Source organism: Nelumbo lutea, chromosome 5, assembly GCF_056320005.1.
Source record: "Nelumbo lutea isolate HS-2025 chromosome 5, American lotus-T2T, whole genome shotgun sequence".
Lineage (NCBI taxonomy): Eukaryota > Viridiplantae > Streptophyta > Magnoliopsida > Proteales > Nelumbonaceae > Nelumbo > Nelumbo lutea.
Window position 1 is genome coordinate 81474578 of NC_142688.1, and position 72089 is coordinate 81546666.

At 39.0% G+C, this 72089-nt stretch overlaps 1 protein-coding gene across 5 annotated transcripts; it reads left to right on the forward strand.

The window, feature by feature from the left end:
- The first annotated feature begins 2951 nt into the window (after positions 1-2951).
- LOC148853086 (ATPase, V0 complex, subunit E) lies at positions 2952-53438 on the forward strand. Of its 5 annotated transcripts, none has more exons than XM_088944899.1 (4): positions 2952-3091; positions 3346-3479; positions 24576-24623; positions 53073-53438. In XM_088944899.1, exons 2-4 carry the CDS (start codon positions 3382-3384, stop codon positions 53137-53139), a joined length of 213 nt encoding a protein of 70 aa, XP_088801025.1. In that variant the 5' UTR covers positions 2952-3091; positions 3346-3381; the 3' UTR covers positions 53140-53438. The 5 variants fall into 5 exon arrangements, with proteins under 5 accessions (XP_088801025.1, XP_088801028.1, XP_088801027.1 ...); XM_088944902.1 differs by having other exon boundaries at positions 3044-3181; XM_088944901.1 differs by having other exon boundaries at positions 3073-3202.
- Positions 53439-72089: the final 18651 nt, after the last annotated feature.

The window sequence follows — 72089 nt, forward strand, 5'->3', positions numbered from 1 at the left end:
GTGGTTCGGGTCTTCTACCAATCAAGTCATCAATTGTAAATTCAATTGTGCCATTGCTATTGTTACAATGGCATGATGAGCTCCTGAAGATGTCTACCAACACTCTTATTGATGTGGCTTGTACTATATCATCAATGCCATTCTTGTTCAAGAGCTACTACAACTCCCCACTCTATTAAAATCGCAAAGACAAGGTACCTAGTGAGGTTGAAATATAATTGACAAAACTTGCCACATTGATACTTCCTCCTTGTCGATGGTCGGGGAGAGGGTGTTCTCCACTCTTGCTGGTTGGTGGTGAAAGAACTTTTCCAATTTGGCATTCATTACAAAGATTCTTTTGATCTAAAGCATTCCATCATATTGTGTAGTAAACTAATGGAACTCACATCACCTTATCCCGTAGTGGTCCTTGTCCGAATTTATATGGCATGGGGGTGGGGGAAAGTCAATTGCTCTACCCTCTACAAGTGTATTCATTATTAAGATCACTTCACTCTTATTACAACCAATGGGAAGGGGAGGGAGAGGTTGTGGGTCATCATCTCTATGTCAAGTGTATGGTTCTCATGGGGTTTCAATGCTACTGTGCTGATGCTTGTCAACTACATAAATTTTTTAGTGTTGGGATGTCAACTACTATTGTTGTTGCTATTGCTAGGGAGGCCAATTCTAGCGTGGTCGTGGTCTCCTATATGTCATATTTATGCACTCAATGGCACTTCCATAGTTGTGATAAACTACGTGGCTCTAGATTTTTAAGGTGATGTGATACCAAGGTTGCATCCCTTGATGCATTGTTCAATTAGATCCTTCTTCATCACATGCTATCATGTTGGATGTACATGGCATTTCTAAATTGGAACAAATAATCAAGTAGTTATTCTTCAAACCTTTGCACCAAATTTCTAAGATTGGCCAGTCACAAGTCATTTCAAGGTAAACCACTTGGTAAGAAACTTCTCAACCAATTCCTCCTAAGTGTCAACGTTGCTTGTTGTGTGAGGTTGATAAACCAAGAGTGGGTTGGGGCTACTAAGTAATTTAGAGAACTCTCATACCTTGATGTCCCCATTTAATATGAAGAGGCCTGGGTAATCCTTGAACTTGCTAATGTGCTCATGATGACTACCATACTAGTCATTGTACAAGCACTACTACTAAGGTGGATGTTTCTTACCCACCTTGCGTTTACTATTCTAACCTCTTACACATTCATAGTAGTTTTGTACTTCATGCATTACAATACCCTTATGAGCAAGCTGAACCATGATTTAGACCTGTCATCAGATCCAATGTTGCTGCCCATAAGGGCCATAACATGAAATCATTTAATATCATAAATGGGCTCCTAAGATTACAACATTTGCTCGTCATCTCTATTGGATACACATTTTGATACAAACAAAATAGAGCCATGTTGATGTCTTTGTGTTATCTTGTTCGTTCCTACCTAAGCTCCTTGCCTAAGCGGATCAATCTCTATCTTGACCATGAAGAAACCTAAAAGAACAATCTTCACCATCTCCTTAATTGCTAATTGTCATACCTGAAGATATACTCTTATAAGTGCTTGACAACCAAGTTGTCTCATCGAAAACCATCGTGCTTGGTTTTCAAATACTTTCTCTAATTTGAATCTACATCACAAGGCCCTTCGATAACCAATCACCAAGATTCCATACATTGCCATTCCTTCGTGTGACCATCTTCTTTCCTATTGGCTGTTACCATCACATTGCATTTGATTTTTTTCTTTCTCTACAACTTTAAATGGATATTTTTTTTTTGCATTCACGCTGTATGCTTAGAGAGAGAGAGAGAGATGTACATGCTAAAAGCCTAAGACTGGTGGGCAACGAGAGGAGGAAGATGAAAGAAAAATGGGTCCCATGGGTTAATCTTTTATTTGGTGGCATTTTAGTCTAGAAAAAAACAAGCAAAACCTCTCCCACTCACTGTTTTGCTTTTTTTTTTTTTTTTGTGTTTCGAATTATCATTGAGCCGGATAGTCAAATCGTTCGGCCCGGGAACTGTCTAGGCAACTGGTTCCGTTTTGTCTTAAACCCGATCCCTGGCAAAAAATCGTTGAATTGGTCAGCAACCCACTATTGACCTATTCGACCAATCCAATTGTTTTGGTCATTTTTTATTTTAATTATTTTATTTTTTATGTTGGAATGAGCTATTCATTCGAATCGGATGTTGCACCATGGACCTGGAAAATGGTGGCTAGAACGGTTCTGGTTCTGGGTCAGTTTTTAAAACCTTGTTATTTTTTTTGAAAATGTATCTGATATTGTTGAAGAAAAAACCTATGATTTACAAAAATAAAAATGATTACAAAACATTTGAGAATATAATAATAAATAGAATCTATCAACTCTACTAATCAACATTTATACCAAAAATGGTTTTTAATTTTAGAAAAATCATGGAAACAAAATATTAATATTGCAATAATTATATTAGCAATTAAAAATTCGTATATATATGTATGCATATAAAAATAATTAAAATATAATTAATGTAAAAAATAGTAAAATAGAAAATAATTAATATAATAATTAAACTATAATATGTGCATATGCCATGTGTCTTGGACTCTTGATTGATGCATTATCAATAAAATTGTATGATATTTATGTATCTCTCTATATTAATTGTAATATATTTTTTCATTTATATCATTAAAATATATATTTTTATGTATTTATACATTATTTGTGGGTATTTAATATTAAATTTAACATTATTAATATATTTATAAAATTTATATGTGTTTTTTATTATAAACGTATTTTTCATATTTTTTGTCCATATTCATACATTTCGAAAATATGTTTATATCTGAATTATCTGATACGATACTCCATACGGATCATTAGAATCAATACCATCCCAGTTTTGGAATGTTGGTCTGATAATTGTAAAATCCGGTTGGCCCACGATTGAACTCGGCGTTTTAAGCAAACCGGGTGAGTTCTGTAACTGCACGATTGAACTGGAGAGAGAGAGAGAGAGAGAGAGAGAGAGAGAGAGAGAGACGAGTAGCTCGGAATTTCCAGAAAATCAGAGCAGATCACCTGAGGTTAATTCTCAATCTCTTATCCTCTCTTTATCAAGTCTCCTGTGTCTTTTCCAAGGCTAAGGTTTCTGTTCATTTCATTGGCCAATTAGGGTCTGCATTCGCCCCTAAATCGTAATGTAATCAAGTATTTGTTAAAACATTTATGTAATTCTTGCGTATGCAGATCAGGGATCTAGTTTTTGTTTTTCTTCCAATTCTCTTTCCGTTAATTCCCAGATTCATTGACAAGCTTCAAATTCGTATTTTCGTCTCAGAAAATTTCTGCTTGGTTGCGGTGAGATCGAATTGATATGGGCTTCTTGATAACTACCTTAATTTTCATTGTTGCCGGTGTGATTGCATCCCTCTTGGCCAGAATTTGTTGCAACAAAGGACCTTCTGCCAATCTGTACGTTACTATCTTTCGATTTATCGTTCTTAAATTCAGATTTGCTTTCTGTTTTTCTCTATCGTTGAAAATATCTTTGTAAATGGAGCTAGATTTGAAAGATCCTTGAATATGTAAATAGAAAGAACTTAGCTCTGCCAGCTCTGATAAATTTAATGATTGCCACTGAAAGTAGCTTTTGTATCCATTGGATTTTATCTAATAGTGATCGCTAGTAGGTATTGTTCGCTTGAAGTTTTCTGCAGAAACTGTTTGGTCTTATACGTGAAATTCTTCTTGTGAACAATATGCTAATTTGTTTTCCCACTTATAACTTTCTGAGTGGTTTTTATATTATTTAATTAAGTTCAAAAAATATTTTTATTTGTTTTCTTGTTTTTAGAAGATCATCTACAGCAGCTGTTAGAAAAATTGATGTGCTACAAGTTGAAAGGGCTAGAAGAGCTAGGGGCATATCTTAAAGGACTTGGGTGGAAGTAATAAGAAATAATTTAAGCGCCCATAGTTTAATGATGAATATGGCACTGAATAGAACTGAATGGCAAAACGGGAATTATGTAGCTAACTCCATATAGTTGGGACAAGGCTTAGGTGATGGTGATGATTGCATTTTTTATTTTCATAACAATAAACTGGTGATAGTGAATCAAAGACAAGGCTCAGTTGGACCTGGTTGTGAGAAATTTTTGGTAGTTGGATAATTCCATTTTGTTATATACAGACAGAGGTGGCAAATTGAAGGTTATGATCAGAATTGGGTGAGTGGAGAGGTGTGACAGCATTTGTAAGAGGATGTCACTTCTCTGAGTGGTGGCCTCAGAAGATGATAGGTCCTTGGATGAGGAGACAGTTTAGGACAAAGTAATCAAAATTGAAAACAACTCAGTTTTAGAGACATCTGAAACATCTGTAGAGTTAAGTTGGAAAACTGGGTGCCTTTTTTTCTTGGGGGCCATCAAGCTGTTAAGTATTTTCATTTATCAAAAAAAGAGCTGTTATGAATTTTTTCATGTTGGAAGAGAGGGATTCTTAGTCTGGCAATGGTTGTCATGGAGGAATGGACATTCCTGTTTGGATTAGGAAGGTTCCCCTTGTGTTTGCGAGGATAGAACATTTTTTTCACCAGTAATCAGTAATGTGAGATAGAACATTGTCACTACTTCAATCTGATATTGAAGTTGAGTCATGAAGGGGGGGGGGTATCTAACTGAGGTTGTTGCAGGGATAGACGTGGCAGATCTGTTAAAGAACTAATCCTGTCTACAATAGTCCTGGTCCTAGACTAGTTTTGCTACTCTTGGTGATCATGTTTTCTTGTGTTTTGTATTGTCTGTTTGGTTGATGTTTGTTTTGTGGTGTGCTATGTGGCTGGTACTATCTTGGTACCAATGGTGGCTGTATCAAGCACTTCTTTTTCAAAAAAAAAAAAAAAAAAAAAAAAAAACAAACAAACAAAACAAACAAAAACATGTTGCTCATGCCTCTTGGTGGTTGTGTAGCTCTATGGAGAAGCAGTTGTTGAGTCATTGCTTTGTGATTGGGGTTTTTACTTTTTATAACAGTGTAAAGGTCTTTTTATGAGGCACCTATCTAAGGGCATTTTTGTCTACTCTTATTTTATACTAATAGAGAGAACTGTAAATATCATGCATTAGTATAAATACCAATGAAAGGGCCATGCTCAATCATAGTTTTCAAGGCATCTAGGCGATTCTGGGTGACACTGGGGCACCTAGTCGCCTAGGCGATAAAAATTTTATAATATAAAAATCTGACTTTTGGCTAGTTTCCTAGTTTTATATACCATTCAGCATGTATGTTAATTGAAAAAATAGCAATTCTCTTTATTAAGAACATTAAATTTCCTCTAAAAATGTGACAAATCACCACATCTAAAAGATAAAAATCTTTTACATATATTAATTTCAAAAACAATACTACTATAACAAGTATTTAATAGAGAAATTCATATTAATTAGCAGCTAAAGATGGTATCAACTTTATATGATAAATATTCAAGATGGAAAGTAAAATAGAAAAAACAACAAGGATGGAGTTTCTGTTTTATTTAATTAGAGAGAGAGAGAGAATAGAAAAAATAACTTTATTATTCTATTATTTCTTTTCTTTCTTTTTCTCTTCTCAAAACCCTTTGATTTTTTAAATTTCAATAGTCAAACATTAAAACAAAGTATAATTGATATATATATAGCATATAATAAAATGTATTAACACATACAGTAATAAGATGCAACAATATAAATGATATTATAAAAGGCACCCGCCTTGTCATTTTTGTTGCCTAGGCGGGTGCCTAGTCGCCTAGAAGGGCTCCTAGTTGCTAAAAGTCAAGGCGTATGGGTGAGGCGCCCAGCCAATACTTTTTGCCTCTTTTTTCTTCTTTTTGTCATATCTCTTCTTCTTTTCTTCCTTTCTTCTTCTTTCTCTTCTCTTCTAAAGTTCTTTTATTGACAAGTTGGTATTAGAACACCATGTAGATAAGGGACAGATCACTATCTTCATGCTTGGATGCTGACATCATCACCACCAACTGTTGATGTCAGCAAACCATATGGTCAGCTCATTTTCTCCAATCCATGGAAACCCTAGAGTTTGATGAGGTATGGTTCTAGATGTATTTCGATAAGGGTTTTATACTTGTTAATGGAGGTTTAGATATTTTTTTGGATTTCCTTCTGAAAAAGTTTGAACAAAATGAGGTAGGTTCTGCTGCTTGTGAGAGTGCTTTGGGGTTGTGCCTTGTACTGTTGGAACTGTATGATATTTGCGGATGCCCCAGATTTGGTTTAATTTGCTTTGGACCTGATTTGAGATTGCAGTACTATTTTTCATATTCTATAATTTACCGTTCAGCACTGTTTATCCTTTTCTGCTGTTATATATTGGAAATCATATAGTATTTGAAAGGTTTTTTTCTGAGGTGTATTTGATCTGAGTAACATCTTATATGCTGTATTGGTGTGAAGTAGTTTCTTTTGTGCTTCTCCGTGTGTGCTAGGTGGATGGTAGTTGTTGTACTCATGACAAGTAAAGAGGGATCGAAGGGAACAACTGGATATTTTATGGGAACCAATAACAGCCAAATATCCAGATTATGACGGTGAAACTTGATGGTAGCAATTTCCTGGAATGCTTTCAATTTATGAAGATATGTATTGAAGGTTGTGGAAAGATGGGATACCTGAGTAACTAGGCTGAAAAAAAACCCTTAACTGATGGCTCTAATTATTCTCAATGGGAACAAGAAAACTTTATGGTCATGTTGTGGTTGGTTAGTTCTATGCAGCCACATATAGCAAGGAACTACATATTCTTTTGATGGATAAAGACATTTGGGATAGGGTTTTGGCTACATATTGCCAAGTTCAGAACACTGCTAGGGTCTACCAGTTGTGTAGAGAAGCTACTAATCTTAGACAGGGGGAGAAATCTGTTGCTTTGTAGTTTTCTTTTCTTCAGCCATTATGGGAAGCAATGGATCATTTGGAGGTAGGTTGTAATCAGATTGGATTCAGCAAATCTGACTCTGGTTCGATTATGGAAAGTTTGCATCTGAATCCGATCTGAAATCTGATTGGATTTAAAGACCTTGGATTCGAATTCGAATCCTAATGGACTTGGATCGGATTCGGATTTAATCCAATTCTGCTTTAATTTTTTTTGAAAATATAAAAAAGTAAAAAAACTACTTACTTTTCAACTTTTATATATAATAAATTAATGTAATATACATACTGAATTTATTATATTTATAGATTCATATATAATATTATAAAATATAAAAATATATATTTTTTATAATTCTAAATATAATTATATAAAATATATAAATTAAAATCAATAAATATTATAATATAATCGGATTCAGGTTTTAGTCAGATCAGATGGAATCAAATCCGAATCCGGTCCGATTATTAATCGGACGTAGATTGCAGAATCCGAATATGATCCTATTACATAAATACATCATCCGAATCTGAGATAATCAGATTGGATATAGGATCGGGCCTCGGATTTTCAGGTATCATTGACAGGCCTCTTTGGAGGCACTAGAGTGGTGGGACTCATTTGATGAAAAGTAGCATAGGAAGCATGTGGGGAATCTTAGAGTATTTGAGTTTTTGTCTGGGCTGAACTCTGATTGTGACTTCATACAATAGTACATCTTGAGTTATAATGTTATTACTCTGCTGCATATTCCTTGGTCCAAGGGGAAGAGAGCTGTAGAGAAGCTATGATTCATATACCTACAATTGAGCCCAAGGCTAAGGTTGTGCTGCTAAACCTAAAATAAGTGCCACTTCTAAAGGGGCTCAGGTGGCAGGGGGAGAAGATGTGTCCAACTACTGCAAGAAGCCAAAACACACAAGAGATGGGTTTGAAAGCTTCATCTTGACTTAATACCAGGTAAGTTCAAGGGGATGAAGAAAAATAGTGCCCATATTGCCACTAGGTTGTGTCTGCCTCCTGGCTTGGTTGGAAAGAAGCAATAGTGCTACTTTCTTTGAGCCTAGTGGTCCATTTATAGCCTTTGCTGAGTCGGGTAATTGTATTGTTTGTCATGTTTTTACACCCATGTCTTGGTTTATTGACTCGGTGCTTTTAATCACTTGATAGGTATGTCATGTACTTGTGTTGTTTCAGTTCCTATAATTTGTCTTTCGGTAGAGATGAAAGTTTCTCTAGATAAACAGTTTGTGGTAATGTAGTTTATGGAGGAGTAAAAAACAGTTTGTAGTGGCTTAATAAAGTAATTTAGTAGAATATAGGACAATGTCTCATTGTATTTGAGTTATTATGGCTAAAGAATCTCCTTACTGAAATGGTTATCTAGGTTAATAAACCTATGAACCTTCATTGCAATAATCAAGTTGCCATTAATATTGGAAAGAGGAAGGGAGTTACAATCAAGTTGGACTTGGAGAAAGGCTATGATCTAGTGGATTAGAATTTCTTAATTGATATCATGAGAAAGTGTAGCTTTGGGGACCTGTGGTGTAAATGGATTGGAGGTTGCTTACAATCAAGTCATTACTCAGTTATTGTTAATGAAATGGTGTTTGATAGCTGGAATCAATATGGAAGAAGATGACTTGAGGGCTATGTCAGATTCTTTAGGTTGTAAGAGGGGAGAGTGGCCTATGAGATACTTAGGGTTACCCTTAGGTGACAACCATATATCTACTAGAATCTACTAGCTTTTGGACCCTAGTGGTGGAGAGGATTGAGAAGCAGTTAGCTGGGTGGAAAAGAAACTATATTTTGTTGCTGGGGGAGGGGGGGGGGGAATTAACTCTTAGTCTCTTATTATGTCCACCCTTGCCAACCTTCTAGTGTACTACATTCAGTGTTTAGGATGTCCATAGAGGTAGTGAGGAAAATTGAAAACACCATGAGAGATTTTCTTTGGGAGCTGGGGGAAAGAAAGATCATATGGTAAGATGGGAGAAGGTGGTGAAATTAAAAGTAGAAGGGAGCTTGGGAATTGGTAATGTCAAGATGAAAAATTTGGCTTTGCTTAGTAAATGGCTTTGGAGTAGTTCCCCAAAGAGAATGAGAGGTTATGGCACAACGTTGTTGCAAGAACTCATGGCATGTCAAGCAATGGATGGGATGCTAGTTGTCTCTGTAGAGCTACTCTGGCTGCTCCTTGGAAGGCCATCCATGAGATTCTTCCTACTTTCCTCAATCATGTCAGGTATGACTTGTCTTCAGGTCAGAAAGATTTTGGGAGCATGTTTGGATTGGGGATATCCCTTTGGGTGAGAGCTTTCCTTCTCTTTTTTCTCTTTCCAATCTTAACGGTAGACCTGTATCTGATTTCTTTGGCCAACACCCTCATCCATCAAGGCTTACCTGGAACTTAGGTTTTAACAGGAACCTTAGGGAATCTGAAATTCCTAATGTGTCTGAGTTGTTAGGTTTGCTGAATTCAGTGGTCCTGGGAGGAGGTTGTTTGGATTTTGGAGTTTGGGGGCTCAATCCTGATTCTCATGTAAGTCTTTAATTCTCTGGTAGCCACCTCCTCATCTCCTTCTTTCCCAGTCAAGGAAGTTTGGTGCTCTCCCATCCCCTAAAAATCAATGCTTTCTATTGGGAAGTGTTTCATGGATGTATCAATACCTTTGATCTGCTTCAAAGAAAAAGGCCAAATTGGTATTTGTTCCCCAATTGGTGCTTCCTTTGTAAGTCAAGTGGTGAGACTGCCTTTCATTTCTTAATTTACTATCCTTTTGTTAGCTTTATTTGGAATTGGTTTTCTTCTCTCTTTGGATGCAGATGGTCTTCTCCTGAAAGTTTGGAAGGATTGTTTAGCCCTATTGTTTCTAGCTATACTAAAAGGAGGGGTAGGATTTTAGGGAGATGTACTAGAGCAGTAGCAATGCTTTGGATAGTTTGGGAGGAAAGGAAATCAAGAATCTTTGAAGATAAAGAGAAGGAAGTAAGGAAGCCTTGATAAAGTCATAACTCTAAGAGTGACAAACTAGGAAAAAAGTCTGGAATTTTTCTCAGATTTTAAGGTTGAGAATTTTTTCACGGCATGAGGTGTAATTGCTGCCTCATCATCGAGAAGATAGAAACCTGTTGATGAGTGGTCTCTTCCAACTTGTGGTTGGAAGAAGCTGAATTTTGATGGGAGTTGTGTGGGCAATCTGGCCCTGAGGGATGAAGAAGGAAATGCCATGACCTTGTTATACTCGGAACCTGCTGAACAAGGTGGTGTGGTTAGATTGAAGCTACTGGCTGCAGTATATGGGGTTGAGAAGGCTAAGGATTTGGGCATTTGATAGACTGATCATTGAGGGTGATTCGAGAACTGTTGTGGACTGGTTAACGAAGGGGGAGGGAGTGACATGGCAGCTAAGGAATGAATTCAGGCGATTCAAATGGCTATCAAAAGACATGACAATCCATGCTAAATGGGTTAGAAGAACTGTCAACAGTCTGGCAGATGGTTTAGCTAAGCAAGGGGTTCAAAGAACGTACGTGTATTGGGCTAATGGTAATTCTTGGGTTTGGTCAGCTGTTCTGAAGCTGTGTTTTTCTTTATTCCACAACCTCTTGTTGTAATTCTGCTTTCCATTATTAATGAAATCATTTCTATCTTGCTGATCCCAAAAAAACATACAACCCTATTCAGCAACTGCACTGGACATATTGCAATGGAGGGACATTTTATCAGAGAACAAATTGCAAATGGAGATGTTTATTTGCCTTCTGTGAGATCAGAAAATTAGTTAGCTGATTGTTTGACAAAGGATTTCCAAAACCCAAATTGAAAGACAATCTTAGCAAGCAGGGCATGTATGATATCTATGCTCAGCCTGAGGAGGAGTGTTAAAGAAGTGTAGTGACATATACGGGGGTACTTATGTCTTTGAAATTAATCTAATAATTGGGCAGCTAATTATGGGCATAATTGTATTTTTCCAGTTTCATAGAAATACTAATGATAAGGAGCGTGTGACCAATACAATTTTTTCTTCTTCTTCTTCTTCTCTATTTCATGTTGTTTTCTTCTATTTTGGAGTTCTAATATCTTAAATCTATTTTTTGATCAATAACTGCATAATTTTATTAATGATAAAGTAGAAAGGAGTATACATAGTATAGAGATACAAGAGTACAAAGTAAGTCAGTGAGAGATAAAACCTCTTATCTCTCCCCACAACAGGTCCCCTCACTTACAATTGTGCCAAGAATAAAGTCTCTCTCCCTACTCTTTGTTTGGCTAAAGCATGAGCTAAGGAATTAGCACATCGCTTAGTCCAATTGAAGGATACTTCCATGTCTCTTGTCAACCATCTGAGTTTCTTCTTTTCATTACTGTAATTCCATTGCTTCATTTCCTCACTTTGTATACATCTCACTACCAATTTCGAATAACCCTCAATAATCAGTTTCTAATGTTCAGTGCTTTCACCCTTTGTACACCTTCCATCAAAGCCAATACTTCTGCTCTAAGAGATTCTCCATCCTCAGCTGGTCCTGAGTATAGAGTGATTATCTTGCCCTCGTCATCTCTAAAGACACTGCCAATACCTGAGATTCCTGGGTTTCCCATGCTACTGCCATAAAAGTTAAGTTTGATGGACCGTCTTTCTGATGCAGACCATTGGTAATTGGGAACAATGTTACAAGATTCAATCACTTCCTTCCACTTTCTGAGTATATCATCTATTAACGCATTTGAAAAGGTTTCCAAGGATTTCAGTCAATGTGCCACTCTAATCATTATTGTTTCAATTATGTCTTCCTTGCTTCTCTCCTTCTCCAAAAATATTCTAGAGTTCCTTTCTTCGCAAATTGTCCAAATTGTTACTGCTCTTGTACATCTTGATGAGTCTTCTCCTTTTCTTTAGCCATACAAAGGTAGTTGGAGAAATAAGGCTTTAACATCTGTAGGACCCAAATAAGGAGAGATTTCCAAATAGAAGCAATGAAAGAGCAAGAGATTAGTAGGTGGTTGGAACCCTCATCATTAGCCTTACACAAAGTACACAAAGAGATAAGCACTACCTTGGTCAAAGAGAGTAGGATACAAATAGGCCCCCTGAGTAAGAAAGACAGGCCCGAAAATCAGGTAACTTTACAACTCAAGAAGACTTCTGGAGTTCAGCTGGGCTCCAATCTCCCTGGTTTGGAAACCTTTTACAGATGCAGTCCAAGAAACCACTTAAATGAGGTTGTCTACTCCTTTGGCTTTGTTATGGAACACTATTATTTCTCTCTGCCCAGATGGTGCTGATCACTGCTGCAGGAATTGATCTCCAAACACTTTTGGCCAACTTGGAAAGCCTTAAAACAGTCCGAGCACCATATCAGATCCAACAGACTTTGGCATGGCCCAGGGTACACCCACAGAGGAAAGATAGTGATTCCATAAAGACATCAAAACAGAACAGTGGAGGAACAAATGACTGTTGTCCTCTTCCTGCTGACCACATAACACACAACTCAAGTCTTGAATCTGCACTCCTCTCTTCAACAGGCTTTTCTTCGTGAGGCACCTATCCAGGGCAGCAGCCCAGCCCAGACAAGAGCATTTACTTTGGTAGGGGCTGTCACATTCCAAATAGTAGCAGCTGGAAAGTCAGGTCTTCACCTCCTTCCAAAAATCTGGCAAAGGATCTCACAGAAAATGATCCGTCTGCACTCCAGGTCCAGCTCCAGCTGTCTTCTTCCAACAGGTTTATGGTCTGATTGGGTATCAACTCAAACAACTCCCTCACTTGATTAATTTCCTAATTTTGGAAGTTTCTTCTAAATGAGGGGCTCTAAATGATAGAATTGTTTGAGACTTCATAGCACTCAGCCACTAGGGGTGCAAATGGATCAGATCATGACCCAATCCGATCCGAGATCCGATCCTATTTGGTTGAATTCGGATTACCCCTGTTCGGATCTTCGGATCGGATTGGATTGGATAATTTTTATCGGATCAGATTCTGATCACCCCTATCCGATCAAAGAAGATCCAATCCAATACGTATTACATATTTATAAATATATATATATATATATATATATATATATATATATATATAATACAAGTATATGTTATTTATTTATAATATATTTTTATAAATTTGTTATATTATTTATTTTTTATAAAAACATGTATATATATGATGAAAATAATTAAAAAATACTTGTATTTTTTGTTTTACTTTATTTAAAATAGTATATTTTAATTTTCTTTTAATAATTTATTATTTTTTAAAGAAAACAAGTCAAACTGGATCAGATCCAAAGATCCGTCTTACTGATAGGATTCGAATTCAAATCGACTCCTATCAGATCCAAACGGATTCGAATATACCCTGATTCGAATCCGATCCAATCCGTTTGCATCCCTATCAGCCACCAGAGCATCCTGATTATCAGCCAGGAGATACAACTGAGGAAACAACTGTGCCGAAGACCTTTCTGCACACCATTTGTTTTTCCAGAATTTTAAATACTGACCATTTCCCACCTTCTGAACTAGACCCCTATTCAGCAAGGGGTACAAATTCATGATCTTCTTCCAAAGGGAGCACCCTAGGGAATTAACACTAAATCTGGTTATCCAGTCACCTCTGTTTGTGCCATATTTAGCTGCTAGCAGTCTCCTCCACCAACTCTCCCTCTTTGTTCCAAACCTCCAGATCCATTTTCCAAGGAGGGCTTCATTAAATATCTTCAATTTTCTAATCCCCAGACCCCCTTTTCCTTTAGGACCCCTAACAGAATTTCAAGTTGATCTACTTCTGCAACAATGAAGCAAAAGGTGTCATCTGCAAACTGGAGCATCTGAACTTTCTCCCCCCTGGACATGCTTCAAAACCTTTCCACAAACCCAACTCACCTACTTTGTTCACAAAAGTAGTTAAAATCTCCATCACACAGATGAACGGAAGAAGGGGAAAGGGGATCCCCTTGTCTAAGGCCACTGGTACTTTTGAAGAATCCTGCTTGTTTGCTGAAATAGAGCTGTCGAATGAGAGAAGAAGAAGAAGAAGAAGATATGAGATGGGCGGCAGAATAGTCCTCACCCAGCCCTAATCTATTATATATAAGAACATTACATAATGTTACATAAATAGACAAGAATGCCCCTGATTAGTGATGGGACACCTAGTCAAAATAAACACTAAATAAGATTAGGCCAAGTAACTAAGGCCCAATAACTAACGACTTAAGACCCAACAAAGATAAACATACAAATTAAGACAGCCGAACCAACACTCCCCCTCAAGCTAAGCATGGATGTCAATCATGTTTAGCTTGCCAAGTAAGTCCACGAATTTCACTGTAGCTTGCCCTTTAGTCAGAACATCTGCAATCTGCATCTCGGAGGGAGTATAAGGAATGCAGAGTTCTCCTGAGACAATTCTTTCTCTAACAAAGTGACGGTCTATCTCAATATGTTTCGTTCTATCATGTTGCACTGGGTTATTTGCAATGTTGATGGCAGCCTTGTTGTCACAGTACAACCTGAGAGGACACTCAATCTTTATTCCAAGTTCACCAAGCAGGATCTTAAGCCATAAAAGTTCAGCAACACCATGAGCCATAGCTCGGTATTCGGTCTCTGCACTAGATCTAGCAACCACATTCTGTTTTTTACTCCTCCATGTAACTAAATTTCCTCCAACAAAGGTGCAGTACCCAGAAGTAGACTTCCTGTCCCCAACAGAGCCAACCCAATCTGCATCAGTATATCCTTCAACTTCAATTTTACTGTTTTTCCTGAACAGAATCCCTTTCCCTGGGCAAGACTTCAAATATCTGAGGATCCTTTCCACAACTTTCATGTGAGGGATTTTAGGAGTGTGCATGAACTGACTGACAACATGTACAGCATAAGCAATGTCAGGGCGAGTGAGGGACAGGTAAATCAACTTCCCCACCAGCTTCTAGTATCTTTCCTTATCAAGGTAGTCCTCTCCTACTGACTCCTGTAGACCATGATTCCGTTCTATTGGAGTATTTCCGCTGACATATATAGATGCCCTCATTGGACCTTGCAACTTCAATCCCAAGAAAGTATCTCAGTTGGCCCATGTCTTTGATCTCAAATTCAACAACCAAAACCTCCTTTAGTCTTTTAATCTCTTCCTGATCATCCCCTATAATTACCATATCATCCACATAGACAATAAGTGCCGTAAGTTTGCCATTTCTCTTCCTTATGAATAGGTATGATCTGCCCCACCTTGAGTGTAACCCCCTTTCTTCATGACCCCACATAGTTTCTCAAACCAAGCTCGAGGGGATTGCTTAAGGCCGTATAGGGCTTTTCTCAGTCTACATACCTTCTTGCCAAAACCATAACCTGGTGGAGGATCCATGAACACCTCTTCATGCAGGTCGCCATTCAAGAAAGCATTCTTCACGTCCAACTGATGTAGCTCCCATGAGAAATTTGCAGCTAATGATAATAGAACTCGGATTGTGTTGAGTTTTGCCACCGGAGCAAAGGTTTCTTTGTAGTCAATCCCTTCTTTTTGAGTAAACCCTTTTGCTACCAGTCTAGCCTTGTACCTCTCAGTGGACCCGTCCTCCATATGCTTCACAGTGAACACCCACTTGCATCCAACAATGCCTTTACCTTCTGGTAGATCCACTAATTCCCAAGTCCTTGCTTTCATTAAGGCCTTCATTTCTTCGTCCATAGCCTCTTTTCATTTTGGGTCAGATACTGCCTCAGAATACCTAGTAGGAACATGCACAGAAGAGAGAGCAGACACAAAAGAACAATAACGAGGAGACAAATGTGAGTAAGACACAAAATCAGCAATGGGGTGTCTGATAGTACAAGAACGAGTAGACTTACGAAGGGCAATAGGAAGATCCAAGTCAGAGGAACTGATAGGATTACCTTGAGTTTCTGAGGCAGGTTGATCCGAGTCCAATTGGTTGCTGTCATGAGTTAGAGGGCCCTTCTTCCTTCTGTTGTAGGTGATTTTGATATCTCTTTGCAGCCTGCTGGAGTCTTCAATAATATTTGCAACATCACTAGTAGTAGCTGGTACAATGGGAGCCTCACTAGATTCACCCGGGATACCACAACTAGGTGGATCAGGAGGAGAAGATGGAAGGCCTGAGGTAGAGAGAGGTACAAAGAATGGGGGAACAGAAGAATCCTCTTCCATCCCACTAGTCTCCTCCTGAAGAGGATTCTGGGAAGAATGAAAATAGGATTGAGACTCACAGAATACCACATCCTTTGTGACATTTTTTCTTGGTGACTGGATCATAACACTTGTATCCCTTCTGAGTAGGGAAGTACCCCAAAAAGATTCCCTTTGTAGCCCTAGGATCCAATTTGGTCTTCTTCGGATCCTTGACATGTATAAAACATACACAATCAAAGACTCTCGGTGGAAGAGAAAAGTCAGGAAGATGAGGGCAAAGAACAGAGAAAGGAGTTTTCATCCCCAATACCTTGGATGGCATTCGATTTATCAGATATGATGCAGTAAAGATTGCTTGAGACCAATAGTTTTTTGGAACTTTGTGCTGAAATAGTAAGGCTCGAGCAGTCTCCAATAGGTGCCTGTTCTTGCGCTCAGCAACCCCATTCTGTTGGGGGGTACTAGCACAAGATGGCTGATGAATCATTCCAGCATCCTCCATAAACAGATTCAAGGACCTTTCAAAGTATTCTGCAACATTATCTGACCTGAATTGTTTGACCTTCGTGCCAAATTGTGTTTCAATCATTTTGCAAAATGTCATGGTTACCCGCATCACTTCTTCTCGTGCTTTTAATAAGTAGATCCATGTGCACCGAGAATAGTGATCAATAAAACTGATAAAGTATCGAAAGCCATCAACAGAAATAATGGGAGAGGGGCCCCAAACATCAGAGTGGACTAAGTCAAAAGAAGCTTGAATTTCATTACTCGAAGTTGAATAAACAGTTCTACATTGCTTTGATAGTTGACAGACTTCACAAACTAACTCTTGACTTGAAACACCTTTGAATAATTCTGGAAACAACACTTCCAATGATGAAAACGGTAAATGACCTAGCCTAGCATGCCACAGATGTAACCTAGCTATTGATTCCACATTGGACTGACTACAAGTAGCAGATGTTTGCAAGGCCGAACTGATGTCTGCATCAAGGTAGTAGAGACCTCCACACTCATGACCGCTCCCAATCGTTCTCTTCGTCAATCTGTCCTGAAAGACACAATAAGTAGGAAAAAAGGTTATGCTACAATTCAAATTTTTGGTAAGCTTTGAAACTAGAGAGAGAACCATCAGCAGCCCTCATTTTATCTTGGCCAGACATTAAATGATAGGAAGAAAATAGAGAAGACATGTGTGTCATGTGGTCAGTTGCACCAGAATCAATAATCCAAGAGGCAGGATCAATAGTACTAGTTGCACTAAAGGCAGAGACAATACCTGATCTGGCAAGGGAGGAGGATGGAAGAGAATTGGTCCTTAGACGGGCTAGGGCCCGGCTAAGTACCTCTACCTCATTGTCAATAAAACCCAAGGACCCGGTTCGAGGGGAATTAGTAGTCTGTCCCATGGAAGAGGAAGTAACCGTGGATGAGTGTTTTGAACCATCATCACTTTGACCCGTAGCCAGATTCACACTTGCAGATTGACCCTTGAGATGCTTATTATCTTTCCTCAATGCAGCTGGCTTCAGATGCGGATGGAGAACCCAACAGGTCTCTTTCACATGCCTTTCCCCTCCACAGTGGGTGCACTTCAAATGTCTCTTGTCAGAGTGCCTGTTTCCCCTTTGATTTGTAGAGATTAGGGCCGAATGTTCCACAGACTGTTCAGCTAGTTTTGTTTGAGTATCAACCTGCATCTCTTTTCTTCTCACCTCTTCATTCCTCACAAGGTAGTAAACATGATGTAAGTCTGGCATTTCATCCCTTCCCAGAATTTGGGACCTTATGCTCTCATATATAGGATCTAGGCCAGCCAGAAACTTAAATGCTCTACCCTCTTCAATTTGTTTGTCATTCTTTTCCTTGTCTCCGGCATTCTCCCAATCAATAATAAGGTGGTGATCTAACTCTTCCCATAGTCCTTCTAGTGTAGAAAAATATGTTGCAACACTCATATCTCCTTGCCTCAAGGCAACAATGTCTTGATTCAGTCTGTAAATTCTGGCATTATTCTTTTTCTGCCAATAGGTTTTAGAAACTTTTTCCCATATCTTGGCAGCTGTGGAGAAATGTTGAACAGTCCTAGCTACTCTTGGAGTCATTGAGGCAAGTAGCCAGGACATAACTGTAGCATTCTCCTTGCGCCAAGCTGCATATTCAGCACTCCCCACTTCGGGTTCCTTCTTCTGCCTGTCCAAGTAACCAGTGAGTTCCCGGGATGTGATGAAAAGCATGGCTGAGACAGACCATTCTCTGAAGTTGTACTCATCCAACAATACACTTGTGATCTGTAGGCTGTGCAGATTTGGATTCTCCAAATTAGGAGACCTCCCACAAGTCCTAACATCTCTAGAAGACACATCCCCGGATATGGAAGACATCTTCACTTACTCGTAAATGTCAAGACTGTAAACGCAATATATAGTGAACTGTTTCACACTTACGGAACTTGCTGCACTGTAAACTCAGTCCTGAGAACCCGACACAGAGCTGAAACACCGAGTACTACACTGCACACTGTGCCCTAATTACTGCTGTCACAGATTATAATCTGTTGTGCTACCTTCTGCTGTGTTCTAATCACTGCTGCCGCAGCCTGCAACTTGCTGTGTTGGGTTCTACTGTGTGCTAAGCACTTCTATCGCAGGTTATAGCCTCACTCACGAACAGTTCTAGGACTGCTGAGATTAGTCCTTCTGCCTAGATCTGTTCTACACAGATCTATCTTAGCCGAATGGCTACAGTCTGCTGTACTGCGTCTATTAGGGCATCAGCCTCTGGGTCTAACTCCCCTTGGGCCCTACAACCAAGGGAAACCCTAGATGTAGGTCCAGCTGTGTTCTACGACCAACCCTAGGGTTTCTTTGCAGCAACAAAAAAAAAAAGGTGAGAGTTAACTGCAAGTAGAAGAAGAGGCGGCTGCTGTAACCAGTCGAAAGATTAGTGCTCTGATACCATGTTTGCTGAAATAGAGCTGTGGAATGAGAGAAGAAGAAGAAGAAGATATGAGATGGGCGGCAGAATAGTCCTCAGCCAGCCCTAATCTATTATATATAAGAACATTACATAATGTTACATAAATAGACAAGAATGCCCCTGATTAGTGATGGGACACCTAGTCAAAATAAACACTAAATAAGATTAGGCCCGGTAACTATGGCCCAATAACTAATGACTTAAGACCCAACAAAGATAAACATACAAATTAAGACAGCTGAACCAACACTGCTGATTGACCATTCACCAAGACTGAAAACTTTGGAGAGGTAATGCATACTTCATCCAGTTTCTCCATTTCTGACCAAAATTCATGCTCTCCAAAACAAAGTCCAAACATTTCCATTTCACATGGTCGTAGGCTTTCTCCAAGTCTAGCTTACATAACAACCCCGACCTGCCCTCCCTCTTTCTTGAATCTATTAGTTCGTTAGCCACTAGAACACTGTCTAGCATTTGCCTGCCAGGCACAAAAGCAAACTGATTTTTTGAAATTACTGAATCATGAACTTTCTTAAGTCTTTCAGCTAGGACCCTGGCCAAGATCTTATAGCAGCTGTTCAATAAACTAATTGGCCGACTGCCCTTAATATTTGTTGCATCCTCTACCTTGGGTATTGGAGAGATGAAGGTTGCATTCAGATTTCTCTCCAGAGCAGCATTGTGATGAAAGTCCTGAAAAACCTTCATCAAATCACCCTTCACCACCTCCCAGCATTTCTTGTAGAATAAGTTAGTTAAACCATCCGGCCCTGGAGATTTATTTACTTCCATATTTTTAATCACTTGCCACACCGACTCCTCTGAGAAAGGAGCTTCTAGCTCCCTCTGTTGCTCCTTTGAAAGCCTTTTGAAAGCTAGATTGATTGGGAGGGGTCTTCTTTTCTAGTTTTCTTTAAACAAATATGAAAAATACCTTGTGGCAATGTTTTTCATGTTTGTCCAAGTTTTTCCCACCTCACCATCTAATTCCAACCTCTCTAACTGATTGAACCTTTTCCTTGGTTTGCCTTATTGTGGAAGAAACTAGAATTTCTGTCTCCCGCTTTGAGCCATTTAACTTTAGCTCTTTGTCTTCATTTCAGCTCATCTTTATAGGCTAGTTTGTCTAACTTCAGTTTAGCTTTTATCCACTTCTGACAAAAGACCCCCCCGCCCCCGCCTTCAGCCAAATCCACTTCCTTGATAACTTCTAGACACAACCTATTTTCAAACTCCACACCACCTTTGGATTCCTGATTCTAGAGTTTCAGACAATCTTTAATGAGGCTGAGTTTTTTTTTGTTTTTGTTTTTTTTTTTTGTTTTTTGCAAAAATGAAAGAGCTTGTTCCTTCAAATTGAACTTTTGACCACTTGGAAGAAAGTAGATGGATCAGCCCCTCTTTTTCAAACCATGCATTTTCAAGCTTGAAAGGAACTTTCCTTGTCCTCTGAATTCCACACACAAGCTGAATAGGAGAGTCATCAAAGGCTGGCCTAGGGAGAGCAACTTGTTTTAGATTTGAAAAGAATCCTACCATCTAGGAGAGACCAAGAATCTGTCCAACTTTTTCCAAAACTGGATTCTCCTAATTGTTTGTCCAAGTAAATTGGGCCCCCATGGTAAAGAGGTCCCACCTCTAGCTGCCGCCAGGTCCTCCCACATTCTCTCTTTCTTTGAATTTATAGTTGGACCATAGACATTTGTAAACTAACTTTGAAAGCCCCCCTCGAACTCCAAAACCTCTGAGACTGAGAACTCCCTAGCCTGAGAAACCAATTTGCATTTTGAAGAATTCTAGAGGATTAATAGACCCCATGCTGTTCCTCTAGCTGATTTAGTCACCCGCCTCACTTGGCCTTGAACCCAAACCCTTTTGATTACACCTACATCTACCGCCTTCAGTTTTGTTTCCTGAAAGAACACTATATCTGACTCCCACCTTCTAAGCAAATTGCAGATCACCAACCTTTTCCTACTTGACCCCAGACCCCTAACATTCCACGAAAGTACTTTCAGATCCATTTGATAACAAAATGGAAAATCCCTAGCCCCTGAACCTTACAACTTTTTTCCCTTTCCACCCCTAGACGACCCTTCCTCCTTCCCTGCTTTATCATTTAAACTCCAGGCAAGCCGTAACATTTCTATGTTTTTCTTTCCTCCCTGATTCCCTTTCTTTCCTTTTGATTTTTCCTTCTCTTCTAACCATATTTTCTCCATATTTTCCAAATATCTTATTGTTTCTTCCTCCAAGCCTACAATTGAGAACCCCAGGAATTTTCCTAAGCCTACCAGCTTCAAGTTCACCCAAGATGACGTTTTGTCCACCCCTTCTCCTTGACTCCCTCTAAACCCTCCTCAGCCTTCCTTGCCCTTAGAACTTCCTTCAATTTCAAACTCGACCCCTTCCTTCTTTTCTCCCCCCAATCCCAACACATACCTAGTTCTCAGTGATAACTGCAAACTGGGATTCTGCCACATCAAAAGTCTCTGGACCTTTTGAAATTGCTAGAGGGGTTACCTCCTCTGCTTCCTCTTCAGATAATGTGGAAATTTCGATCGCCCACTCCCCACTTCTTCCCTCACCTTGATGAGATGAAGCCTTTGTCTTCGACATGTTTCCCCCTGGGCTGTGTGACATAGGAGAAGCCTCTCCAGATTGAGTGTCTTGCTGCTCCTTCCTGCGGTCTTATCAATTGCCCTGCTTCCCGACGGTCTTCCCCATCGGATCTTCGGTTGTCTCTCTTCCTGCTTTTGCAAGGTGCGGGGAGGGAGTTGATAACTAGTTCAAACCCCCAAGGGTCGAGGTACCTCCCTACTCTTTTGAACTGGGTTTGGATTTGGATACAACCGGTTCTCAATGACCTAACTCCTCCGAGTTGGGTCTAGATCTAAGTTCTCCTGTGGTTCGACCCCAATCAGCACAACCCCTCCCTCCTTTTCATTGATCACCCTCAAGCCCAAGATTCCTTGTCCCTTAGATTTACTAGAGACACCAGCTGGCAACACGTCTAGCTCTTGCAAACACTTGAGGATAGTTTCCTTGAGCCACAACTTAGAAAACTCTGACCGGTTCTGACAATCATTTAAAATTTGAAACTCTTTTCCTTTTTTTGCCTCTTCCTAATCTTTAATTCGACGACTCCTTGTTGATTGATTGGGACCTGTGTCCCTCCACGGTTTTTGAGGTGGCAAAGTGATGCCCATCCTCAGCACGGGATTAGCTTCTTCACACTCCTCCCCTGTCATCTCCCCCTTCTCTGGCGAAGCTCCCTCCCCTTGACTTTTCTTTTCATCAACCAGCACTACTGTCCTACTCACCATTGAGTCCTCCCTCCCCAAATCCCTTTCTCCCACCCCTAACCACCTCTTCTCCCTCCGCCCTACTTGTGGTTTTCTTTCCTGCCAAATCCACACCTAGAAAGAAAGTTCCCCTGCCCATATTTCCACCTTCTTAGGGATCCCCCCCCCCAGCTTTCACCTTCATCCTAACCGACTCATTCAGCTCATCTGGAGAGTTGTCTTTCTCCAGGAAGCCCCCACAAGGATTGCCGATTCCCTCTATCACACTTGGGCACCAGAGGGGATGCGGTAGCCCAAACACCTTGATCCAGATTTCTTTCGGTTTTTCCTCCTTCTCTGGCCAGCGGCTCACTGTCGTCTCATCCCACTAGTCAAGAGCCAATCTGTTTTTCCCCAAACTCCAGGGACCATTTGACAGCATCCAATCCGCCTCCTCCTTGGATGGAAAAATAAACAGGAAGCATTCATCTATTAGCTTCTTCACCCTCACACCCCCTACAGCTCACCAACACTCTGCTGCCCAGGTCCCCATCCCCTCAACTGGAACTTTCCTATCGAAGCATCCCACTACACAGTTTTTCAGGAAAATTTCTCGCCCTAACCCCTGCTTCTAAAGTCACAATCACTGTCCTTTCCCTTTCAATCCGACAGGTTGTTTCTTCTAAAATCGGCCAAACCCCTGCTGTCACAGCTTTTTTGAATGAAAAATTACTTCTCAGTCTAGCATTTGAGCATTTAGAATTGTGCCACGATTCTGCTCCCCACCTTCTTCCTCCTCTCCTCCACATCTCCACTTCAGGGCTCCCCTTAGGTTCTTTTTTCTCCTCACCTTTGCACTCTCCTTTCTCAGGCCACCACCATCTCCCTCAACCTCAGAAAAAGCACTGTCAGCGTCACCCACCTTCGCTATCCCTCTCGGTCATCGCTCACCCAATGGTGGGGAGCCCTGAAGTGGAGTCTTTAAATTAGGGAAATGTGTCTATTTTAAGTGATTTCTATATTATTGTGAGGAAAAATGACGACATTACGAATGGTCTATATTTGATGCTTAAGTGATTTCTTTCGTCTGATTCAATTGAAATCCATGTATTAAGTTTGGAATGATTCTATATTTGATTCTGGAGAATAGGTATGATTTTTCTAACCATCTTCTTCTGTTGATTTTCTATCTTTTCTTAATTCTTGTAATGTTTTTAGAGATATTTTATCATCTTATATCGATCCTACATTAGGAAGTTATTAGACTTGGAATAATTCTCAAGTTTTTAATTATCAAGGTGCCTGAAATCTAAAGCGTAATTCTTTTAATTGTTATGGTAAGACTTTTAAATTAGCTTGCATACTTGTATTTTCTCTGAGATCTGTTCTCAAAATTTTGTTCCTGATTGGCATTCATGAGTTTATCTAGTCAATTTGTTGCAACTTTGATCATTTAATCCTAATTATATTTATAACTGTTTGTAACATATGAGATTGCCTGTTAATACCAATGACATTTTATCTCCATTGTCAAAAGTATGCAATTTGTTTTTCAGAAGATTCCATTGCATCCATGTAAATGGTATATTCTCAGAATAAGACATTGTGGTGTAATATTTGATGGTGACTTTGAGGGTGTTTGGAACCGTGGCGTTTATTAAATAAACACTGCCACATAGACGCCACTTCAGCATTTCCCCCATTATGTGAATCCGTATGCATAGGGACTTGCAAAAGTAGGCGTCGGTTTATGTGTGTGCTTACCGTTGGGGGAAGTTTCGTTTTAGCATCTCCCCCAACGGGTAGGCGTTTATTCACTATTTTTCTGATGTGGTGCCTAATGGCGCCTAAATGTCAATAAACGGGTTCATTATTGCTTTTCTCGGTTGTCCAAAGAAATCAAGTACAAAATGTTTAGTAAATAAACATCCATGGTTCCAAACACATACTTTGTCAATGATTATTTAAAAGTTTTGGGTATTCTGCAATTGAAGTTGATATTTTCTATGTTGTCATTACAAATTTAGCTTTTGTTTGAACACTTGAGTGTAGTTATCCTCATATATATATATATATATTTTTTTTTTTTCATGTTCTCTCTTTCATTTCTTTTTTTCAACCATTTTCTTTTCTCCCCTCTCACCTATCTGAAATGGTTAAATATATATTTTTTCTTGATGCAGGTTTCATCTGACATTAGTTATTACAGCAACAGTTTGCTGTTGGATGATGTAAGTTCTTGTTTTCTCTGCACATTGGTTTCATCTGTAATAAAGCAAAACAAAGTAAGGGCTGCAGAAAAGAGAGAAAAGAAGTGGGACAATAGAGCTGAGATCGTGGAGTTCAGTCTATTAGAGTTCCCCCATCAACCTCTACTCCTTTATATATAATTTAAACTAGCGGGAGCCTGTGCAGTGCACGGGATTTGTTAAGGCAAAGTAAAACAATAGAAATTGATAATTATTATAAGGAATGCAATGTTGTTTAAATTTTAAAATAAATAATCTTTATTTTAATAATTTAATAATTTAGATTAATTATATTAATAAATTTTAACAAAAATAATAAATTACTCCTAAGTAGGATGCATGTTGGCATTCCCAACATTGCTCCCTACTTCACAGGACAATGGCTCGGCCCATAGCCTAGCCCAGCCTGTAGCGTGGCCTAGGTCGGCCTAGGCTCTTGCCATGGGCCATGCTGGGCCTGACCTGTTAAGGATCCTAGAGGAGGTAGGCATGACCCACATAGGCTCGTGGGTCAGCACGGCACGACCCACTAAAGCACAAACGACCCTGCAAGTCGATTTACACCTCTAACATTGGGGAATGAGATATGCGTTTAAGGAATGATATGCAAAGTCAAAGTTAATTATAAAAAAAAAATGATATGCAAAGTCAGGCCATATTGGGCTTGACCTGTTAAGGAAGAGGGTGCAACTGGATTGGATCATGATCTGATCCGATCCAAATTTGATCTTATTTTTGTCGGATTTGGATAACCCTCAATTGGATGTTCATATCGGATCAGATAATCGGATCCGATTGAAAATCAAATTGCATTCGGATCACACCCTATCCGATCTGAAAGGATCCGATTTGATCCAACCAATATCTATTTACTTATAAAAAGACATGTATATATTAATTTATTTATTTATAAATATGTTTATATTGCATTTTTGTAAAAATACATATATATATATATATATATATGTATATATATGATGAAAACACATATATATCTATGTTTTTTCTTTTAATAATTTATTAAATTTTCTAATGTGAAAAAGATTGGACCAAATTCGAATATCCAACATCCTTAACGGATTCGGATTCAAATAGCCATTTGTGAGATATAACCAAAATTTCGTTTCAGATTGGATACGAATATACCCTGATTTGAATACGATATGGTCAGTTTGCATCCCTCATTGTTTTGTGAAGTAAAGAGCAATGTGGGGAGCCCTTGTGGGTATCACATCTGGATCCATTGAAATGTGTTAGTTTCAAGCATTTTGAAAATATAAAATGTCTTAGTGAAAGAGAAGACGTACTAATGGTCTCTTGGCGCTCATAGAGGTGCTACTTGATTAGATGCTTTAATAGAAGAAAACAATAATAAAAAAGTTGAACAAATACCAATGGCAATTGGTAGAGATGCATTGGATCTTCATTAATGGCGAAGATGCAATGGAAAAAAGTAACAACTTCAAAAGAGACAATCATAAATTAAATCATTAATTAGGAGAGATGTGCTGATATGGCATGTCATGTTTTATTATTATTATTATTATTATAAATGTCTTTTTTAAATGTATTAATAACATGCATTAAAATAAGAGGCTTTGGAAAATTCAAATGTCTCTCTCTCTTTCTCTCTCTATTAGTTTGCAGCTTTATTAATCTAATCAAAATTGACAATGATTACTTTTTTATATTTTTAAAATAAAAAAATAGGAAAAATGCAAAAAATGGAGAAAATAGATAAATAGCTTCTCTCGAAGGAGAGCCATTCTGACATGGACTGTCCAATTTTATTATATATATATATATATATATATATATTATAGGGATCACAACTTAAAACAAAGAAAATTACTAATGTAACCTTAATTAGTAGCATCATAATCTGCATAAAATACCCCTATTTGCAAGCCACAAAAGATAAGCCCTTTCTTTAACACCTATCAAACACCTAGATTGAAATAACAAATTAAAAAGACAATGTTGACCTTTTTCTATTCATAGTCAAATGTTCAGATCTAACTTACTGACTATTAAATTAAAATTTATAACTTTAACAGAGATTACTAGACTCATGGATGACTCAGCAGATGAAGTCCACATGGTTAAACTTTGACTTTGATTGTTGACTGTTTTGATAGACCTCGATGTCCTGCAACTGAAAGGTAGCTTTCTGAAGGCCATTCACATGTCTGATCTGTTTGATGATACAAAGGTCTCTTTTACAATCTTAGACCTCCAATACATCCAAATTCCAGCTCAATCCAATATTGGATTGAGAAAAAAATTGAGTTTCCAATTATTGACCAGATGGCACCATTACAGGTTGAAGGGTCTAGAAGAGCTAGGTGCAAGCCAATTTCCCGTTCAGAGAGGCTCTCACCACCTTTTGACATCCTTGTTTTTCTGCAAATCTGAGATCCTTTTTGTTATAGTTCCCATACCTTGTACCTTTTAACCTTTTCCCTTCACTTTCTTGGCCCTTCAAAAGCTGTTTTTCCTTTTCACTTCTTTATCTCTTGCTACACCATAGCAATCAAATTTGAAACTAAAACCCTTACTTTTAGCCACCTTTCTGTTGCCAGCAATGAGCTTCTTAGAATAGTGGAATAGGGTAGAGGTTTTACTTACCTCGCAAGAGACACCCTGATATGGTTCATGAACTTTCTTGACTCTGCTAGAACACGTGAAAACAACCTGAAATAGGGAAAGTTTAGAAAGAATTGTCAATCCTATTTTGTGGAAATTATTGAATGCCAGAGGCTCATATATTGTTCTCATTGAGTTCTTTGGTAAGGGTCAAAGTAAGTCCATCCCAATACCAGTGGGCTCCATGGTGAAAGATGGAGAGCCTTAAATGGAAAAAAATTGAGGAAATGAGGTGGGAGACTGGAAGCCTCAAAGACGTAGGTGGATGTGAGAAAACTTAAATCCCTAGAAGAACAGAGTTTGAGCCAATCAAATCACAATCTTACAAGGAAAGAATGGTACCCAAACTTGACCAAATGGTGGCCAACGGTTTTACTCCTTGCGCACAGGTGTGGATGAAGATAGGTAGAAAATATGGGAAGAAGCTTTGGTGTGTGAAGTAGAGGGCAAACCAAACTAGAGCATCTTTAAACAAACTCTGGGAGCAATTTTAGATTATCCCAACTGCTAACTGTCTTGATGTTTGACAAGAATAGAGCTGTTTTATTTGAAGGTAAACAAAAAATTTTATTAAAAAAGCAAAAAGAAGTACAAGGAAGGTGATAAGAAATCACCCAAGATAAGAATTAAAAGACAAAATTCCAAAAGATAGATCCTTCAACCAAAACCACACCCTCCAAGCATCTCATACACCCAATGAAACAAAAGTCAGCAACTTCAGACAAAATTCTCCCCACTATCAAAGTTGTCCACCACCTAACCATACAAAAAATAAACTCCACCCATTTGAAATCAGCTCACCTTCAACCCCCAAGCAAATAGGAATCCTGATCACTACTCTTACCTGCCCCACTCACTAGAACCAAACACACTTCGCTCTGATTACTTCACAATTTCAGCTTCTTGGATGAGGACCTTATTACTTCTTTTACTTGCTTTCTTCAAAATTTCCACCTTTTTGTTAGGACCTACCCCAACCTAGAAAAAACCTTCACAACCTGAATACTATGATGATTCTTCTCACTACTGAAATGGTTGATGACATTAGGAACCTTCTCATCATCCTTCAAACAAAAAGTGCAATCATTTCATCTTTCTACTTCCAACGCTACAGTTTGCTCCACAGCCTGCATCATACATCATTCCCTCTCTGTTTGTTTTTGAAAGGTAAAAAGAAAATTCATTTAAAGGAAAAAAGGAACAGAATACAAGCATCAACTGTGTGTTAAGATAACACCCAACCAACAGAACAACATAGCAGATCTACAATTACAAGTCAAGATAGAACTATAGAGGGCTCTGACAAGCTTAATCTTCAACTTCAAAAGCTTCATCTAGCCCAGCCCCATCCTCATTCCACACCTCTCCACCTTTTCCAACAATGGTCTTCTTGAGAATCTCTTCTCTCTTGCTTCTTTCAAACACTTCAAAAGCCCTTCTAGCAAACTCCTCTCCACCCAAAGAAAAATAGGCCTAAACTCTTTCCAACCCTAACATCCCTGTTTGGATCATAAGGGTTGTTGTGGGTTTTTCAAGGCATCAATGGTTTAAGGAAGGTGATGGGAATGCCTACTTTTTCCATGATTTGACAAATGGACGACAAAGGAAAAAATTTTGTAGCCAAATTAGAATTAGAAGGGGAGGTAATTACTAACTATAAGGAAATGAAGAAGAGGAGATTAAAAGGGCAATGTTTTTGATGGATAAATTTAAAGAATCAGGCCCAGACGGGTTTACAATGGCCTTCTACCAAGATTGTTGGAATGTACTAAAAGATAATTTATGTGAGGTGTTTAGAGATTTTTCAGATAACAACATAGTGAGCTTGGGAGTCAATGCCACTTTCTTGGCCTTAATTCCTAAGAAGATTGATGCTACTCACCCCAAGGACTTTAAGCCGATTGGCTTGGTGACTAGTATCTACAAAATCCTAGCTAAGGTCCTCGAGGATTAAAGAAATTCTTCCCTCCTTAATCGGCCAAGCCCAAGGAGTCTGTACAAGGGAGACAAATTATAAACCAAATCTTGATAGTCGATGAGTGCCTAGAGGAAATGAAAAAATCCAAAAAGAAAGGCTTTGTATGTAAGCTAGGTCTAGAAAAGCCCTATGATTTGGTGAATTCGTAGTTCCTTTACAAGTCTTGAGAAACTATGGTTTTGGAGATAGGTGGTATAACTAGATTCATGGTTGTGCCAGTTCTTGTCATTTCTTTATCTTGGTTAATGGAGGGGTAAGGATTTCTTCACAACTTGTAGGGGTGTAAGACAAGGGGATCCTCTCTCACCCTCCCTATTCGCTTTAATAGCTAATGTGCTCAGTAGAATGATCTTAAAGGTTGATGGGGAGAATATAGTAAATGGGTGGAGAATAGGTAGGGATGGAGTTTTAGTTACCCACCTTCAATTTGTAGATGGTTTACTAATTCTTTGTGAAGGGGGAGATATTGAGAAGGTGAGAAAACTAAAGTTGGTGAAAAGATTTGAAAGGACTTCCAATTTGAGAGTCAATCTTGAAAAGAGTAGTATGGAAAGTGTAAATTTGGAAACCAAAAGGTAAAGGCTATTGTGGGATTCTTAGATTGTTCTATATCTACTTGGCCTATGATCTACTTGGGACTTCCATTAGCGGCAAACCCTAGGGAGGGTAGCTTTTGGAGCCCGGTTGTAGAGAAGTTTGAAAAGAGATTGGTTTCTTGGAAGAAGAGTTACATCTCTTTAAGGGGTAGAATCACTTTGATTAGAGCCACCCTTGATAACCTACCAACCTACTTTATGTATATCTTTAGGATTCCTTCTAAGGAAGCTAAGAAACTAGAGAAATTGATGAGGGATTTCCTTTGGGAACCAAGGAAAAGTAGGAAGGATCATATTGATAAAGTGGGAGGTGGTGTGTAAGAGTAAAGAGGAGGGTTGGGAATAGCCAAATAGGGAATCTATTGCAAAAGAACACATCATTATTAGGGAAGTGGTTGTGGAGGTGGCCACTAGAGAGAGGAATTATGGCATAAGGTGGTAGGAATTATTCATGGTCACTCAGAGAATGGGTGGGATTCTAGAGTATCTAATAGGCAACTTTGGCAACACCTTGGAAGGAAATTCATAGTATTTTCCTCAATTTCATAACCTTGTCAGGTATGATGTGTGTGATGGTAATTCGATCCTTTTAGGGGAGTATACTTAGGTTAAAGAGGCTCCTTTGAAAGATCTTTTTCCTTCTTTGTTCACTGTCTCTTAGTATAAAAAAGAACCTTTGTCAAAATTCTTTTCCCCTCTGGAAACTCCTATGGCACCAATTTGGGATTTTGGGTTCCATAGAGGGTTAAGGGATGAGGAGATTGAGAGTCAAACCCATTTATTGAGTCTTCTTGATAAAGTTTGTTTGCACTCCATTGAACCAAACAAAAGGATTTGGACATGTTGGCCCTTTGGTTTTTTTGCTTGTTCTTTAAATCCTTTTGTCATTATTCATCTCAACAAGCTTTCCCTTTTAATGAGGTTTGGTGTAAGCCTATTCCTCCTAAGGTTTTGGCATTCTGTTGGGAAGTGTTCTATGGAAAAGTAAGCACCTTGGATAATCTACAAAAAAGGAGACCTTATCTTTGTATCTCACCTAATTGGTGCTCTTTGTAGGTCTCATGGTGAGGACTATTATCATTTACTAGTTTCTTGTTCTGTTATTATAGAGTTGTGGGATTGGAAATTCTTGATCATTGGGGTGTAAGTGGAATAGGCCAGCAGAAGTAAGCATGCTTTTTGATCCGTCTACCTTTCCACTCTCTAGCAGATGGCAGGAGAAGGAAGAACCTGATCTCCAAATTGGTAGTAGATGGAGTTGAGTTTGTACATCAAGAGGAGATTGTCGGGGCCTGTGTGGAGCACTTCAAATCTATTCTAAGAAGGCCTGTGTATAGAAGGGTGTGGGTAGAAGGATTGGATTGGCCAGATGTAGGGGTGGAGAACAGGAGATGGTTGGAAAGAAGCTTTAGTTTAGAAGAGATTAAGGAGGCTGTATTTTCTATGGATAGAACAAAAGCTCCAGGGCTGGATGGGTTCACAATGGCTTTTTATCAGGACTGTTGGGATATTTTGAAAGATGATCTTTTGCGGGTGTTTGAGGAGTTTTTCAGGAGAGGAATTGTCAATCCGGGTGTGAACTCTACATTTATAGCCTTAATTCCAAAAAAGAAAGATGCTTCCCACCCGAAGGATTTTAGGCCAATTAGCTTGGTTAATAGCTTGTATAAGATCATTGCAAAAGTGTTGTCTTTGAGGCTGAAGAAGGTATTGCTAGATATCATTGCACACTATCAAGGAGCTTTTGTGAATGGAAGACAAATTATTGATCAGATTTTAATTGCTAATGAGAGTGTGGAGAGCTTTAAGAGGGATAAGAAGAAGGGAGTGGTCTGTAAGTTGGACTTGGAAAAGGCTTATGACTTGGTGGACTGGGACTTTTGAGGAAAGTTTTGACTAAATTTGGGTTTGGGGCTAGATGGTGTAAGTGGATCATGGTGTTATGGGCTCGGGCGTAGGATCTCGTCACAGGTCGGTCCACGGGGACAACCTCTAATTTCCCCTTGCCCCTCCCTTTGCGTGCTGACCCTATTGTGGCGACCTAAGGGGTGATTTGTCCAAGAGATCACCCTAACTCTCCTTTATTATTCTCTTTGACTGAAATTTTGGATGCCTTTATTCAATAATAGTGGTTCCTTAAATAGGAGATTACAAGAGTCCTGCTCCTAGGGAGACTCCTTGCTGAATAGGGAGACCTCCAACTCTATCTTGATAAGATAAGACTGATAAGATAAGATAAGTCTCTCTTAATCCTAATCTAATAAGATAAGATAATCTCTCTTAATCCTAATCTAATAAGATAAGATAATCTAATCTACTAACTTAATAAGATAAGAATAACAAAATAGTCTAATCTAATCTGCTGAATGGATAAGACTGTTGCTACCGAATTGGATAGGATGAGAACACCGGATCATTGTTGCTGCTGCTCCCAATACGCATCCACATCATTACTCCCCTCTTGGACTACGAGCTTGTCCTCAAGCTCGAATTCAGGATGGGTGTCAGGAAACACCGTCAAAGGAATCTCGGATAGGTGGAATGACTTTGCCCTCCTGGATCGGGTTCCAATGAAGAGGGTTCATCCTCATCTTCCTCTTGTTTCACCAGGAGGCAGAAAAGTCTCTAGCACTTGTGCCCTGTTGAGTAGAGTTCATCGCAATTAAAACATTGTCCCCTCGCCCTGCGTTCCGCCATCTCAGCCCTGGACAAGTGCTTAATAGGGGGTGCAACGACGCTGCTCCCCACACTAGATGCTGATTTGGAATTGTTGCTCGTCTGTGGCTTCCGTTCTTGGCTGGCTGCTGAATATGGAGCCATTCCGAGTGGTTCCGGGGATGCCCATGCTAATGGAGGCCGCCCCATACTAAAGGTTCCGCGGCTGAGTTGTAGTTTGCGTTCGAAGGCACGAGCTATATTCATGGCTGTAACCAGGTTGGGGGGATTCTGCATTTCCACGTCCACCCGCAGGGGTTCTGCTAACCCAACGGTGAACATGTCTACCTGCTGATCCAGTCGCACTGAAGATGCCCTCGCGAGGAGGGCCTGGAACTGGCGCTGGTATTCTGCCATCGTGCCGGTTTGTTTAAGGTTAATTAGCTCGCCTAAGGGGTTGCTTGTTAGTGGGGGCCCAAATCTAAGAAGGCAGTAGGACTTGAACTGGGTCCAACTGAGCCCAAGTTCTTCATTTTCTAATCGATAGAGCTAGAGTTGCGCTTCCTCTGTTAAGTGAAAGGCGGCTAGACTTACCTTATCCCGGTCGTCTGTCCATTGATTTTGAAAAAACTGCTTGCACCGGTACAGCCAGCCCAAGGGATCTCCGTTGCCGTTGTACGACGGGAATTCTAACCTGCTGTACTTGGGGATGACTGCGGCCCCCTGGTTTTCGAACTGCTGTTCGCCGGAAGACTCCGGCAGATCTGGTCGGCGGCCGCTAGTGGCCGTCACCCCTTCTGTGTTCCTCTCTTTGCTAGAAAGGAATAACTCTATCAAACGCCGTAGCTCCTTGACTTCGTCCTTGATTTCCTGTACTTCCAAGCTGGTCTCCATGAGCCGGTGCTCGAGTTCGTGGACCCTGGATGGCAGCTGCTCCAGATCACCCATGACGCCTTGCTCTGATACCAAAATGTTATGGGCCCAAGCGTAGGATCTCGTCACAGGTCAGTCCACGGGGAGAACCTCTAGTTTCTCCTTGCCCCTCCCTTTGCGTGCTGACCCTATCGTGGCGACCTAAGAGGTGATTTGTTCAAGAGATCACCCTAACTCTCCTTTATTCTTCTCTTTGACTGAAATTTTGGATGCCTTTATTCAATAATAGTGGCTCCTTAAATAGGAGATTACAAGAGTCCTGCTCCTAGGGAGACTCCTTGCTGAATAGGGAGACCTCCAAATCTATCTTGATAAGATAAGACTGATAAGATAAGATAAGGCTCTCTTAATCCTAATCTAATAAGATAAGATAGTCTCTCTTAATCCTAATCTAATAAGATAAGATAATCTAATCTACTAACTTAATAAGATAAGAATAACAAGATAGTCTAATCTAATCTGCTGAATGGATAAGACTGTTGCTGCCGAATTGGATAGGATGAGAACACCGGATCATTGTTGTTGCTGCTCCCAATACGCATCCACATCACATGGGTTGTGTCCGGATTTGTCATTACTCAATGCTAGTGAATGGGATAGTGGTAGATTTCTTTCTAGCCAATAGGGGTATAAGACAAGGAGACCCTCTTTCTCCTTTCTTGTTCATTCTAATTGCGGAGGTTTTTGGGAAACTAATTCACAGAGCAGATTCTAGGGGGCTCATTAGAGGCTGGAGAGTTGGGAGGGTGAAAATCCCCCTTACCCACCTTTAGTTTGCTGACGACACGGTTTTGTTTTGTGAAGGCGGTAATGTGAACTTTATCAGGAATTTGAAGTCGGTGATACAACTGTTTGAGCAAATGTCCAACTTGAAGGTCAACCTTGGGAAAAGCTGTGTTGTGGGGGTGAATTTGGAGGAGGGAGAGATCAGGGAGAGTGCTGAAGTGCTGGGGTGTGAAGTCTTGGGGTGGCCTTTGAACTACTTAGGGTTGCCTTTAGGTGATAATCCCATGAGAGAGAGCTTTTGGAACCCGGTGGCGGAAAGGTTTGAAAAAAGAATGGTTTCCTGGAAAAAGAACTACCTCTCTCTTGGTGGGAGAATTACACTTGTTAAGGCCATGCTTGCTAATTTACCTATCTATTTCCTGTTGGTGTTTAAAATCCCAAAGAAGGTTGCTAATAGATTGGAGAAGCTAATGAGAGATTTCTTGTGGGAACCGGGAGAGGAAAAGAGGGATCATAGAGTTAACTGGGAGATAGTTTGTAGGAGTAAGACCTGTGGTGGTTTGGGGCTTTGGAATATTAGGAGAAGGAATATGACTCTGTTGGGAAAGTGGTTGTGGAGATTCCCTTTGGAGAAGGAGAAGCTATGGGCTAGAATAGTGGCAAGTATACATGGGCTGGAGCATAATGGGTGGGACGCTGGAATCAGAGCTAGGACCACAAGCAATTCTCCTTGGAAAGCCATTCATGACCTGCTACCAGTTTTCTCCCCTAATATCAGGTATGATTTGAATTCCGGTAACTCCATAAAATTTTGGGAACAAACCTGGGTGGGGAGTGCCCCTCTAAAGGATCAGTTTCCTTCTTTGTATGCTCTTTCTGATTTGAAAAGTGAGCCAATCTCGTCCTTCACCACCCTGTCCTCTTCCACTTTTGGGATTGGGTGGAACTTGGGTCTAAGAAGGGATTTGAGGGACTCAGACTTTGACAATATTTTGAGCCTTATTGCACTCCTTGATAATGTTGTCTTAGACCCCACTAGGGCGGATTCTAGAATTTGGACACCTATCCCCAACATCATCTTTTCTTGTGCTTCTTTCTTCAAAGTCTTAAGTCAGTTCACCAATCCTACCTTCCCCGCTTTTCCTGTTGATGAGGTTTGGTGCAGAGCAATACCTCCTAGGGTTGGTAGTTTTTGTTGGGAAGCCTATCTGGAAAGAATCAACACTGGTGATCTACTCCAAAAGAAGAGACCCAATACTTGTTTGTCACCTCAGTGGTGTGTTCTTTGTAAAGCGGATGGGGAGACTGGTTTTTACCTACTGGTGTCTTGCCATTTTGCGAGGTCAATTTAGGAATGGGCTTTGTCCCTATTTGGATGTAGCTGGAATCCTCCATTAGACTTGCAGGGCCTTTTTTCCCCTTCTTTTTTCAGGTGGCGGATAAAAAGGGGAAGGACAATGTGGAGAGGACTAAGGGCTGCAGTATGTTGGACACTTTGGGAAGAAAGAAACTCTAGGATATTCTCAGAAGCTCAGAGAGGAGCAGCAGATCTGAGGGCTATCATTCATATTAGGGCGGTACAGTGGCTGAAATCTTTGGAGCTTTTCACAGATTACACTGTGGATGACATGCTGAGGAAGTGAGGTGAAATTGCAAGTTGCACACAGACCAAGTCAGTAATGAGTGTGGCTTGGACCCCTCCACCTGGTGGATTCGTGAAACTAAACTTTGATGGGTGTAGTAGGGGAAATCTGGGACAATCGGGGATTGGGGGTGTTTCTAGGGATGAAAATGGGGTCATTTCTGCCATGTTCTCAGGCCCAATTGGAGTGGGTGGCTCTCTTAGAGCTGAGATCTTTGCAGTTATGGAAGGAGTCCAGAAAGCTAAGGAGTTGAACATCAGGAAACTCTTAATTGAAGGGGATTCAGAGGCAGTGATAGGGTGGCTGATTAAAGATCACAATGGCTTATGGAAGTACAATAATGAGAGAAGGAAATTCAAGTGGCTGGTGCGGGAGATGGAAGTTAAGATACGTTGGGTTAAAAGATCGGCTAATTCCCTAGCTGACAGTTTAGCTAAACAAGGGGCAGAAAGGGATTCATTGTTTTGGGCTAAGCTGTAACTATAGTGTGTTTTCTTTCTTTTTTTTCCTTTTCTTGAGGTTCTTTGTTGCTCTTGGAAGATAAGTGTGTTTGTCTTCCTATTGTAAATCTTCTATTGATGAGTTAATGAACGTGTTATTGATAAAAAAAATAAAAAGAATAATGTGGAGGTGTGCAAGAGCAACTTTGATATGGACAGTGTGGAAAGAAAGGAATGCCAGGATCTTCCAAGAGGAGGAGAGAAGCCAACAAAAACTGAAGGAGTGTATTTTGTGTAGGGCTATTTTGTGGCTGAAATCCTTGGATTTATTTCATCAGTTTTATTTTGATGATCTCTAGATGAATTGGGCAGCAGTGGTAAACTGCTCCTCTCCAAAGAGGAAGATGTGTGTGAGTTGGGCACCCCCTCCTGAAGGCTTTATAAAACAAAATTTTGATGGCAACAGTCAAGGCAATCTAGGTCCCTCTGGGGTGGTAAGGGTTCTAAGGAGTGAATGTGCAAATGTGGTTCTCTTATACTTTGGGGACCCTTATGTGTGAGAGACTCCATAAGAGCAGAATTACTAGCTGCCCACCAAGAGGTGCAGTTTTCAATACATCTAGGAGTGGAACAGCTACTAACAGAAGGAGATTCCTAGGTGGTTGTGCAGTGGCTACAAAATCCAGAGGTTGTGGTATGGTGTTTTAAGAATGAACTTCAGAAATTCAAGTAGCTGACAAGAAGTCTGTGTCTGAAAAAAATGGGTGGGGAGATCAGCAAATGCTATGGCTGATAGTTTAGCCAAGCAAGGGGAAAACAGAGATAGTTGTATTGGGCACCTTTATAGTCTGTTTTTGGTGTTGATTGTTTGGAGAGGTCACAATAAAATATTGGTTCAATGCCTTATTCATATTCTAATAAAATATCTTCATTTATCAAAAAAAAAAAAAGGTTCAATGCCTTATTGCAATGAAGCTGTCGAGGACTAGAGGTAGTTAGGGAAGAAAGGTTTTGTGTGTATGCTGGATTTAGAAAAGGCTTATGACCATGTTGATTGGGGTTATTTGAGATTGATCATGACAATCATGGGTTTTAGTAGGACAGATCTGAAAGAATGGTAAGATCCATCTAATGGACGCCAAAAAGATTGCGGAATGGGTGGGCAAATTTCAAAAATTTTCCTACCTTCTTCTAATTGGGAATCGTATTCCCTAAATTAGAATACAATATTCAAGGATCCTACTTGAACCATAATCGAATCAGATCTGAACAAAAAGGAAAGGGAGGAATTATACCTGATCCAGAGAAGCAATATCTCCCAAAGTTGGTGTTCACGCCCAAAGAGGACACCAAGATCCGCTCCTGCTGAAGATGACACAGCTGTATGTGGAACGCAACCAGCAGAGTGCGTCCTACACACTGGATCCTTCGCAAGAATCCTTTGGAAACTCTGAGCACCAAATCTTTTTCAGCCTTTTCTGCAAAACTGATGTCAAGAACTGATTTCTTGATTTCTTTCTTCTTCAAAGATCGAATCTTGTCAGAAAGAGTGGCGGCGACTGGAGGAGATCTCCTGAGACGAAGATGGCTGAATTGCTTCTCTTCTCTTTGGAGTGTGTATGAGATCCAATCTCAATTCGCAAGATGTTTTCCTGTCAAAAACCCTTAGGTTCGAAATCTGATTATGTTCACTTAGGGTTTCTCCTCTTTTCTTCTTGATTAAGAAACCTCCTAATTAGGAGTTATCCCAATCCAAATCAGTATTTGGATAGGGGAAGATCTTAATCATATCTGCAGATTAAGTTAGCTTACTCCTGATCTTATCAGGAGGTTACCAGATTCAAATCTGATTTGAATTTGGTCTCCCAGAGTGGATAAGGTTAAAGGCTCAATCATTTTGCTAAATTTAATCCCAGATTCGCCCCATAGATGGGTGATCATATCAGCCTAGCTCGAAATGGGCTTTTGGCCCATTAGGTATTCAGTGCTTAACTAGTCTCCAGTCTGCTGCCCAGTTGGGCTTCTTTGTATGGCATGGGACCCAAGCATTGATCTACACACCAACCACAGCCTTTATCACAAGGCCCAGCCGAATACACTGAAAGAGCTCGGTGAACCCCTGAGCCCATCACATGGATCCTATAGGCCCAACACTTACATTAAGTGGTCCCTGGGCCAAGCCATCTTATAAAAACCCAGGGACTGTGGGCAAGTGCAAGATTAACCCATCAGGTACTATCCTAAATGGTCTTACACTTAACCTCTCAGCCCTTAATGATCAAGCACTGCCCGACAAGAGAGGACCTCTCCCTCGGTTGCAAGGAACAGTGCTGCACTCCCTGTTCACATGGATCCCGGGAATTAAAACCATTTGCAAACACTTTGAAACCGTACATATATATATATATATATATATATATATATATCATATATAAATTTTGCAAAACAAAATTCCAATATATATATATATATATATATATATATATATATATATATATATATATCATATATAAATTTTGCAAAACAAAATTCCAACGATTGAAATCAATTGCCGGCAGTTTGGTTTTCATCAGAGAGATTGCATTCCCGATCATTACCTTTGTCCGACAAAGGGGCTGATCCTGTCACTATGATCACCCACTCAGATGAATTCTCAGACTGCCCCAACATGCCCAGGTTTTGACCCCTTCTAAGGATCTCACTGATTGGCATATCGAAGACAACCCGATCCGACACCTAGTGAAGTATCATAATCGAGTCTAGGGGTCAGGTGTAACTTTCCAGTTTTGCCCATCTGTCTCCAAAGTCCAGGGCAATACTGGAAATCTGGTCCGGTTCAAGGATTCAAGTAATCCCATACTGCATGTGCCTTGGGTCTTACCTTGGTAGCCAAGACAGGCCATCCCAACACTTGACAGCATACTAGTACCAACCTTGGCAGGATAAATCTCCCCAGACTTATCCAATGGCTGTGAACATTTAAAACTAACACGTGTCTCATCAAGTGTCCAGTTTTAGGGTCTTACACAGAATTATACCAAACAACATGAATCAAACATGCACTTTATTTATTTACACTAAATATCAAAAGTACATCAAATCGAATTGAAGCTAAGGGCATACAAAACTATCTAACAAGATCAGTTGGATTATGGGGTGCCTTAGATTCACTTATTTCTCAATCATTGTAATATGATGTGTCAAAAGGGTAATTCAAGGCTGTTAGAGGGCTGAGACAAGGAGATCCTCCCTCACCTTTGCTCTTCATTCTTGTAGTTGGACTCTTGGGTTGATTTCTAAGAAGAGCTGACGATAGGGGGTCTACTATAGATCAGTTGGATTATGGGGTGCCTTAGATTCACTTATTTTTCAATCATTGTAATATGGTGTGTCAAAAGGGTAATTCAAGGCTGTTAGAGGGCTGAGACAAGGAGATCCTCCCTCACCTTTGCTCTTCATTCTTGTAGTTGGACTCTTGGGTTGATTTCTAAGAAGAGCTGATGATAGGGGGTCTACTATAGGCTTCAATATGGGGAGAGAGACGAAAGTGGTTTCCCATTTGCAATTTGTGGATGATACGATAATTTTGGGAGAATTTAGAAGTTGTTAGGATTTTAGAATCTTAAAAGAATTTTTTGAAATTGTGGAAAAGATGTCAGGTTTGAAAATAAAGAGGAAAAATTTAAGCTAGTGGGAATTTATTTAGGAATTGAGGAATTTGAGGAGTGTTCTAATACTGTGGGGTGTGAAGTCAGAGAGTGGTCATTACCTTCGGGTTCCTTTTCTTGTGCCTCCTTTGCTTCCTTGTGCTCCTCTCCATTGCCTCAACCTTTTCATAACAAGGAAGTTTGGTCCAAACCTGTCCCTCCTAAAGTTGGAGCCCTTTGTTGGGAAGTCTCCCTCGGGAAAATCAACACTTTGGATGTTTTGCAAAAAAGAAGACCTAGTCTTTGTATCTCTCCTAACTGGTGCACCCTATGCAAAGCTAACGAGGGAAGTTGCTACCATATACTAATCACTTGCCCTTTTGTTGTAGGCCTTTGGGAAAAAAAATTTGATCTTTTTGGGTGTAGGTGGACAGAACCGGTGCAGATTTGCAATCTTTTTGATCCTACAACTTTCAAGTGGCCAAAGAGAAGAGGAAGAGTTTTGTGGAGGTGTGTTAGAGCTGCTTTGGTGTGGACTGTGTGGGAGGAACGAAATGCTAGAATCTTTAATGACAAGGAGAGGGATCAAACATGTGTGTTAGAAAGTATCTTATGTAGGGCCATAAGTTGGGTAAAATCCTTGGATCTGTTTTCCACCTACACTTTCGATGACATAAGGAGAAATTGGGAACAACTAGCTAAAAGTTCTACAATCAGAAGCAAGCCGGTGGTGGATTGGAAGCCTCCTGATGCAGGCGTCATTAAACTAAATTTTGATAGCAGTAGTTTGGGCAACCCGGGGCCATCTGGAATAGGGGGAGTCTTCAGAAATGATGAGGGTCAGATTGTAGCTCTATTTTCTGGTCCTATAGGGTGGGGAGACTCTGTAAATGCAGAACTCCAAGCTGTGTTACAAGGAGCAGAATATGCAAGAGAGTTGGTAGTGGAGCATTTAATGATTGAAGGTGATTCCAAATTGGTTATTGGATGGCTAAAAGAACCAGGGACGGCAGCCTGGCCGTACAGGGGGGCTTTGAGAAGATTTAAGTGGCTGACTTCAAATATTTCAGTCACAGTTCAATGGGAAAGAAGATCGGCAAATGGGCTGGCAGACCTTCTAGCTAAATAAGGAGTACATAGGAATCAACTCTTTTGGGCTCAATTGTAAGCTTTATGATGTAGTTTGGAGGCTGCACCTCGCGCCTCTTTGTGGGGAATTGTATGATGAATACTTAGTTCTTTATTAAATAAAGTTTTCATTATCATTATCTATAAAAAAAGTCAGAGAGTGGCCAATTAAATATCTAGGGTTGCCTTTGGGAGGTAGACCTAGAGAATCAAATTTTAGGGAGGTGATCATTGAAAGATTTTCTAAAAAATTGTTGCCTTGGAAAAAGAACTACACCTCGTTGGGTGGAAGGCTTACTCTTATTAAATCAACTTTCTCTAATTTGCAAGTGTATTTTTTTCCTCCTTATTTAGGTCCCCATTAATGGTAGTTAACAGAATTGAGAAGATAATTAGGGATTTTTTGTGGGACCCAAGGTCTTAGAAGAAAGATCATTTGGCAAATTGGTGTGGGGAGACTTAGAAAAAGAAACATAGCTTTGTTAGGGAAGTGGTTCTGGAGATTCCCAAAAGAGGGCAACACTTTGTGGTGTTTGATAATTAGAAGCATTTATTTTGGGACCCAGGGTCTTAGAAGAAAGATCATTTAGCAAATTGGTATGGTGAGACTTAGAGAAGGAAACATAGCTTTGTTAGGGAAGTGGTTTTGGAGATTCCCAAAAGAGGGTAACACTTTGTGGTGTTTGATAATTAGAAGCATATATTGTTTGAATCCTAATGGGGGGACTCTTGCTTGCCTAGAAAACTCACCCTTAAATGTCCCTAGAAAGCAATAATGACCTTTTTGCCTATTTTCTCTTGTCACATTAGATATGATCCTCAATTGGGAATCATGGTATAGTTTTGGGGAGATTTTTGATGGGGTGATTCACCTCTTTGCATTTTGTTCCCAAGGCTTTACAAATATATGTCATATAATCCCAGCTTGTTACATATATAGTTCACTTTCCTTGAACTCAAACCTTTTGTGAACAAGTCCGCCCAATGATCACCCGAACTAACGTGCTCTGTGCTTATCTCTCCAGTAAGGACTTTCCCCCTTACAAAATGGTAATCAACCTCTATGTGTTTTGTCCTCTCATGAAAAATCGGATTAGATGAGATGTGGATTGCAGCTTGGTTGTCACAGTACAATCTCATAGGTTTGCTCATTTAGAATCCAACTTCTTGTAGAAGATTTTTCAGCCATACTAGTTCACATGTGGTGTGTGCCATGGCCCTATATTAAGCCTCAACACTATTCTTTGCCACAACAGTTTGCTTCTTCTCTTCCTCATCACTAGATTTCCTCCAAGAAACGTGCAATAACTTGTAGTGGATCTCTTGTTAGACACCGAGCCTGCCCAATCTACATTTGTATACCCAACTATCTCAAGACTTTCTCCTGGCTTGTATAACAACCTGCGACCTGAAGCTCCCTTCAAGTACCGTAGAATTCTAAGAACTGCATCCCAGTGAGGTACTCAGGGGTTTTGCATAAATTGGCTCTCCACACTGACAGCAAAGGAGATGTCTAGTCTCGTAATGGTCAGGTAGTTCAGCTTCCCCACTAACCATCTATATCTTCTAGGATCATCAAACATTTCACCTGCATCACTGCTCAACTTAGCATTTGGTTCCATGGGTGTTTCAGTTAGTTTAGCACCTAACAATCCTATTTCTTCTAATAGATCAAGAACATATTTTCTTTGGCACAAATTTATACCTTGTTTCGACCTAGCAACTTCTATACCCAAGAAGTACTTCAACTTCCCATGATCTTTTGTTTGGAAATGGTTTTGCAGAAAGGCCTTTAGCCTATCAATCCCTAGTCTGTCATTACCAGTTATGACTATATCATCCACATAAACCACTAATAAAATCTTTCCAACTTCAGAATCATAGCTGAACACTAAGTGATCGACCTGACATTGTTTCATCCCGAAATCGTTCACCACTTCATTGAACTTCTCAAACCAAGCATGAGGAGACTATTTCAGCCCATAAATTGCCTTTTTGAGCCTACACACCTTACCACCCTCCCCCTGAGCAACAAACCCCGGTGGTTGCTCCATGTAACCTCTTCCAAAAGATCACTGTGGAGGAAGGCAATTTTAATGTCAAGCTGAAACAAAGGCCAATCATACATAACTACCAAGGAAATCAAGACATGAATTGAACCAATCTTAGCCACAGGGGAGAAGATTTCCATATAATCCACCCCATACAATTAAGAGTAACCCTTAGCAACCAGTCGGGCTTTCAACTGTTCCACACTACCATCTGGTAAATATTTAACAATATACATCCATTTACAACCTAGAACATGCTTACCTAGAGGAAGAGTGGTGTGCTCCCATGTGTGATTGTGTTGAAGAGTATAGAGTTCATCCTCCATTGCTTGATGCCACTTCGTTGAAGAGCCTCCTGGACATCCTTGGGTACATATAGAGGGACAAGAAAGAAACAAACTAGTGATGTGAAGTGGAAAGATGAGAGACAGAAACATAATTGGATATGGGATGTAAGGTACAACTACGTTTACCTTTCTGCAACACAGTGGGATGATCATGGTCAGAAGAGGTAGGCAACCCTGGGATAGGAGAAACTATAGGATCCACAGACGAGGTAGAATCCAGAGGAGGTACCATTGTCTGTCGATGAGTATACACATGTCGGATCAATGATTGTTCAATAGGAATTTGCACTGGAGGAGGTGAAGGCTCAAGCATAACAGGAACAACTGGAATGGGATCACCAATGGGAAGGGGAAGAGGAATCAATGGTGAAGAGCTTGGGACACCAGGACCTTAGAAGAATGACATGGACTCAAAAAAGGTGACATCAGGACAAACAAATGAGTTTGGAGTAATAGGATTGTAACACTTGTACCCTTTTTGGGTCTGAGAATAGCCAAGAAAGATACACTTAATAGAACGCGTGTCCAACTTGTCTAAACCAAGGCCCAGATTATGAACAAAGCACACCCACACCCAAAGACCTGGGGAGTTAATGGAAATGGAGATAAAGTGGGGAACAAAATAGAAAAGGGAGACTGACCATGAAGGATGGATGGGGGCATCCAATTAATGAGAAAACAAGCCATGAGCACTGTGCCACTCCAAAAACGTTTAGGGACATTCATATGATGAAGGATAGACCGAGTAGTCTCAAGAATATGACGGTTCTTTCGTTCAACCACCCCATTTTGTTGAGGGGTGGATGCACATGAAGTCTTATGAATGATACCATGTTATTCCAAATATTGTTGAAAGGAAGTAAGAAAGTATTCTTTGCCCTTATTTGAACAAAGAATTTTTATTGGAACACCAAATTGCGTACGTATTTTAGATGGAATTTTTGAAAAATAGAAAACAATTCACTCATTTCTTTCATTAAATAAATCCATGTCATCCTTGAACAATTATCAATAAAAATGACAAAATACTTGTAACCATTATAAGACTTAATTCTAATTGGACCTGAACATTTGAATGGACTAAAGCAAAAGGACCCAACATACGACTATCAACCCTAGGACTAAAGGAAACCTGATGGTGTTTCCCATACTGGCACGACTCACACTACAAAGAAGACAAATGACTCGAAGAAGAAACTAGTAGCTTGAGAGCCTTAAGAGATGGATGTCCTAGTCGATAGTGCCATTGGAGAGAAGTCAAGGAAGTTTAAAGTGCAACTGAAGATCCACCACTATCAAGATAATACAATCCACCAGTTTCATGCCCTCCACCAATCTTCTTCCCCGTCTTAAGATCTTGAAAAACACAAGATGAAGGGTAAAAAGTGATAGAACAATGAAGGGCCTTTGTTAATTTACTAACAAACATAAGGTTGAATGGAAATTTGGGCACATATAGAATAGAGGATAAAGAAAGAGATACAGTATCAACATTACCAACACCACAAATAGGAGAGGAAGAACCATTGGCTAGGGTAACAGTTTGTGATGTGGAAGTTTGAGAGAGGGAAGAAAACACACTTGGAGTCCTAGTCATGTGATCAGAGGCTCCTGAATCAATAATCCAATGAGAAGGTTTGGATGCTAGACAAGCCATACTTGAATGAGCAAGGGTAGTAGTGTTCTATTGTGAAGTGTCTTGAAGGAACCTCTCATACTCATCTCATGGTACACTCATCATCTCCTTCCCAGAAGCATATGCAGATGTAGAATGTGTTTGATATGTCAGTTGATTACCACTCACATCACCACTACCAGCAACTGCATGGTTAGCCCATGTGGAAGGTGGGCCATGATCATAACAGAAATTAATTGTATATCCTTCATTGCGACAATGTGCACATTTTCTAGTACCACGGCCTCCCCCCGAGTCATGACCACTTCCACTACCACGGCCTCCTCGAAATGCATGTCCTCCCCCTCTATTTCCATTAGGGGTGTTCACGGATCGGGTTGGGTTGGTTTATTGGGGTTTTCCCAACCGACCCGACCTGGTCGGGTTACCTGAGGTGGAAACCGAAACTGACCCACTGATAGGCCAAACCGACCTGGTCGGTTTGAGTCGAGTTGGGTCGGTTTGGGTTGGTTTTGGTTTTGCTCCTGTACAAAATGATACCTAATTGAATTCTAATTGTAATTGCCTAATAGGTTGCCTATTTGGTGTGAAAGACTATAGAAAGTTAGAAACTAGGATAGATTGCCTATTCTAATTGTAATTGCATAATGGGCCTTCTAGTTCTAGTAGAAGACTAGTTATAGTTAAGTAGGAAACAACTCAAACTAGGAACTACCGAACTAGTAGAATACTAGTTTGGTTCGGGTCGGGTTGGTTTTGGTTTTCACACAAGAAAACTGAAACCGACCCGATATATCGGTTTATATATTTGTCCAACCCAAAACCGACCGGTACTGATGAAAATCCGGCCAACTCGGGTTGGGTCGGTCTGGGTTGGTCGGTTTGGTCGGGTTGGGCATTCTTATGAACAATCCTAATTTCCATGTCCACCTCCTCTCGCTACAACAAACATTGACTTGTCAAAAGCTGTGGTACTCTTTGTGGGTCCCAGGGAAATCCTACGGAGCCGAGCAAATACTTCCTCAAGTGTAGGAAGAGCAGAACCTTCCAATATTTGTGCTCTAACTAGTTCATATTCTGATTTCAACCCCACTAAGAACCTGGTTACATCAAGTTGCTCCCTTTATTGTTGCTGAATTTTGACATCTAAAGGGGATGATAGACATTAAGTTCATTCCCGAGGTTCCTCATACTAGCATAATACTCTTCAAGGGTTTGATTTCCCTGTTGTAAATTAAAATACTCCTGATAGAGCTGATATACACTCGTAGTATTGTCCTGTCCAGAATAAAATTGCTTTGCATGTTCCCATATTTCCTTGGTTGTATCTAAGAGCATAAAGTTTACACTTACCTTGGGTTCCATACTGTTACATAATCATGTCATGATTTGGGCATCCTCTTGCTCCCAATCATCAAACCCTGGAGATTCAACTGATGGTTTATCCTCCTTTACATGTTTTACCTTCCTCTTCGCCTTGAGAAAAACCTCCACCGATTTAGCCTATGGCACATAATTTTCACCATTAAGTTTAATTGATGTCATCTACACACCTAAATAGTCTAAAGGGATCATCACACTAGATTTATGGTCACTACCACCATCTCTGTTTGCTGCCATGGTGTTCTCAACACAGGCACAGGAAACTATCAATTGCCCTTCCTAATTCTGAGTTATCAACCAACAAAAAAAAAATCATTGTTGTTTAGTCAACACTGCTACAATCTATACATCACCTCACAACACTCTCTCCACCAGCCGCCATATAAAAAAAAACTACCACCATTCAGACATATTCGGTCATCTCCTTCAAAAAAAAAAATCTCACACCACTACTGTTAACCAACCACCATAACTGCAACGAACAAGGAAAACCCCTCCTGAAATTGCTTAGTAAAGGATCTGAACCACCATACACATAACCACACGAACACTAGGGCTGTCACTCATGGTGACAGCAGTCTTAGAATCACCAACCTAGGGCTGTTGCACCTTCCTAACACCTGTAATGGAGATTGTGGTGTGAAGAAACTCCCTGATGTACCATTTTATTGTAGTCCTTATTGTATTGTTTCTCTTATTTATTATTATTCTCACTTCAGCCCTACAAGGGCCTCTCTGTAAATTCTCTAAATTGTGTTACCCTACAAAGGCCTCTCTGTAATTTCTTTAATTTCACTTTCTATATAAAGAACCCTTGGGGTAGGGTCGAATCATCCATTCTTCATCTCCAGAATTCTTTGTTCTGCTCTGGGTCTATTGACATGGTATCGGAGCAGGCTGCTCTATAATTTCTACTCTTTCCTTGCTCATTCATTGGGCATATTAAGTTTTTTTGTTCTCAAGGTGTTTTGGCTGGTGTTAGGGCTGTTCTCTTTAATCCTAACCCTTGTTCCTCTTGAAAGCTTCTGTCTGGAAGGATTTCTGATTGGCTGTGTCGCCCAGAACCTTCTTCTTTCTCTCAGAAAATCAGTGGAAACTGACAAGTCTTGGAGGCTGTTCTAGTCTTCTCTCTTGGGCGGCAGCAGATTTGTTTTCTTCCTCCATCTGTGTACTGATTTCTCCAGGGCGGCAACAACTTTTCTCCTTGTGGTTCAGTTTTAAACAGCCACAGATTAAGGAATCTCAACAGTCTGGCTTCTTCCTCCCTCAACCGCAGCAGTTTGAACCTAGTTTCTTTTGCTTCTGACTGAGGAACTTCAACAGACATCAGGTCCTCTCTTCAAGTTGATCTGGAAAACTTCTCATTTCAGGTTGGTCCATCACACTATTGTCATAATCGACTGCTATCAGTCCTTGGAACCCTAGTTTTTGTGCTACCCTAGGGTATTTTCTTCTTTGGTTATCAGTCCTTGGAACCCTAGTTTTTGCTGCCCTAATTCTGTGGTGCTTATTAGAGGATTTTTTATTCTTCTCTAAAGTTTCCTGCTGAAGTTGCCTTGGATTTATCTGTATTTCATGCTTTAACCCTCATTTTACTTTTTTGAAGAATACTGTGTTCGGCTTAAGTAACTTTCTGCCTTGTTCATTGCTGATTGGAGTGCTTTTCCAACATCAGTGCTGCTATTTTGTTTTTTTTTTTTTTTTTGCTCATTTATGATGGCTGAAAATGTTGATTTTCTCCCTGTAAAATTTGATGGAACTAACTACAATATATGGAAGTTCCATTTTGATTTCTGTGTTGAGGGAAAGGTACTTGAAGGTTACTTGAATGGGACTGTATGTAAACCTGATGAGGCTGAGTTGATAGTAAAGCCTATACACAATGGAAACTAGACAACGGAAAGTTAGTCTCTTGGATTTTGAACTCCATTGTGCCTCACATTAGTGTTCCTATGTGAAGACTGATGATTGCCTATGAGATGTATGCCTATTTGAAAAAGGTTTATCATCAGTCCAATATGTCATGGCAATACCAGATTGAATATGAAATCTTTGCTTATTGCCAGGGGACAAAAAGATACAAGAATACTATTCAAGCTTTATTAATCAGGTCAAATATTTTGAGTTGAGGAACTCTTCCAGACTTAGACTCTGTGATGGGAGAGTTGTTGAGGGAAGAAACTAGACTCCTAAGTGTTGCAAACATAGAAGGGAAACATCCTAATTCAGGAATTGATATTGTTTTTCTTGCACAAGGAAATAAGAAATCTGGTGGAAAAGACCCTTCTAAAACTCAATGCTATGAATGTAAAGGGTATGGACATATAGCCTCTCATTGCTAAAAGAAGAATGTCTGCACATATTGCAAACAACATGGACACATCATTCCAGATTTCGTCCACCCAAGGGACCCATGAAGAAGAATCAACCACAAGCTTATCAGGCGTCTGAGGGACGAGTGTCCGATACCCCTATTGCCAAGGGAGAATCCTTTGCTTCCATGAACAAGGAAGAGATACAACAAGTGGTATCCTCTGCCATCTCATGTGCCTTTTCTGCTATCGGCCTATCTAGTGAGTTCTCCGGTTATTGCTCTTCTCCCTCTCACGTTTGGATAATTGATTCTAGTGCTACAAATCATATGACTGGGGCCTATCTTAAACATTCAAACATACTATCTGAGACCAACCATAGACATATCGTCACTGCTAGTGGTGAGAAACTTGACATCATTGGGAGTGATGACTTGTGTATCAAACTTTCCCCCTTAAATTCCTTGTCCCTTGCTAAAACCTTCCTTGTTCCTAAACTTACTGCCAACCCTATTTCAGTTGGTGAATTAGTTGATGAAGGTCATATTCTAACCTTTTCCTTTGATAGTTGTTTGATTCAGGACCAGTGCACTGGGAAGGTGAAAGGAAAGGGGTGTAGGATGGGTCGTTTGTTTGCATTGGAGTTTGAGAAATCTCCATCAGCATCATCCTCTGCTTTTTTGAACTCTTCTACATTGAGTCCTGTTTTGAGTCAGAGAAACTATGTCTGGGATTTGTGGCATAAACGCTTGGGCCACCCAAATTCTGAAAAACTTAAATACTTATTTGAGTCTGGTTTTATTAAAACTAAAATTCCTTCTATGAAATCCTTTGATACATCTTGTGTTTCTTGTTGTTTGAGTAAGAGCCATATTTTACCGTTCACTCACCGAGCTGAACATGCTACTTCGTCTTTTGAAATTATTCATAGTGATGTTTGGACTTCTTTCTATTGTTTCTTGGATGGGATACAAGTATTTTGTGCTATTCATTGATGATTGTACTAGGTACACTTGGATTTATTTTCTCAAACACAAATAAGAAGTTTTTCCAACCTTTTCGTTGTTTCATAACATTGTTCGAGTTTGTTTCCAAGTGAATGTGCAAATCTTACGCTCAGACTCGGGGGGAGAATAAAGTAATGGAGAATTTTTGGCTTACCTGAAACATCATAGCATACAAGTCCATCGATGCTGCCCAGACACCCCTCAGCAAAATGGTGTGGCAGAAAGAAAGAATGGTCACATTCTCAGTATTGTAAGGACTCTCCTACAAGAATCATATGTGCCTCCCACATTCTGGGTTGAGGCCGCTAACACTATAGTATATTTGATCAATTATATCCCATCTTCTGTGCTTGCTAACATTTCTCCTCATCAAAAGATGTTTGGATCCCACCTAGATCTTTCCCATCTTCATGTCTTTGGGTGTCTATGCTTTGTTCATCTTCCTCCTCGTGAACGTTCAAAGCTTTCAGCTCAGTCTATCATGTGCACTTTTGTTACAATCCCTCAGCACGTCGTATTCGTATTTCTCAAAATGTGATTTTCTTGAGCATATCTCATTTTTTTCAGGAATTGTCAGGTTATTTGCACCCTCTGTTTCAGTTTTGCATGATTTTGAACAACATGATACTCCATCATCCACTGCTGAGAAGGAACTTCTCGTCTTCTCTCGCAAGCGGGTTTGTGGTCCAGCTCCTATGCCTACGGTTCTGCTATAGGCCTGTTGACATGTGGCAGTCCTGAAATTACCAAAAAGGGTTTCCAAAGCCTTATACTTTGTGTAACCCAGATAGCAGCCCTGAAAAAGGAGAAAAGAAGAAGAGGAGAGATCACATATCCAGGAACTTGGTCCAATCATGTTGTATAGGGTTATGTGCTATATTGATGGTAGCCTGATTATCACAGTACAACATTAGTGGTTTATAATAGCTAATGCCCATTTTCTCCACTAGTGACTGCAATCATAATAATTTTGATACACCATGAGCCCATAGCTCTATACTTCAGCTGAAGACCTAGCTCACATTGGTTGTTTCTTTCTTCTTCAAGAAATCAAATTTCTCCCAACCATAATGCAATGTCCAGATGTAGACTGCTTGTCACCAACACAGCTTGCTCAATCTGCATTTGTGTAGGCTTCTAGTTTCATGTGGCCATGCTTTCCAAAAAGAATACCCTTGCTTGGTGTACCCTTCAAGTAGCACAAAATCCTCTCCACTGCAACCATGTGTGTATCCCTAGGAGCATGCATGAATTGACTAATAACACTAACCACAAAAAAAATATTAGGTTGGGTCATGCAGAGATACAACAACTTCCCAAGTAACATCTGAAACACTCCTCTATCGTCCTACAATTCTCCATCAGAAGCAGACGGTTTATGATTCAAATCTATGGGTGTAGCAGCTGGTTTAACCCCAAGTTTGCCTGTCTCAATAAACAAATTGAGGGCATATTTGTGTTGGGAAATGAAGATGCAATCTTTGGATCTAGCAAACTCAATCCCCAAGACGTATCTCAGTTCCCCCAAGTCATTGATTTCAAATTCAGTATTAAGAAACCTCTTGAGACTGCCAACCTCCTGCACATCATCACCAATCACTACTATATCATTCACATAAACAATCAAGTAAGTGACAGAAGTAAGTCTACTCTTGACAAAGAGGTTATGATCTGATTGTATTTGGGTATTAGCCAAAACTGACAAGGGCTGCCCAAGACCTCTCAAACCATAAAGTGATTTTCTCAATTTACACACTTTCCCTACATCTCATCACCATGCATTCCAGGAGGAAGGGACGTGTATACTTTTTCATGCAAATCCCTATTTAAGAAGGCATTCTTTACATCAAGTGGGTCGGTTGACTACCATCAAAAGGATTCCTACCTGTACTCTGGTTCCTTGAATGTAAACTTTCATTGAGTGGTAACAGCTTCCTGGTACTCAGAATTCTCACCCACAAGACACCATAGAATATTTCCTTGGTTTGGAAAACTAGTTTGACAATGATCAGAAGAGTTCTACTATAGAGCAGTCCCAAATTTTTATTTTTTTAGATTTTACTGTGAAATGTCCTGACTCTTTCCAAGCCCATTTTCTTTATCTGTGCCAGAATATTCAACATTTCTTTATGTAACAGACCTAGCAGGTCTGTCCTTTGCTGAATTTCCTGATCATTTAGATTTCTTCTGGAACAGGGGTCCCCAAGTGACTCCATTTTCATTCAATTCATTGCATTCCTCAACCAGGGCATCTTTATCTTGGGCTATTTCATATGAAGTTGGGAATAGAGACTCCAATGATGATTCCCCACACCGTTTTTCAGTCCAGAACCGAAACCCATTCCCCTTTCCAATTTAATGTCTTCGGAGGAAATCATCAAAAGCTTTTTGGATGCCATTCCATACTGCACATCCCATAGGATTAAGAGTTAGCCCTGTGTTCCAGCTTCTATTACTTGGCCAATATTTGCATGCAATCACTTGCCTCCATAAGCTGCTAGTTTCCTCGTTAAATCTCCAGAACTTTTTCCAATCTTCTCACAGCCAAATCCCCAGATTTTCTTCAGGAGTAAACTTTGTTCTAATTCATGAAGTGAAATTTGAACTTGTCCTTCCATTCAGTCCATAGAAAGTTCCCCATCCTTTTTTTCCAAGTGTTTGCCACCCTGTAGGGTGAGTAACACACTTTTAATTAGGGTGAGTTTTCCATTTTTTCATAAGTATCTCAACAGGCATATTAGTAAAATGTATCAATATGAATAGTATTTTAGCAAGGCACATGCCTTGTCATTTTTGTTGCCTAGGTAGGCTCCCAGGCAAGGGAACCTAGGTTGCCTTGACAACTATGGGCAAGGCTTGGCTGAGTGGAGTTGGTCAAGTTAGGAGGTTGAAAATGCTTTAAGTTAAATGTGTTGGTGATGTTAAAACCAAGTTGAAGGTTGCTTCTTAAAAGGGGAAATGTAGCCAAGGAGGTGAAGCTATAGTGTCCCTCGAGGTGTGGTGATGTATGATCAGGTATAGAAGGCTAATAGGACATACTCTCAGTTTATGTAGACTTGATAGCTTTATTCATTTTTTAAGGAATATTCTTTATTGTGAAAAAGTAAATACCTTTCCCACTTTGATTACTTTATTCTTCAGAAATATTATAGTTATTTCTATCAACGTTAATTGTTTTGTACTTGCACGATAATTTTTGAGGTACTGTATTGTGGTCAACTTGTGTACTTTCATGTTAATATATATGAATAGGAAATTATTCTGAGCTGATAATAATTTGATGCATTTTCCTTCTTTTATTAGGTGGGCTATTGTATATCTTGCTCAAATGAAACCGCTAATTGTTCCAATTCTTAGTGAAGGAGAATGAAGTGTTCTGTCAAAGAGATATAATGCTCCTAGCAGATAGACTATTGTATAAAGAACCGGTAATGGAATGCCATTGAACATGCCTCGTATTTAGATGGTGGTATTATTGGAACCAAATTGGTTTGTTTCCTAAAGAACCTTGAATTGGCCTGCAATTTTGCTTTTAGAGCTATCTACATTATATTTTTCTCATTTATTCCAGAAGCTCAAGTTTAATCGCGCTCTGTAACAATGTGAGCTTACATAGTGTCAAATTTCAATCGAATAATTGATGGGAAATAGAATATTGTGCTTTGACTACTGATTTGTTCCGTTGCGTTTGCTGCACAACTGTTGATGAGTTTTGATAAATTCCTCGTACAATGCTGTCAAGAAACCATATTTTGTCATAGCGGGTTTATTTGTTGCCTTTTTAATTAAATGATGTGTTTATAAGGGTTCGGACTATAATCTTCCTTGGTATCATGGTTCAAAGTAATCGTACGATATATCGGTTTTCAGGGTCACTGAGAACTAAATACAAAGATTTAGGGGGTTTCTATGGATTTAAATGTTAGAAACCCTCCTAATACAACTATATCCTTGAAGGAACTGAAAAAAAAAAGAGTATCAATTGTATTAGATACTGAATGACCTCGAAGGGAAAAGAGATCCTAGGCTTTATAGCTTTGAGAGGTGGACCCAATGTTCCCATCCTACAATTTGCAGATAATTGCATCATCTTTGCAAAAGCCAATATGGATAATGTGGTTAAGATCAAGGAAATTACGGAAATTTATTCCAAGGCCTCTGTTCAGAGCCCAAATTTTGTTAAATCTATTATTTTCTTCTCTAGGAATAATCATAGAAGATTCTAAAGAATTTTAACAAATATTCTAAAAATCTATAGAAAAAAAAAAGAGATTTATTTGGACGCCCCAGTTATAGAAGGAAGGGTCACTAGAGGAACTTTTAAACAAATAGAGGAAAGAGTGGATACGAAGCTTGCTGGTTGGAAGAGAAGCCGGCAGAATAACCCTTCTCAAAGCTTCTCTAAGTACTCCTTCCTCAATTCCTTATGAGAGATTTCAAGCTTCCCAAGGGTACAATAGACAGACACAATAAAAAAGGAAACAAAGAGGCTTCAGGAAGCAAGAAGGAAAAAAGGGCTTAAACTTACCCAAGTTGGAAAAGATTTGTACCTCCAAGATTAATGGAGGATGGGGAGTAAAGAACCTGAAATGGACTAATGCAGTCAGTGTTGCAAAATTGGGATGGAAAGTACTCGCTTAACCGATAACTTATGGGTCCAAATTGTCAAAGAAAAATATTTGAAAAGTATGGACTTGTGGGAAGACACCCAATATATATATATATATATATATATCTTGGGCTTAGAGGGGAATATTAGAATTCGGAGAGGTTCTCAAAAAAGGCATCAACTGGAAGCTAGGTGATGAGAAATCTATTAGATTCTGGAAAGATGTTTGGTTCGGGAGAGAGAAACTAAAAGACGTTCTAACAAACTCCCAAGTTAGACATGACATTAGAGTAAATGATTTCATCAATGATAATAACACATGGAATAAGGAAAAAATTCTTCAGGAAACATCTATGGGGATGTGGGAAAAAATTAGGGCAGTCCACATCCCGTCGGATAAGAGGACTGATACTATAATTTGGAACCCAAACCCAAAGGGATACTATACAATGAAATCGGCCTATAGACATTTTGAGAAAGAGATACCCAAGATAATAGGGACAGTAGAATGAAAATCCAATATTTCATCTTCTTGCCTTTAAAAGGAAAAATCCTAACAAATGAAAGACTCAATAAATGGGGAATAAGGAGCGATGCAAATTGCCCTTTCTGCGGAGAAATAGAGGATATTAACCATCTATTTCTCCTCTGTGTAGATGCCCAAAACATTTGGACAAATTTAAATAATTACACTCCAATGCCTCAGCAAAATGACCAGTTCACGAATTGGTGGTTCAATATGGAAACAAAAAGTAAACGAACAAACATATCTGGAAGAGAAATGAAAGAATTTTAAAAAATGCCCTAGTCCCTCATAGACGTACGTCCAAAAAACCATTGATGATTAGAACAAATTCACGAAAAGCAGCCCATCAACCGTAATGGATAAACAACAAAAGAATACATGTTTGTCCATAAAATGGGTCCACCCAAGTAGTGTGGGTATATGAAGATTAACTTTGATGCCTCGAGGAAGCCTAATGGCAAGAATGCAGTTGGGGTGACCATGAGAGATGAGTTTGGAAGGACGAAGTGAATCAGTTGCAAAGATATAGGTGTTTGTACCATCAACGAAGCTAAAGCCTAGGCGGCATTGGATGTTGGGAAGTTGAGGTCTCTGAAACTTGGAGGAGAAGTTTTAAGGCGTGTTTGAAGACAATGTCTTTAGAACATTGTTTGCCTCCACTCAGTTTCAATGAGTTTGCTATTAGGTTACAAGCAAATACATTCTCAGGATACAACAGAGTCTTGGGTGAGAATTTACAATCAACAAAGTTGAAGAGTTTCCGAAGAAACCTTCTATGAGACTAGCAAACCGGATTGAGAGAGAGAGAGAAAGAGAATGTGATTTTTGAAATTGTAGTTTCTAAAGAGTTATGAAGAACAGGAATGTGCTGGTTCAAAGAAAGGCACTTTGAACAGTCACAATTTTAAACATTGTGACTATTTAAAAGGTAGTTAACAGTTAATGACTATTAACTTTAAATTGTGCCCCTTTGATCACATTCGATTGAATCGTGGCCGTTGATCACATCAATGGTCAGCATCGCACCAAAAAGCCAAAGCAGCCCTTCGCGAGCCAAGCGAAGTGCGAGCAAAGTGCATCTCTAAAGTGCTTCATTGCGCCACGCACACGCGCGCACATGCATGCATAGTAGCAAGCCTCCATACTCTCCTCTTCTATTTCTAAGGAGTGTAAATCAACTTCTATTAAAAAACTCAAAACAAAACTTGTAATTTTCCAATGTGGGACAAGTTCAAAGTTGGTCTTAGTAAGAGAAAAGCTATTTTTTAAAATAATTGTGTAGGTGCAATTTCTCATGTAATTGACCAATCAAACCCATTGCATTTAATCTCTAATGAGATTAAAATCCAACAGTCCCCCTCATTGATTGATCAATTACAAAGGTCTCTCTCAATCCAAATACTATGACATAATTATGCATACAAAAGGTGTTTTTAAACATTTTATTAGTATAGATATCTCAGAGTTTTGTCAAAGTTATTGGTGATAAGACCTTAAACCAATTACTCCCAAGATAGACTGGAAATACCTATACACAAAATGTCCAGTCTTTGCAAGAATTTCAAATTTTGCTCAACACTATTATGAACATGTGCTTCTTTCCTATTTTCACAAACAATCTTGAGAGCAAACCCAAATTGTCATGAGAAGTGGCACCACTCATATGTTCACATAAGTGAAGCTCCACTTTGTGTTCTATTATTTGGCACATTTCAGAACTTCATTAAGAGTTTTAACTCAACCTCTCATCATAACAGACATCACTGCTTATGTTGTGATTGGAATTTTCTCAATGTCAGTGCTAACAGCCACATTGTTGTAACTTGTTGTTACCCATTAAACCCAATACTGATGTTTTTTCAATTTAAGTCGGGTTACCATTACATGTGACTAAGTAAAGGGTTTTAATCTCTTCTCTTTAGTTGTCGTTCTTACCATTTCTCTGACCAAACCCTTGTAAGAGAATCAGCCAAATTTTTACTTGACCTCACATAAGTTATAGTGATGACTCCATTTTGAATCAGTTGCCTAACAAATTCATGTCTCAGACTTATATGTTTGGACTTACCATTGTAGGTACCACTATAAGCTCTTGATAGAGTTGCGTCACTATCACAGTAAATGGAAATTGGAGGCATAGGACTAGGCTAAAGTTTTATATCCAATAATAAATTCCTATTCCATTCAACATCTTTTCCAGTAGCCACCAAGGCTATGAATTCAAATTCCATGGTCGAGTGAAATATACAAGTTTGTCTCTTGGATGCCCAAGAGATCGCACCCCCACCAAGAACAAAAATCCATCCAAATGTGGATTTGTTATCTCTATTACCAGTAATCCAAGTCACATTAGTATACCATTCTAGTACAATTGGATAATCACAATAGAATAAGTCAAGTTCTAAGGTTCTTTTAAGGTACCCAAGAACTCTCCCAATTGCCTTCCAGTGCTCTGCACTGGGATTACTTGTAAACCGACTAAGCTTACTTACTACAAATGCAATATCAAATCTAGTATAAAGCATAGCATACATCAGACTTCCTACTGCACTAGCATATTCAAGTTGTGCACTTACTCTACCAAAATTTTCTACTAGCTTTATACTAGAATCGTATGATGTGCTATATTCTTTAAATCTTAAATGCTTAAATTTCTCAAGGATTCTCTCAATGTAATGTGATTGGCTTAATGCATAACCCCTATTATGCTTTTTAACTTTTATTTCCAAGATGGTATCTACTTCTCCATAATCTTTCATCTTGAAGACAGAGGATAAATAATTTTTAGTTTTATTTAAGCCAACCATATTAGTATCCACAATAAGCATGTCATCAACATAAAGACATACAATTATACCCAAGGTTCAAAGTAACGACACGTATTGGCCCGTATCGGCCGATACGTATCATTTCGGGACCCCACCGATATGCCCCTATAGTGGGTGTATCAGAGGTCTGACTAGTTCTGGGGATGGAGGAGACCTAAACTGACCCCTATGAACTGGTTTCAGAAAAAAATAAAACAAAAAATAAATAGTATCAATTCGCCCGATACGTCCACACCAACGTATCGGGCGTACCGATATTTTGAACCTTGATTACACCATAATTTTGAATAAATGCATTTATCAACACTGTTGTGTTTAAAATCAAAAGCTAGAATGCAAGAATCAAATTTCTCATGCCATTGTTTGGGTGCTTGTTTTAAACAATATAGAGATTTAACCAGTTTATAGACTTTCTTCTCATATCCAAGAAGAACAAATGCTTTTGGTTGTTCCATATAGACTTCTTCATTTAAATCGCCATTTAATAAAACAGTTTTAACATCCATTTGATGAACATGTAAGTGATAAATGGATGCTAGTGCTACAAGTGTTCTAATAGAGGTTGTTCTAGCCGCTGGTGCACAGGTGTCAAAATAGTCAATCCCTTCATTTTGACTGAACTTTTTGGCTACCAATCTAGCCTTAAAAGTTTGTACAATTCCATTAGTATTGTATTTTCTTCTAAACACCCATTTGCATTTGATTAGTTTTGATTCTGGAGGCAAGTCTACTAGTACTCATACATTATTTGACATTATTGAATCCATTTCATCATTTATAGCTTCCTTCCAAAAGGCAACATCTCTAGAGGTCATGGCTTCACTGTAGGTCTTTGGATCATTTTCAATGTTCACTACAATGGGTATCTTATTTCAAATCTTTTCTCTATTAGCCTCAACCAAAAATACACTTGATTGGTATTTCTATGTTCTTTGTCTTTGACTTCTTCTACGTTCTATTGTAGGTGTTATAGTTGTGTCATTTCTTCTTTCAGTTTCATTATTGCCAATGGGTATTGAGATCTGAGTTTCTCTTCCTAGTTCTTTATCATTTTCTGTGAATTCATTTCTTATGGATTCAGAACACAATTTATTTTCAAAGAATTCAACATCTTTAGTTTCAATAATTATGTTGGATTCTAAATCTAGAAGCCTATAGGCCTTGCTATGTTCTGCATATCCAACAAACATACTTCTTTTTACTATGAGTCCTAACTTAGTTCTTTTTGGGTCTAGAACTCTGTAGTATGCTAAGCACCCGTACACTTTTAGGTATGCTAAGTTAAGCTTCCTTTATATCCATAGTTCATATGGACATTTATTATTAACTCTAGAAACAATTCTATTATGTAAATGACAGGCTATTAGGAGTGTTTCCCCCCATAGGTTCAATGGTGCATTAGCTTTCATCAACATACAGTTTATCATTTTTGTAAGTGCTCTATTTTTCCTTTTGGCCAGGCCATTCTGTTGAGGGGTATAGGGAGCAGCACTCTGATATATTATTCTAAATTATTCACAGAAAGAATTAAACTCATTTTTAAAATATTCAGCACCCTTATCGCTTCTAGGGATTTTAATTTTCTTTTCTAATTGATTTTCAACTTCAGTTTTGTATAGTTTAAACATGTCAAAGGCTTTCATCCTTAGTTCTCATAAGATAGACATAGGTGTATCTAAAAAAAATCATCTATAAAAGTTATGAAGTATCTCTTATTTCCTCTAGTTAATACGCCATTGAATTCAAAAATGTCATAATGAATTAGTTTTAGAAGTTGAGAAATTCTCTTAACACTTGGGAAATGTTTCTTAGCCATTTTAGATTTTACACAAATCTCACACTTATCATTTGATTCATTATTACAAGCAATTATACCAAGTTTACTCATGTTCTCTATGGATTTAAAATTCAAGTGTGCTAATTTATCATGCCATAAAGAGAAAGAATCAACAATATAAGCAGAACATTTTCCTTCATTAATACTTAATTTGAACATACCATTACAACAATATCTCTTTCCAACAAGCATCACATTCTTGGATAGGGTTAGGTTGTCGAATTCAAAGACAACTTTGAATCCCCTCTTATAGACAAGATTTACTAATACCAAGTTCCTTCTAATGTTAGGGACATGGAGAACATTCAGGAGAGTCAATGTCTTTCTAGAGGTGAAATTCAATTCTACGCTGCCCATTCCAGCAACTTTGACACATGTTTTGTTTTCCATCTATACCTCCTAGCCATCAGTCACTTCTTCATATGTCTTGAACAAGGACTTGTCCTTGCAAACATGGACTGTGGCGCCTGAATCAAACCACCATCCAGAAGATGATTATGCCATATTGACTTCAGTAATCATGACCACTAGATTGTCTTCCACCATGTTTTCATACTTGGTTCCACCTTTTCGATGTCGATAGACTTGGGCATAGTGCTCCTTCTATCCACAAACATATAAGAATCATTTCTTATTATTGCTCTTCTTGAAGTTTTTGTCCTTCTTCTTTACTTGTAATGTAGGGTTAGTCTTCTTCAATCCATTTTTCACAAAATTAATCTTAGAGTTTAGCATACCGGCCAGGGTCTTATCCCTACTGTCTCTAATCCGATACTCTTCTTCAATGCGAAGATGTTGTTGAATTTGCTCCAAGTTTTTCAGCTTTGTGCAGAATCTTCTTCTTGTAATCCTTCCAAGAGGGTGGGAGTTTGGCAATTATTGCTCCCACTTTGAACGATTAAGGAATGATGATATCAAAGGATCGAATTTTATTGATTATCACCTATAGTTCGTGAATTTTCTCTAATATGGGCTTATGGTCATTCATGGTGAAGTCAAAGTATTTTGCGATAAGATACTTGTTTGTACCTACTTCTTGCACCTTGTATTTGAATTCCAAAGCCTTCCAAATTTCCTTTGGAGATGTAACTTCATTGTAAAAGTTGTAGAGTCGGTCTGATAGGGCATTCAGTATATATCCCCAACACAGAAGTGAATCATCTTCTCGTTTTGCTCTTTCCTTCTTCAATTTCTTTGAGTCTTTGTCAGTGGGTTCAGGAAGTGATTGCATATTTAAATCCAGAAGATAGTGTAGTTTTAGTGCGGTTAGAAAAAATATCATCTTGTCTTGCCATCAACTGAAGTTTGCTCCATCAAATTGGTCTAGTCGAACAAAATCTTGGTTCATCATCTTGATTGAAGTCATGCTTGCTTCCGCCTCCATTGCAAAACAACGTTCTAAAATTGTTGGGAAGTTGGGGTCTCTAAAACTTGGAAGAGAAGCTCTGAGGCACGTCTAAAAACATTGTCTTTAAAACGTTGTTTTCCTCCACTCAATTTCACTGAGCTTGCTATTGGGTTACAAGCAAATCCGTTCCTAAGATACAACAGAGCCTTGGGCGAGAATTTGCACCCAACAAAGTTAAAGAGTCTCTAAGAAACCTTCTATGGGACTGTAGCAAACCGGACTAAGAAAGAGAGAGAGAGAGAGAGAGAGAGAGAGAGAGAGCAATTTTCGAAATTGTGTGAAATGCCTGATCCATGCTCCTTAAATAGTTTCTGAAGAGTTACGAAAAGAATGAAGGTATTGGTTCAGAGAAAGGCACCTTGAATAGTCACAATTTCAAACATTGTGACTATTTAAAAGGTAGTTAGCAGTCATTAACTGTTAACTTTGAATTGTGCCCCTTGATCACACCTGATCAAATCGTGACCGTTGATCACATCAACGGTTAGCATCGCACCAAAAAGCCAAAGCTGCCCTTCGCGAGCCACACGAAGTGCGAGCAAAGTGTGCCTCTAAAGTGCCTCAAACGTGTGCACGCACGTTGCGCAATAGCAAGCCTCCATACTCTCCTCTTCTATTTCTAAGGAGTGTAAATCAGCTCCTATTAAAAAACTCAAAACAAAACTTGTAATTTTCCAATGTGGGACAAGTTCAAAGCTGGTTTTAGTAAGAGAAAAGCAATTTTTTAAAACAAGTGTGCAGGTGCAATTTCTCATGTAATTGACCAATCAAACCCATTGGATTTAATCTTTAATGAGATTAAAATCCAACATTGGAAGCCCATTCCATTGCGTCCAGATTCCCTAGTTTGAAGTGTATTATTGAAGGCGACTCAAGCATCACCATTGATACTTTGAATGGAAGGATAGACCACCCCCCCCCCCCCCCCGTGGAATGTGAGTAGACATTTTCATGGGCCAAGCCGACTCTTTATTAACAGAAAATTTTCAAGCCCGAGCCCGACCTTCATAAAAAGCCCAAAGCCCAAGCCCAGGCCCAAGCCCAAAGCCTAACCTGGGAGTTTGAGTACCAGTGCCTGAGTTCACCTTTGAGAGTGAGAATGGTGCCTGAGTTCGTCGGTTCCTGGGAGTCTGAGAGTGAGAATGAAAATTGAGAAAGTGAGAAGATAGAGGATGAAAACGGTGCTAGCTGGAGAGAGAGAGAGAGAGAGAGACGACCTAGTTTTGGTGGCACCGGTCGTTGGTGCCTGAGTTCGCAGAGTGAAAACGATGCCCCTGATTCACCGGTTCTATGAGTCTAAGAGTGAGAAACTGAGAATGAAAAGAAAAGTGAGAAAATAAAATAGAACACTACTAAAAAGAGGGAAATAAGAAAGGGTTAGACGGTTTAGGAATTTAGCATTTAAACTATATAAAAGTCAGGACAGGCTTTTTTGACAAATCCCGAGCCCGGTCCAAAAAAAATTGAGTCGGGCTTTTAGGCCCGAGGTCAAGCCCACGGGCTAAAACTCATGTTCAAGCCCATCCAAGGGCCAGGCCGGGCCGGACTGGCCCATGAACAAACGTGAGTAACCTTATAGAGGAGTGCAAGAGTATGAGAGAGAGTACTCAGGGTAGCGAGCTAGATATCTCGTACGTGTATGCATTCAAAGAAACTAATTTTGCTGCGGACCGATTGACGTATTTGGGGCATGAGCAAAATAATTCAAGTCCAAACTTAGTTGATTCCAAGTTGGAGTTTATATGTTTTTTTGACGCTTGGGGTCGTTATACTGAGCGCCCTTTTTCTTTTTAGTTTTGTGTATTTCTCATATTTAACCAAAAAAAATGATACTGAATATATATGGATACTTCGATCCATGCTTGGCAATTTGATAACTGGATTTGCACGAGTGCATTTCCAGCTACAATCATGCAAAACCGGGCTAGATCTTTAGTTTTGTCAAGTTTCTCGTGTTCATATTTCTTGGACTTTTCGGGCTTCCCACTCTCTAGCCCAATTAGCAAAATCTGTTGAGAGAGATGTTATCTGGAGAGATCGCCCTCCTACTTTTATTGAACCTTTTGTTCCCTCTTTTTGCTAATGCAGTTATTTAACTTATAAAAAAAGGAAAGAAAACATAGAAGTTTCAAGAATTACTTGTTCTTAATGTCTAATGATGAGATTATAACAAATTCATTATTGACCCTTTAAGAATCCTCTTACAGGATTTTTTAGAACATTACGTTATTTTGTAGTTTTTAATTTATTTATTATTATTATTTTTTTTAGGGAGGATGGATGAAATATATTGCATAGTTATTCTTGGTTCCAAGACATGCATAGTTCTACGCTGTTAGAAACCTAACGAGCATTAAAAATGTGGTTACTATTTAAACGAATAACTTGTTAGTGTTGTTCAAAACAGAGGAAGTTTAACAGATTTGTGGTGTGTCTAAATGAGTCGACCACGCCAAGATAAAGGCATTTATATTAATGCAAAGTAAAAGGACAAATCTGTCCCTAATATAAAAGACGTATAATACACTGTGAAAGAATGAAGAAATATGTACAATAAGAAGTAATTTTACAATAGTAGGCCTCACTGTTCTTGTTTCTACACTCCCCCTCAAATTGATATAGAGATACTAACATCAATTTACTCGTGAGAAAGGAATGGTTGGCTCTAGTCACAGCTTTGGTGAGGATGTCCACCAGTTGAAGGTTGGAAGATACATGAGGAGGTGAGATGTGGCCAGAAGTCAAAAAAAATCCATGATAAAGTGATAATCCATTTCGATATGCTTTGTTTTCTCATAGAAGACAAGATTAGAAGCAATCTTGATTGCATTAAGATTGTCGGCAAATAGGGGTGTTAGAGATGATTAATCAAGATTGAGATCACATAGAAGAGACTGGAGTCAAACGATTTCACTCCATGCTAAAGACGTGACTTGGTATCTTACTTCTGTGGATGATTTAGAAATTGTCTACTGCTCCTTGTGTTTTAAGGAGATAAGGGACTAACCCAGAAAGATGCAACATCCTGTAGTGGACCGTCTAGTATCTAGACAACCAGCCTAGTCAGCATTGGCATAGGCTGATAACTGAAGAGATGAGGAGGAAGGAAAGAACATGCCATAAGAAGCAATCCCCCTAATATAACAAATGATACAATGTACAACTATCATATGAGACTGGCGAGGGTTGAAACAAACTAGCTGATTATCTGGATAACATAAGAGATGTCTGGATGTGTCATTGTGAGGTAAATAAGACTTCCCACAAGTTAACCATAGAGAGTAGCATCCTCTAAGAGTGGACCATCATTCTTACTCAACTTCAGATTAAGTTCCAATGGTGTATTAATTGCCTTAGTGTCAGTAAGATGAGCAAGTTTGACGAAGTCAGTGGCATATTTCTATTGATTAAGAAAGTAGCCACTAGAATTGTGATGCACTTCCAAGCCCAGAAAATGCTTTAGTTGATGTATATCATCTTGATCATTCTAGTGATGAGAATATCATCAACATAAAGAAGTGAAAATGCGATAGCTTGAGAGTGTTGTCATGTGCAAAAAGAGTTTAGTCTGAGGAGCTTTGAGTGAATTCAGCATCATCAATAACGGATCTAAATCTATTAAACCAGAAAAAGGGAACTTGTTTGAGATCATAAAGAGACTTCTTGAGGTGGCAAACAAGATGTGGATCATCACAATAGCCCGGGGAAGTTTCATATAAATTGTCTCATTCAAATCTTTATGTAAAAAAGCATTTTTGATATCCAATTGATGAATAACCCAACTTTTCACAACTATAACATGAAGGAGACAAACTTTGGTCTTGAAAACTAGAGTAAATGTCTCCTCATAGTCAATTCCATACTCTTGCTTGAACCCATATGAAACTAATATAGCCTTGTATCTGTCTAGGCTACCATCAGACTTCATTTTAACTAAATATACCCACCGACTTCTAATGACTGAAGCATTAGGAGGAGAAGAAACCAACTCTCAAGTGTCATTCTCTAGGAGAGCATCAATCTTAGAGTCCATGGCATCTCTCTAGTGTGTGTAAGCAATGTCTTGCTAGTAGGATTTGGGAATAACTATGACAGACAACACAATAGAGAAAGAACTATGGTATGAGGGGACACCATAGTGGTTAGGCGGTCTAGAAACTTTAGTAGAACGACATAGGGTAGGAACATCAGTAGATGGAGTAGTGGTAATAGGAGGGGATGTCATACTTACAAGAGCTGGAGTAGATCAAGAACCATGCTTTGGAAGAGGTAGAGAGGTTGGGAGCATAGGAGTGTAGGAGCTAGAGAAGCTATCCACTTTTGGAAATAAGTTCAACTCAACAACTAAAGAAGAGATGGTACTTCTGAAGCACCTACAAGTGCTAAGTATTACAAAATGGACATTGAAGGAGTAGGAAATTTGATAATATGTTGAATATCTAGGAGAGCATCAATCTTAGAGTCCATGGCATCTCTCTAGTGTGTGTAAGCAATGTCTTGCTAGTAGGATTTGGGAATATCTATGACAGACAACACAATAGAAAAAGAACTATGCTATGACGTGACACCATAGTGGTTAGGTGGTCTGGAAACTTTAGTAGAACGACATAGGGCAGGAACATCAGTAGATGGAGGAGTAGTGTTAATAGGAGGAGGTGTCATATTTACAAGAGCTGGAGAAGCTATCCACTTTTGGAAATAAGTTCAACGCAACAACTAAAGAAGAGAAGGTACTTCTGAAGTACCTACAAGTGCTAAGTATTACAAAATGGACATTGAAGGAGTAGGAAATTTGATAGTATGCTGAAAGAAAGTGAGGTTTTCAAGAAAGATTTGAGAGATTCTAGTCGGATGTGATTTAGGGCCATAGCAGATAAATCCCTTATGATCGGGACTATATCCCATAAAAGCACATAAGGCAAACCAAGCAGATAGCTTAGTCTTCTTATGAGGAAGAAAGTGTACAAAGAAAATGCATTTGAGCACACAAAGCATAGAAAAGTCAAGAGGGGTTTTAAAAAGGGATTGATGTGGGGATAGGTTACCAAGAACTGATGATGGAAGAAGGTTTATAAGATGTATAGCAGTGTTGACCATCTCTACACAGAAAGTTGTGGGAACATGGGAATCTAGAAGAAGGGTTCTCACAACACTCAAGATGTAGCCATTCTCGCATTTAGTAACTCCATTTTGTTAAGAGTGTCAGGACAGGAGCTCTGAGTTTGTATTCCATGATGCTACAAATAGGTAAGAAACTCCTCAACCATGTACTCTCCCCTTGAATTTGAACATAAGGTACAAATTGTAGCATTGAACTATGTAGTAACATTAAACACAGGAAAGGCATCTAACTTTTTTACAAAGAAAACATATCCAAGTATATAAAGTATGATCATTAATGAAATAAAATATCTAAAATCCATTATAAATATCACAAGAGATGACCAAACATCACTATGTAATAACTAAAAGGGTGTAGTAACATGAAAAGTAGAGAAAGAAATTGGAAAAGAAATGTTAGACAGTGTATTCTCTTAGCTCCAATGTACAGATACATTTATTGTAAATGAATAAAAGTGCATTATTGTTCCATATTAATATTGGTATGTTTCTATATATTTGCCCCTTAAACTAGACATTTATGAGACTCGTCTTAGTTTAGAATGTTCTTAACCGTTGGATAGACTTGGGGAGTTTATTCTGCCAAGCTTGACACTGTTGTGCTACCACCAAAGAAGTTGGGGCAGCTTGTCTCAGCTGCTAGGGTTAGACTCGAAGAACATATAGTGTGTGTGTGTGTGTGTGTGTGTGTGTGTGTGTGTTTAGATGAAACAATGAACCCAGATCATTTTCTAGTTATGCCTTGGACCTTGGAAATTGATGGGTAAAATTGGAAAGTTACACAACCTCAGACTTGATTATGGTACTGCATTACGTGTTGGATTGAACTATCTTTGATATGCCAATCAGTGAGATATATCTAGGGTCAAAACCTAGGTATGTTGGGGCAATTTGAGAATTCACCTAAGTGAGTGATCATAGTGATAGGATCGGCCCCTTTATCGGACAAAGTGAATGATAGGGTTTACACTCTCTCTGATGGAAACCTAAACTGTCGACAGTGAATTCCAATTGTGTTTGAAATATGATTTTGCAAAATATATTTATGATATATATATTAATGTTTTATGAAAAATATTTGCAAAAGGTTTTAATCCATAGGATCCATCCGAGTAGAGAGTGTGACACTACACCTTGTAGCCAAGAGAGAGGTCATTCCCTGTCGGACAGTATTTGATCATTATGGGCCGAGAGGTTAAGTGTAAAAGACTCTTACAGGGTTGATTACCTAATGGGCTTTATTTTACTAAAGTCCATTATTCTTAGATCTTCATAGGATGGCTGAATTCAATGATCATTTAAGTGTAAATGTTGAGCCCATATTGAGTTCATAGTGATGTGCTCAAGGGTTCAATGCATTTAGTAGTGAATTCGGTTAAGCGTTTTGACAAGTGTTGGGCCGAATCCATGTGAATTTATGTGAGGTCATTGTGGGGTCCCACGCCATATAAATTAGGCCTAAGTTGGTCATGCAACAACCTTGGATTGTGAGCCTTCAAAGTAAATGGGCCTTAGGCCCATAATTAATAAGATTAAGTAAGTTGTCATATGAAAATTTTAGAGGACAAGGCTTATCTCTTAATAGAGTTCAGATCCAAATTAGATTTGGATAATCTCCTAATTTGATTAGGAGAGTGTATATAAGGAGATAAAAGAAGAAGAGGGAGAATCAGACTAGAAGACCACTCTCTCTTATTCTCTCTTCTTCTCTTTTATCTTCTAAGAAACCCTATCACAACCTAGGCTTTCAAGAACTGATTTATATCAGTTTTCTTCTTTGTTTTCACAAGAAAAACTCAGAATAAAATCAGACTCACTTACCTCATTCGATTCAAGTAAGTTGGATCGCAGTTTTGCTGAAAAAGAAAGAACTTCTACCTTGGGATCTACATATGTGGAATCTATATTAGGTATACATCTCCCTCTTTGTTTGGTCTCAAATCTGGTTCGGTTTAGTGTAAGATTGATCTGGAAGATTTAATTGTCAAACTCACCAAGAAATCGGTTCCTATAAGGATTAGAAAAAAAATTTTAAATTTCACCCAGCCAATTAGCATGGTTTGGTCATCCATGTGATGGATTCTAAATCCTTCCAACATTGGTATTAGGGCACTAGGTTCAGCTCTTGGACTGAACCATATTGGATTTGAACCAAAACTCAAATCGACAAGAACTAGTCTAGCCAATTTGAGCAGTTGGCAAAAACCTCTAAGAATTCGATTCTTAGAGTGGGCCAATGATCTGATTTTTTTATATATATTCTGATATATTATAAAATTATTCTATTATGGATTGTTGAACTCTTGGGTTGAAAGTGCGATGGAGATGAACTCTTGATGGTGGCAAGACTGGTGCACACCAAATTTATTAATTTGATTATTTGGTCTGTAATTAATTATTTTTCTTTTCTAGAAAGAATGTATTAGGTTTTTCTGATGTGAGCAATATAAATTAGGGTTTTTTTTTACGTCAGAAAAATCGTCGAAGCTTGTAGAGAAGACAAAGGTTGTAGATGGAGATCGATCTATAGATTGTAGGTTCGTAGGAATGCAGTTTTTGTCCGGATTGGATTTGAGCCATCACACTGTCAGCCCTAGCTTTTTATTTCTAATTATCTGCTATTTATTTGTTAATATGATTGTCAATCATAACTGAGAATTTCATATCATTACCTATGTGAATTGATGCAAGTTTTGGACACCAAACACTAGGCTGATCATACCTAGCTTTGTTCCAATCTTGTTGGGTCGAACTTATAGTTCTTTGGAGTTTGATAACAGTCCTTAGGAGCACTGTTTAAGAAACCCAAAATTGATCTAGGCCAGGGGTTTGATGGCCCATTGCATGAACCAATTTGACTCATACTTGAAAACCCTTTTATGTTAGGTTAAAGCAAAACTAGCTCATTTCAGCATGGATTGCTATATGGGCCGAACTACTTTTTGTAGTTTAACCCATATATCAAGATAAAATTATTAAATAATTTGGTCCATTGATGGATTGATCATGTGTAAATCTAAATGGATCTGAGTTTCAAAAGTTTTAAATTGATATGAATTGATTATGTGTATGAGATGTGCTAAATGGATGTGATTTGTTCATGGACCATAAGTGCTTGGCCCATGTATTGACTTATGTGGCTCTCCACGATCATCATGACTGAATGCACATCATTGTCATGATGCTCATGAATCATTGCATGATCTCTTTTTCTAATGGGCCTCCACAATAGCTTTCTCCCCAAGAGGAACCTCACGGAAACCCTAGCCCATTAAGGGCCCATTTGAATCTAACTTTTTGAAAGTCAGTGGGAGCCACTATAGTATGACATAAATCTGACCTAGGGAGTGATATACATGTTCCCTCATGATTAATATAAGTGCAATGAGATAGGGAATGTCATAAGATGATATCTTTAAAGGCCTTCTATCATTAGCATAAAAATGAGCTAAATTGGTAGGTAGAGATGCATCATAAAATTGGGATATTCATTTCACTAAGACAGTCAATGAAATCACTTCATGAGATGATAGAGGCGTCATAGACTGGTGGGAGGGGCTTATACTAAAATGGAAGACTTTTCCACAGTATCTCGAGGCTCCCGATATGACAGGTCTGCACTTATTAGTTAGAAAGGTTTAACTTAAAATGACGGTGAACCTTGTCTGATGGAGATCAAAGGGGAATCTCACTAGGTAGGTGGGTATGTGATCCTTTACAGAAAGTGATGGGGTTGTGCAGTTGAAACAATTGGCCCCATGCACATATATGATTTTCCACATTTTTTGGGAAATGAACTATGTGTTTGTCATCAAGATTGGAGGAAAATCTCATAGATGAACAAATGGAGATGGAACATAGACAAATGTTCGTTCTATGAAAGATAACATGAAACAATATTAAGTTTGCGGACTAACCAATCGTGTCATTTATCAGAAATGGCACATAGACAGTTCACTAATTTGTTGAACAACAACAAATTGAAAGGATCCAACTATGCATTCTGATTTCGTAACCTAAACCCACTGCTCACGTCCGAGAAATTGGATAAGGTTACAAAAAACCTAGCATTGGAACGTCTGGGTGATAGGGCTTCTGAGTCTCTTTAAATTGTTTGACATTGTACGCCTTTAGATCCAATCAAATTGATGTACAAATACATTGTTGTTTCATGTTTATATTGGTATGCTTTAGTGTAATTACCCCTTAAACTAGACACTTATGAGACTCATGTTAGTTTAGCTTAGCCATTTGATAAACTTTGAGAGTTTATCTTGCCAAGGCTAGCATCGGTGTGTTGCCAAAGAAGTCGGGGTAGCTTGTCTCAGCTGTTAGGGTTAGACTTGAAGCACATGCAATGTATGTTTGGATGAAACACTAAACCTAGACCATTTTCTAGTTATATCCTAGACCTTGGAGATTGATGGACAAAAATGAAAAAATATACATATTCCATAAACTTGGTCATGGTACTGCATTAGGTGTTGGATTGGGTTGCCTTTGACACGCTAATCAATAAAATTCATCGAGGGTCAAAACCTAGGTATGTTGAGGCAATCTGAGAATTCATATGAGTGAGTGATCATAGTGATATGATCGGCCCCTTTGTCAAATAAAGTGAATGATATGGCTTACACTCTCTGATAGAAACATAAACTACTGCTAGTGAATTTCAATAGTGTTTTGAAATATGGTTTTGCAAAATATATTTATGATATGATATGATGTGATATATATATATATATATATATATATATTAATGGTTTATAAAAATGTTTGAAAAAAGTTTTAATTCCCAGAATCCATTTGAGTAGAGTGTGACACTACACCTTGCAGATAGGGGAGAGGTCCCTCCCTATCGGGTAGTGTTATGATCATTATGGGCTGAGGTTAAGTGTAAGAGACCATTATAGGGCTGATTACCCGATGGGTTTTATCTTACTTAAGTCCATTATCTTTGGATTTTCATAAGATAGTTGGATTCAATGATCATTTAAGTGTAAATGTTGGGTCCATATTGAGCCCATAGTGATGTGCTCAGGGGTTCACTGCGTTTGGTAGTGAATTCGGCCAAGCCTTTTCACAGAAGTTGGGCCAAACCCATGCAGGCTTATGTGAGATCATTGTGGGTCCCATGCCATACAAATCATGCCGAAGTTAGCTATGCAACACCCTTGGGTCGTTGAGTCTTATAGTTGATGGTACTAAGGCTCAAAACTAATATGATTAATAAAGCTATCACATGACAAATTAAGTTTTCATGTGCCATGGAGTGAATATGGGTATAAAGCACCTAATCTTATAAGAAGATAAGGTATATCTCTAATTAAAGTCTAGATGTGATTTGGATTTAGATTATCTTCTAATTAGATTAGGAAATAGCTCCATAAGAGATTATAAAAGTGGAGGGGCAAACCAATCTAAAGCAGTTTCATATTTTTGCAATTTCTGGTTCTCTCTACACCCTTTTGTCTCCTAGTTTTTTTCCAATTCGACATCAGCTATATGGGACTAATTAAATCCATTTTCCTCTAATTTTTGCAAGAAAATTTTAGAGAATATCAGGTTCATCATCCTCGATTCGATCCAAGCAGTTGGGTTTCAGTTTTGCTAAAAACTGTGTTCAGTGGAGGCTGATTTTAGGACCAATTTGGGCATGAACTTCCACCTTGGGACCTGCATTTGTGGTATCCGTATCAAGTATATATCTCCTTTGTTTGGTTTAAAATATGGTCCAGTTTAGTGCAATACCAATCCTGAAAAATGTAGTTTTTCAAAACATTGAGAATTCAATTCCCAAAAAGATTATGAAATTTTTGAAATTTTGCCTAGACATGCATGATTCGGCCATCCATATGATGGATCCTAACTAAATCCTAACCCTTCCAATAGTGGTATCAATGCACTAGGTTCAGCCCTTGGACTGAACCAAACCAATTTGAGTAGTTAGTAGAAATCTTTGATAATTCGGTTCTCAAAGTGGGCCAATAA

Coding starts and splice junctions, on each gene's coding strand:
- LOC148853086 (XM_088944899.1), top strand. CDS start 3,382: ATGGGCTTCTTGATAACTACCTTAATTTTCATTGTTGCCGGTGTGATT. Junction 3,480..24,575: donor AAAGGACCTTCTGCCAATCT/GTACGTTACTAT, acceptor TTCTTGATGCAG/GTTTCATCTGACATTAGTTA. Junction 24,624..53,072: donor ACAGTTTGCTGTTGGATGAT/GTAAGTTCTTGT, acceptor TTCTTTTATTAG/GTGGGCTATTGTATATCTTG.